At 43.1% G+C, this 72,089-nt stretch overlaps 1 protein-coding gene and 1 pseudogene across 4 annotated transcripts; both read right to left on the reverse strand.

The window, feature by feature from the left end:
* Positions 1-7,859: 7,859 nt before the first annotated feature.
* IL20RA (interleukin 20 receptor subunit alpha) lies at positions 7,860-52,579 on the reverse strand. 3 transcript variants are annotated; one of them, XM_084775827.1, is made up of 8 exons: positions 52,280-52,579; positions 51,112-51,466; positions 26,972-27,107; positions 21,500-21,681; positions 19,331-19,506; positions 18,532-18,676; positions 13,476-13,615; positions 7,860-11,203 (listed from the first exon to the last, which is right to left on the reverse strand). In XM_084775827.1, the coding sequence occupies exons 2-8, from the start codon at positions 51,203-51,205 to the stop codon at positions 10,436-10,438; spliced, it is 1,641 nt and encodes a 546-aa protein (XP_084631953.1). In that variant the 5' UTR covers positions 51,206-51,466; positions 52,280-52,579; the 3' UTR covers positions 7,860-10,435. The 3 variants fall into 3 exon arrangements, with proteins under 3 accessions (XP_084631953.1, XP_084631952.1, XP_084631954.1); XM_084775826.1 differs by lacking the exon at positions 52,280-52,579 and adding an exon at positions 52,011-52,081; XM_084775828.1 differs by lacking the exon at positions 52,280-52,579 and having other exon boundaries at positions 21,500-21,678; positions 51,112-51,971.
* A 9,548-nt stretch (positions 52,580-62,127) lies between these two features.
* LOC311594266 (ribosome production factor 2 homolog) lies at positions 62,128-63,024 on the reverse strand (annotated as a pseudogene). Its single transcript has one exon. The product of its transcript is annotated as a ribosome production factor 2 homolog (transcript).
* Between the last annotated feature and the right edge of the window lie 9,065 nt (positions 63,025-72,089).

Here is a 72,089-nt window from a genome sequence, read left to right on the forward strand (position 1 = left end):
AGTTAAGGGTATCTAAATTTATTTTATTGTGCGGGTGTGCGTATATTGTTCCCTTTCTTCTGTGGCCAGGCCCCATTGTCTCCTCTATATCCTCAAGGGAGTCTGTCCCTGAGGATCAAGTGTAGGGATGTCAGGGTTCCTGACCGATGCTACCTGTCTTATCACTAGTTATCACTCAAGTCCAGGGCTTTACTTACCGCTTCTACATTAGATTTCTCTTACTCATAAAAACACTCATCACTGAAGCTATACTCATAGCCCGTAACTCCTAAATAAGTGATAATCAAAATGCCACCACTGTGGCTGACACGATGTCTCAAAGGTTAAGAGCACTAGCTGTTCTTGCAGAGGACCCAGGTTCAATTCCCAGCACCCACATGGCAGCTCACACCCATTTGTAACTCCAGTTTTAGTGGGATCAGATGCCCTCTTCTGTCTACCCCAGGCACCAGGCAGGGACATGGTACACAGACAAGCAAAACCCCCATACACATTAAAAAAAATAAAATAAGTATGTTAAGCAAAAGAAAGAAAGCTCCACCACTGGGAAGGGAATGAAGCCGAGGGTCATATCTTGCCCATGGGGTAATAGCGGGTAAAGAGAATTTGTCTTCCAGACAGCGACAGGAGTAAAATCTGATGTCCTGGGTCGTGCTCAGCTCCAAGGAAATCAGGACAGCAAGGAAAAAACTCTTTGCACAGCCCAGAGCGCAAGCCTGCCCAGTGTGATAACCATAACAAGACCATTAAACAGAGTTGATCATCCTGGCTGGGTGCATTGGGTCATAAATCAGTCTCTCTGGCCCACACATTCTCACCCTCACATCTTCCAGATGAACTCAAGTGAAATTATCTTAGGATTGTTTTTCTCTTTTTCCCTCTTTGGTTCCTTACATTACATCAACCATAAATTTTCTATCTACCGTTGTTTTGTTAAAAAGCTTTTATTTTTTTTAAAAGTGGTTATAATTCATAATAATAGTATGGCTGCTTGGCATTTTAATAATTTTTATTTTTATTATATAAAATACATTGAGATATATGTGCATATATATTTATTGATCACAGAGCATTTAGGAATGGAAACAATTTTAATTATTTATAATTAGATCTCACATGGATTTTACCACTGTAAGTGTATTAGGGCAAAGAAACTCTATTGGGGACTGTTTTGTCCCCAGGGGACATTGACAATGTCTGGAGACTTTCTTTTTTGTTTTTTGAGATCAGAGTCTCACTGTGGGGCCCAGGTTTACCTGGAAATAGGTTTGGAACCTAAGCTGCTGTTGGTCACGTGGGCCCAAGCAGTCCTCTGGCCATAGGCTCCCTCAGTGGCTGGCCCTACAGCCATGCACCATCACACCTGGCCTGGAGATACTGGTTTTTTTTTGTCATGCCTGGGAGAGGGAGTGCATCTAAGGGAGATAGAATTGGGGTACCACTAAACAAAGAAGCCCAATAACAAAGAGTTGCCCAGCCCAAACGAGCCCTGCTGTAGAGACAGTTTCATGCATATACCCCCAAACGGAGAGCATGTTGAATTGTTGGTACATTTTGATGCATCAGTTTTATTTATAGTAGAATTTAACAGCATGGTGGGAATTCTTTTCTCTGAGCATAATGCTTTAGGTGTTTTGTTTGTTTGTTTGTTTGGTTTGGTTTTGGTTTTTCGAGACAGGGTCTCTCTGTGTAGCCTTGGCTGTCCTAGACTCATTTTGTAGACCAGGCTAGCCTCGAACTCACAGCTATCCTCCTGCCTCTGCCTCCCAAGTTCTGGGATTAAAGAGAAAGAATAAATATAAAAACAGAAGTATAGTTAAGATATTTGTATAAAGGCCTGGCATGGTGGCACATGCCTTTAATTCCAGCACTCGGGATGCAGAGGCAGGCCTGAACAGTGTGAGTTCGAGTCCAGCCTGGTCTACAAAGTGAGTCCAGGACAGCCAAGGCTACACAGAGAGACCCTGTCTCAAAACAAACAAACAAACAAACAAACAAACAAACAAACAAAAAAGGTATTTGTATAAATGGAAGTACAATTAAGATATTTGTATACATAGAAGTGCAACTGTCAGGGAGACATTTAGTGGCATTTGACTACAACCTAATCTAAAAACCTAGGAGCAGTGTGTTCTTTCTGAGCATTACACTTCAGCAAGGTTGTTAACCAGGCAGAACACTACCTTAAAGGGATCTGGAGTCTGAATGTACAGAGGAGTGAGAAAGAAAGTACCACAGGCAAAGACTCTGCAGTGAAGGGGACGTTGGACACAGTCTGATGTGCCACCGAGTGGAAGCCGGACACCTAGGAGTTGCTAGAAGACAAGAGTTCAGTTCCAAGTCTGGAAGAACTTTCAATGATTAAGTGGCAGCTCTTCATCCTTAGCTGCGTGAGGTCGAGTTTTCCATCATGGTGTGGGTGAAGCATAGACTGGTTTGTGCTAAAACCTTTGAAGAGAGAATTCCCCACCCCCCCACCCGCCGCAGAGTAAAGGGTTAAAATAGATGGTCTCTAAAATATCTCCCATCCCTAAATATCCAATACAAAACATAAAATAAATCACCTGGGACGGTTAGAACGATCTTCCTTTCTTCTTTTTCTTCTGAGCAATTCATGAGCTTGAAAGTGTGTTTCCCATTGACTCCCACGGACCTGGCCTTGGCCACCCGGACAAAGGGCCACATAGTGCCTCTCCTTGTGTGTGATTTAAGACAATTCAGGAGTTGGCGCTGGACAGGCAGCCCAGTTCAGCCTTCCAAGAACTTAGTGTGACTCCACAAACCTCATCTTTTCCTCCCTGTCCCATCACTTCTCTTGTTTAAGCATATTCCTTGTGTTTTTTTTTTTTAATTCCTTAAAGAAGATTTTGAGTTATTGAAAAAGGAAAGACTACAACTAGGCAAAGAAATCATATACCCACAAATCTTCAAACTCTATACCAAGTCTAGACGTTACCGGGACAATGCCATAATTCAAGAAATAAATCCTAGACTTAGAGTTGCCAGAGTCTGCCTATGTCTCTCCTCTATCTGAAGAACACTCTCCGTTCCTGTCTCGGTTGCCCAGAATCCCCCAAAGACAGTTATGGTTTGGGTATAAAATGTTCCCCCAGAGGCTCATGTGTTAAAGGCGTGGTCCCCAGGTGGTCGCAATACTGAAAGACAATTGGATCAATGAGTTAATGCGCTGAGTCCGCACCACGTGGGTTGCTGAGGAGGTGGAGCCTGGCTTGATGAAGGAGGCCACTGGGGGCGTGCCTGTCAAGAGTGTATCCATTCTTTTTTAAAATATGTTTTATTAATTTATTCATATTACATCTAAATTGTTATCCCATCCCTTGTATCCCCCCATTCCTCCCTCCCTCCCTCCCGCTTTCCCCCTACTCCCCTCTCCTATGACTGTGACTGAGGGGGACCTCCTCCCCCTGTACATGCTCATAGGGTATCAAGTCTCTTCTTGGTAGCTGCTATCCTTCCTCTGAGTGCCACCAAGCCTCCCCATCCAGGGGATGTGTGTGGTAAAATATGGGGCACCAGAGTTTGTGTGAAAGTCAGACCCCACTCTCTACTCAACTGTGGACAATGTCTCGTCCATTGGCTAGATCTGGGTAGGGGTTTGAAGTTTACTGCATAAAAAAAAAATAGAAGGGCAAGGATAAAGTTCAGTGATGGAGAGCTTGTCTGGCGTGCCTGCACCATGGACTAGGTCTTCACCATGGTAAATAAGTGAGCCATTGAGCTCAAGTGAACTGTTTGGTAGGGTGAACTTCTATTTTAATGTTAGATCTGGGACAGAAGTTCCCTTAGAAAAGCTGTGCTGGGCTTAATTAGAACCTGATACACAAATGTATAATTGCATAAGTAAATGTCTTAACCTGTTAACTGTCATTCGAGGACACACATTCGGTATGAAAGAAAACAAAATTACTAAGGATTCAAAGTTTGCACAGATTTCACAAAGACCTTGCGTGCCCAACAGGGGAGTGAGTGAATATGACCATTTCGTGTTTGTATTTGCATCTCCAGCATTAGTATGGAAGACTAGGCTTTGAATTAAACTTTGGAGACAGGGATAGTGGCTGTTTGCAGGTCAGTGAAGAGGCAAGTACAATATCCTAGCTTCAATCCCCAGTACCAAAAATTCATAAATACAGACAAACACACACACACACACACACACACAACAAATTTTCATTTATTGTGAGAAGCACAGACTTGGCCTCTCTCTTCAGCACAGAAGATTCCAGGGTTTTAATTTGTTCCTAGGAAGCTGTTGCTCCCGATTAACGGAACTTTCCCCTAACTGCTCTGGTACCCTCTGCTCTCACGTGCAGAATCCCTGCAAGTCTGGCGTCTGAGACGGTGCTGAGTGTGGGACAGAATCGTGGCTGCCTGCCAGGTCTCTGCAGAGCCTGCAGATGTGCTCCTGGAAGGTGGGTGGTTAAGTGCAGGGAGAGGAGTGCAAGGAGGCAGAACACAGCAATTAAGTCTTCCCTGAACTGCGCAGGGGAAGCCACAGGCGTTTATATCCAAAAATGACTCCATCTGATCTCACAGTCTTCTCAGAAAACTGTCGCGTCCTGATCATGCGGGATCCTTTCCTAATAGGGAGATGATAGTGTCCGTTCCCAAATGGAATAGAGTCTAGTCACTGCCCCACCCACCCACCTGGTACTCTCCCTCCCACTGCACTTGCCACTTATCTTCCCAACACTGGGTCAGTTCTGGTCTTAACCAAATCTTTATCTCATCACCATGGCCCCTCACTGGGGACAGTAGGATGATAAGAACCAGTGATGCCCAAGTGTCCTGGCTGCTGTATCACCCACTCTCTACCCCAGGCAGCCTTAGAGGCCTCCCTCTCCCCTGCTAAGATGCTTTCAGAATGAACTCCCTGCAAGATGTAGCTAAGGTGAAAAATCGCTCACCTCAGGTTTGTAGGAAATCACTACTATTTCCAAAAGATGACAAACAAAGTAGATAAAGCAAGAATGGTTCCTCTGGCCAGGAGACAGACGCACTATGCCCATTGCCATGTTTTTGTCCTTTAGCAGCTTATACACGATGCTGCCAACGAGAGACTGGGGAGTGCAAAACCTGCTATTCAACCTCACAGATTCGGTGAGCTGATTCTGATATAATAGAGTATATTTCTCATGAAAGAATAAACATACTTGGGAGGGGTTTTGGTTCTTGTTTCCTTGTGAGATTTTTGGAGTTGTTTGTGTTCCTGCTTTCCAGACAACTGAGATCTTAAAACTGCCTTTTTTTTTCTTTTTCTTTTTGCCAGACAGATCAACCCTGACTTAGAACTATTTGATAAAGGATAAAATGCTTCCATTTCTCAGACTTGAAAACTAAACATTCAAATGGGGGAAAATTTTTAAAGCAATTGGCACAGTAGATTCAGTAATTAAATTCATGAAAGCATTCTTTTCCAAGAAGCTCCATAATATGTCTAGACTGGTCTTTCCTGTGTCCAAATCTGACCTAATTCAGATCCTTTCCTTTGAGTACATCCTGATTTGTTTTCAGGTAAAGATGAGTTCCTCCTGCCTCCCTGGAACATACTAGGGCCTGGGAAAGTTTCAGGGGACAATTGGCTCCACAATTTGGAAAAGGGAAACTTCCTCTCTTGAGTGAGTGGCACCCCTTGCCTGGATCTGTAAGCATACAGTGTGCCAGTGACACATGGAGAGTGGAAGAGTTCCCTCAGTGCTCCTTGCTCCTGCTGAGCCAGGCAGACGGGAACAAAACAAAACAAAACAACCAAAAGGCAAGAACAGTTGAAGCCTGGAGAGATAAAAAGTTTGCTGTCACAAACTCTTGTCCCCTTAGACAATACAGACCTTTCAATTCCCTGAAGAGAAACAAGTTGAAAAATAAAAATATGGTCAGGTGTGGTGGTACACCAGGTCTCAGCATGTGGAAAGAACAAAACAAAACAAAACAAGGAGTTCAAGACCAGCCTTAGCTACATAGCAAGCTGGAAACCACTCTGAGCTCTTGAGAGCCTGGACAGTATGAAGGCACTGCTATTAGCTAAGGGCCAAAAGACCGCTATTGGTCTTTTCACTTGCTACTGGGAGATTATGAGAAAAGGTCAAGATGACTTTGATTGGTTTCTAGGAATCAAGTAAATGTGTGATGATGATGATGATGATGATGATGATGATGATGATGTACCTACCACATTTGGACACTGAGGATGTAGAACATAGGATGTGTGCCCTGCCCTCAAAGAACTTACAAGGCTCTCTGTGTACCAGCCATTTAAAATGAGATGCTTCTTTCCCCTGACCTTTTCTTCATGGTTTCCAAGTCCCCATTTCGAATGTCCGTGGGATAAAAATGATGATCGTGCAGACAGTCAGAAGCCCCAAACAGCCAACTCTGAGCTGTGTCTTAGGCTCCCCGTTCCTCACACCTAGTCTCTCAACCTCACCAGAAACTCTCTTCATGCCTTAGATCTTTCAAGTCTTGTCCACCATAGTGGCTCGATCAAGAGTGTCCCTCACAGGCTTATGTATTTGAGCACTTGGCCTCTAGGTGGCGGTAGTGTTGCAAGAGGTAGCAGGAGCAGCCTTGCTGGAGTCAGGGTTTGGGAGTTTAAAGACTCCTGCCATTGCTTTGTGTTTCGGGTTAAGATGTGAGTTCCTTGCTGTTATAGCCACCTTAGCTGCGGCCATGCTATTCCCACCTCCATGGGAATCCTCTAATCCTCTGGTACTGTAAACTACTGTTCTTCTTCTGTAAATTGCCTCAGGGTCACAGTGTTTAATCACCCAAACAGAAAGCCAAGCTTAAAGACCCACTCTCTGACTTTATGGCCACTGCTTTAATTCAGGGCTTTAATTTTCTCATCGGGAGCACTTAAGTGCATTTTAGCTTATTGCTCTGGCAAAAGCCCAGTCAATCTCCATTTCCATTATTATAGTGTTGTTTTATAGTACATTGTAACTCTCTGGAGTGGGCACCAAGTTCTTGACTGTTGTTGTGTCCTGGGAGCGGCCACTGTGACTAGCTAGGGCCAGGCCCTCAGCTCAGCCTTATTACACGCATTCAAGAGTGCTGTGGGGCTACAGCGGACATTGGCTGTCTCCAGACAACTGTGATTTTTTTTTCCCTTGAAAGAGATTGATAACCACCCTCAATATTTTTAGAAGCATTCTGCTACTTAAGACATTGGTTGGTTTCATCTGCCGCAAGCCAGCCAACGAAACCAGCACAGTTATTTGGACAACATCGAAATCAAGAGTGTGAACTCTCTGAGTCCCTGTTCTGCAGGAAAGCAGAAGAGTTTTGGGGCACTGGTTTCTGTGCAGACTGTCTCAGTGCCTGGGTTCTATGGCTTTGGTCCAGGCTGCAGTTGTCACTCGTTTCTAGGTTATGAAAGTAAGCTTCAGTGTTAAACCTTTAGTAATCAGTGATTCTAATTTTTATCTTTTATTTTAATAGAATTTTTTTTTTTGCCAAATTTTTGCCTATGAAAATATACGGCAAGAGCCTTGGACTTAATTTTTTTACCATTTGTTATTATCGTTGTGTGCCTGCCATTAGTGTGCATGTGGAGGATAGGGAACGACTTTGTGGAGTCGATTGTTGCCTTCCACCTTTATGTGGGTGGCAGGGCTCAAACTCGGGTTGTCAGGCTTGTGTGTGCAGAACCATTGCACCAGCCACTAGTCCTACTATATTTTTATGACAAGCATGCATCCAGCCCTGAGTTCAACATCCAGCAAAACACGTGCACTGCCTCCCACATCTGAGAAGTAGTGACCTTGCCCTACAAGAAATATGCCACTGGCTTGATTGTATGAATGTTATCAATCTAATTAATTCGTCATAGATTGAAAATATAACTTGAAAATGAATTTAATACACCGTGTCAGCTTCGCATAGTTATAGCAATATACTTGGCACAGGCTAGTCACAAAGTAAGGACATCATAATGTTTGGCTCACAGTTCTGGGGGTTTGAGCTAAAGAAAATGGACAGCCTCATGGATCTGGGCCTCTTTGAGGGTGGAATACTAGGTCAGGAGTGGCCAAGGGAACCAGTGTTTGCAGCACAAAACAGGAAACAAAGACTGGGAGACTGGGATCTCACAAGTCCCTTCAGGGGCATCTGACCTAAGTCCTCCTGAGCCCCACCCTCTTGAGGCTCATAGGGCTCTTTAATTGGGGGGCCTTGGGGACCAACCTGTTAACATATGGATTGGAGGAGACAACTCGCTCAAATGTTAGCATCACTATCCTAATTACCATGGCAACTCAGTCCACAGTAGAGCTGTTTCCCCTTCGCAACCACAGGTGTTACCAGAAGCTGTGGCTCTCTGCTACTCCCCAGCATTAAAAAGGACAATGACTTCCCATAACCACTAGCCAAGAGAGCAAGCAACTCTCAGAACTGGAGGTACGCAGTTTCTTATAGAATGCACACACCTTTCATCTCATGAGCAAGTTAAAAAAAAATCGAAGTTGAGTCCTCTTTAAGTTGGGGATTCTGTTTGTCTGTCTGTCTCCCTCTGTATGTTCACATGTTGGGTGACAACTGAAACACTGACAAGAGACAGGAAGACAGCCCAGAATTAGAATCCTTTTCACAAAGGCATAAAACGAGGTTTAACATGGAAAGATTTCAGCGAAGGAACAGAGTAGGAAGCAAATTGCTATTGTAGTTTCAGGTGAGAAAAAAAAAACAGAGTTAGGGGAGGCATACATTTGCATCTTTCTCATGTGTCACAGTGGCTTCAGCCTCTGTGGCAGGCACACAGATCCGTGTCACACAGCCGTCACTCCATGTGCTGCTTGCTCTAAGTGGCCCTATATCCCCTAACAACCATAACAAAGTTTATATTTGTATTTCAGAGATGAGGATGTTAACGGCTGTAGTGGGCACTTCACGAATAAATATTTTTTGTGTGTGAATGGAATTAATAAAGCCAAACTATCGGTTATCTTTCTTTTTCCTCTTAAAAACAGCCTATTCTCTCTGACTCCTGAACTTCGCTTCCAGTTTGTATCATAAATCTGTTTGCCACCAGAATCATTTCTGCAAAAGACCAAGAAGAACAGAACACTCTGATTAATGCAATTATGCTCTAAATTAAACCATTAAATCAGAAACTGTTTGGGTTTGTGGATAATTTCAAAAGGACCATGGCCCTAGAATCTATCTCTCCTACCAGAGCTGTCCGCTTCTGCCAAAAATATGACTGAGGAAATAGGATGCTATCTGTCTTCCTGAGAGAGTCTCTGCGGACTGAGTTCATAATTAAACAAACACATAAAACGCTGATGTTTCTGTAGGTCCGAAACACCGAAACCTCAATTGTTTCACATAGTTCAACTTTATAGATCCTGTCACGTTTAATGTAGTGTGACACAGAATTTAATTAAATGGTGAAGAAGGTGGGGGAGGGTAGTGGGGGGGGTAGTTACCGGAATTTCTAGGAAGGTGTTCTTTTATGATGTACTGCTGTTCCTACAGTAAATGGTGTCAACCGTTACTAAGCCCTCCCTCACATGGTCATGTGTCTTGCTTCTTTCCTGTGCCCTGTGTTTACTTACTACCGATGTTTGTGTTATGTGGATGGGCAGCATTCATTCATACGTTTCCTAAGAGACTGTGCAGTTCTGCCTGTCCCCGTGGGAGGGTTAGTGAGTCAGCACCTCGGCTGTGGAACATTCTCTAGTTTACAGTTACTTAATCAGTCTCCCCAAATATGCATGGGACGCTACTATAAAAGGTGGGGTGTCTTTTAGACAGCAAAGGCCCCTACTGAATTATTGAGAGGACGCTTTCCTGATTACAAAAGAATAGCCACTTAAGCTCACGCGCCAAAGCTGCTAAAAAAAAAAAAAATGATTAACACTGCCTCTTAGTCAGAAGCATAGACTTAGACTTGATACCATGAAGGCTGTGCCTGATTGACGCACTCTGTACACAACTGAACAGAGAGATGAGCTCTTTATATGCAAGCCACTCTCCAACCACATTCTAGAAAAGAGGTGTTCATAAAATAGACTTTTATGACATATTTGTATGGTGTTACATGCATACAGTAAAGGCCCAGAAAAGAGTGCATAGGCCATACTTGTTAGAAAAGAATAAATTGTGACCGCGGTCCACTCTTCTGTATAAAGTCCCCACTCACCCTTCAAATGCTTACTCTGTCTACCACAAGGCTCAGGGCTTTGTGTTCCAGAAAGTTCCTGTCCTTTAGGACTCGCTGTGGATTGGGAAGGGAGTCCTGTGTAAGTTGACCCCCCTGGAGGAGGCAGAGCCGACCAAGTGTGTAAACTGAGAGAAGAAAGAGCCGTCGCAAACACCAGGGAATCTGACACACAGGTCGACCTACATTGGAACGGGTTTGTTCGCTTGTTGACGGGCACGTGTCCTGTCACAGAAGTCTTCAACAGAAAGCCTGGGGTTAGCTTTCCATTTCTATATGTAATTCCCATTCCTCCATAAATTGCATGAGATACCTTTCCTTTTCTTCCTCTGACTTGTCAGGCGCGTGGTTCTTGTAGAGTCTAGACAAGAGGCCATCCTCTGAGAGCTGGTCTCTCTCACAATGTCCGTAGCCCTCAGGATCCTGGACAGGGCTGGGTAAGGAAGGGACGCACAGCCTGCCGCTCTGAGGGTCCCAATCCACTAGTGTTGTAGACGGCTCTTCCTCTGGCCGATCTTCTGAGCCAGGACGCCCCCGTCCCGGGTGATGTAGATCTTCTTGCTGCCGCTCTGAGTTTGCTAAAGCCATTTGGGGCTCAGATAATTTCCCTGCTCTGGCTGCAGCTCCTTGCCTATAAAACTGCTGGTCTTCTCCTGTCCTATAGCAGTCAGTTAGGATTTTGTACTCAGGCTGAGTGTCTGCCTCCCCTGTGAGCATGGTGCTGCCGAGCCATTTGTACTGGGTTTGGGAGGAGTCTCGGTCGGTTTGCTCGGCACCACAGGCAACGTCCATCAAGTGAGAGGAATATCTTAAGCGTTGCCCCTCCACCTCCTCTAGACGTGGCTTGCAGCTCCCACTGAGCTCAGGGTCGTTACTGCGGGAGTCATCGCTGCTTTTTCCCAGCAAACTCATATCCTTTCGAGAAATCTTAGAATCATCCAACGCATCGAGGGTGATAAAATTAAACTTGATTGTTTCAGCGGGCTCAAAGACTCTTCTGCCAATTTCGTTTCCGTACATCAAACTCTGCAGAGAGAAGAGAATGGGGTTTCTCGTTTTCACTGTACAGAGACCTTACAAATAGCCAGCAACTAGAACCTTCTAGTGTCACCAGAGTGTGAGACCTTCTCACGAGGGACAGTTACGCTTGGCACATAGAGAAAACTCTACGCGAAGAGGCAAGGGGCCCGAGACCCACAAATGCAACCGGAAGTGGACTGTGTCCCTGGTGAGTGCCTGTGTGAGGTTCAGGGCTATGACTGAGAGAGGGTCTGCCAGTGAGACGATTAAGTTCTGGAATCTTCTCCATTCTTTAAGATGGGGAACTCTACTCCTACTAGCCCTTTCCCGGATATACTGTGGACACGAAGTGTCCATAGGCATAAAAATAGGATATAGAGAGGGAGTATGGCAGTTAGTTCCTGGTGTCACCTTGATGACACATTATAGAGTCACCAGAGGCTGGTCTCTTATTTAAACTAAAGGAGGCAGGAGGACAAGCCCTAAGCTTAGGCAGCAGCAGCCCAGGCTGGGCCTTGCAGACACAAATTCATTGTCTCTGTGATTCTCTGCCTTAAGCTTCAACCACCCTAACCCCCACCCCTCACCCCGCTATGGTTGGCTGCAATCTGGAACCCTGAGTGGAAATAAGCCCCTTGCCTCACAAAAGGATTTACTTTAGTTACTCTATGAAGTACCAGAAAAGAAAATGGATACAAGGATATAATGTTCAAATTGTGCTAGAAAAAGGCAAAAAAAAAAAAAAAAAAAAAAAAAAGAAGAAGAAGAAGAAGGCAATTCATCTGATGGTTTATGGGAGATTTTAAGAAGTCTAAATCATGTCAGGGATGCTCAAGAATAAAGGAAATTGCTAAGACTCACATAGCCCCAGCTGCTCTGGGAACTAAGAGAGGAAAGGCCAGCTGAGGCAATTTAGCCAGACCTTGTCTCAGAAGAAAAGATTAAGAAAATGTCTGGGAATCTAGCTAAGGAGTGGAATGTAGGATCTTGAACACCACAGACCTAATTTTTGTTCTGCTTTGGGGTACCTGGGAGGTGCCTGTTACTGAGGGAAGTGTCAGGATGACATACAGTCTCCCTGTCACCCAGTGACACGATTTCATTTAACACTTTACAACAGGACCTTTCACCCCCGTTGTTTTACAGAGTTATAGCTTTAAAAAAAATCCAATGCAGCCAAATCTCTGCCAATTTTCCTCCCAGGAAAGGTCTCCCCGGCCACGAAGAAGCCAACTCCAGCCCTTAAATGGAGCAGGATAGCAAAGACCATGTGTGAACGGGACCAACGGGAACTGACATATGCATTGCATGCATTTACATGCGAATGTATCTTTTGATAATTCTCAAAGAGAGTTTTACTATTAAGCATACGCTGCTAAGCCCATTGGGCCCTTTCACCGGATGGTCCAGTAACATCTCCTTTGCTCCTTCAACTTGCTTCTTCTTGCCACCTATGTTTAGATTTCCTGTTCCGAATCCCTATGGCCACGCCCCTCGTTCCTCTTGGAGACTGTCATTTTTTCTCCCCCAAATGGCATCTTTGCAGCCTTAGTTTTTCTAGAACAAGTGTCCAGTTGGGTCTAAAACATAACGGTGATCGTGACAACCTCACTACTCAGAACCTTGCTGAAATGTCTCTGTGGACTCAGGCCCAAGCTCTGAGAACAGCGTCACATTCTCCCACTACACAGCCCAGTGTCTGCTCTCCAGTGTAGCCCCTCATGGAAGACACGGTAGGCTGGCTGGCTGTGCGGTCAGCTTTTCCACCCCCCACATCTGCCGTCCCCTCCTCTGCTGTTTTTTCTGCTTGTAGTAAGAATCATTGCTCTTACTTTCATACTCAAGCTTGCATATGGGGACTGAATCACCCCACGGGAGGTTTCAGGGCTTCCTTGTACCCTAGGAATCCTCAGTACTTGTTTTTATTTGTAGACTTTACACATTAGCTCTAACTAGGCTTGGATTTTGAGAAAGACAGAGTGGTCATGAACTTAACGTATCTGCTTAATCCCACAACCTTGCCTATTATAAAACTGTTTCAAATCTAGGGGACTTTTAGTGTTGGTATGTTTGTAAGTGAATTCAGTATGGGAGCTGCTTTTGTTTAGTTTTGGGGTACAGGGGGTCACACCTGGGAGCTACTCCCAGGTCAGAGCGTGCTTTTGTATTCATCAACAGCTTAAGCCCATTCTGATCCTATATGAATCTGCCTCCGATCTACCTCTCCTCTTCTCTCTTGCTGTTGTCATAACAAGCCTCCACCGTGCCAATCACTCACCAAATTTGATGGGCGTTTTTCTTTGCCCACACGGATGTAACGGTAGACCGAGTAGCCAATCACAGAAAAAAGGAACACGAGAACAGATGTGGGCAAGACATACCAGAAGATGACTTTAACCTTCAATGCTGACGCTTGTGCTGTTAAAGAAAAAAACTGGGGGTTAGGACTGGAAAGTTCCGATTTAATTTGGTATGAAGAAGTGTGGGCAATGCCAGGAGGGTGTGGGCAGAGAGCCATTCACTTGAGCCACTGTCATAAGGGCTCTCCGAACTTGTCATCTCTCTGACAATGAAGTTCTTAGGGCATTGTCTAAACTCACCCTCCCCCATCTTTACAGCAAAGGTACATCAATAAGTCATCAGATATTCCAAAAGTGTATGTCAGTCTTTGAAACTCATCCTGGCTCATGTATGTGAACACAAAAGGTCTGTCGCCCTAGCAATTCACAGCTCTTCAGGCCAAACAGCAGCACGCTGTTTAACAAAGTCCCTAGCTCCAGGCGTGGGAACCCTCCTGTTGAGGTATTAGTCAGAAGAGTCCAAGAAACTCCTCAAATATTATAGGCCGCCATGGCCTTTGTTGCTTCCCGTAGCTTGAAGGTAAGATCCAATTGCTGAAGATAGAAATTGAAAAACAGCCAAGCTGATGTTGGCTTATAAGCCTCCTTCCTGAGAACCAGCTCTCAGTATTTAAAGGTACAATGCAAGCTGCCAAGAGAGAAAACCAATCAACAGTCCTACCCTACTATAAAGCCCGCAGACCATAACAATGATGAGCAATAGTGGCACTCCCATCCTGGGGTAACCAATGACCGTCTAATTGGACCTAACATTGGCTCGATAGGGGGAATTTAACCCTGGTATTATAAATCTAGCCAACTGCCCACAACTGGCTAGGTCGTGGACCCTAGAGGAGAACTTACTACTGCCACTCTCTAATTGCATTCCAAATATGAGCCTGTATCCCTCCACCTAAAGATAAGCATAGCTCCTATCGCTCACTCATCACATAAGCTTGTGTTTGCAGCAGAGACCATTGCAGAAATCCACAACTGGACAAAATGCAGAGAACGTTGGACTGTGGTCTAGTGGACTACACAATCCCAACAACAAATCCGTATACCTAACCGGTCATTTTATCTAAGGCTCAGAGGACGTTTTAGAAGCAAGGTGGGAGAATTGTAAGAGCCAGAGGGCCAGGGTGTGTTCTTGAAAGAGTGTCTTCTATAGATGACAGAGAAGCTACACCCGTGAAATCTCAGCAATGCGGTCACCTAAACATGAGCAGTTGACACGGCAGTGTGGATGGGGAAATGTCACAAGGCTCCACCCATAAAGAGTTATGGGCAACCAATGGCTGCTGAGCGAGGGGCATTTAGTCTTCTCCAGGGACAAGGAGCTTGGTGGCTTCTCTATTTCCAAATGGTTGGTCCTAAACATGTACACACTGAAACAGCACTGAACTGACTCAGCAGGTTGAACCTCTGTGTGTGTGTGTGTGTAAGAGAAAGAGAGTGTGTGTGTGTGTTCATGAATTTGAGGAGTAGGATAGGACTCAGAAGGAGTGTTGGAGGAGAAGAAGGAGAGGTTAAATTATGTAAATAAAATGCACACACACACACACACACACACACACACACACATATATATATAGAGAGAGAGATGAAAGTTTCAAAAAAGTTTAAAATTTTTAAGTTAAAACAAAAGATCTCATACTCTTCTGTGCCACGTGTGGGTCTCAAGGTCCTCTGTATATATTCAGTAAATGACATGAACATGTGGCATCTTCATATGGTGGCTATCTTTCATTTTGTACTGGTGGGTCAGTCCTTCTGGGCAGGGCTAAAGCTTAGGACTAACTGTGGGAAGGTTATACCTCCCTCCTGGTCCTGCTGGGCTGTCAGCCTATGATGAAGGAAAAGTGTGTCCAATAGTGAAAAGATTTAGTGAAGAGTTTTAAGAGGAATGTCCTGGCCCACCACTGACCAGACCACAGAGCTGACACAGGCCCCACTGTGTCTGACACGCATGTGAAGCTTGTGTGAACTACGTGGACGTTGGGCTGGTTAATTTTATGTGTCAAGTTGTGTAGACGTTTCTTCAGATGTACAGTTTTTACACATGATTAACATCTTAATGACTAGATTATGAGCAAAGAAAATTACTCTCTATAATGTGGGTGAGTTTCATCTACTCGATTGATGCTCTTGAGAGAAAGAGACCAATGAACCTGTAAGAGTGAGCATTGGGGATGGTCTAATGTATTTGGATACTAATTACTATTTACTTTCTCTGTGACCCACCTTTTGATTAATAAAAAGCCATTCCACCTGGACAAGGCAAAGGAGATAGGTGGGGCTTAGAGAGAGAGAGGAATCCTGGGAAGAAGACGAAAGACCACCAGGAGGAGGAAAGAGAAAGATCTGAGGAGGAGAGGAGGCCACCATGGGTTTGGTGGAGGAGAAACACATGGCAGGCATGGATGGAGAATCTTGGCCAGATGAAGAACATTAGCAAGTATTTGGGATTATGGATGGGAGGTAACTTGATAAAAGTTATTAGGAGCAGATGGCATGGTACTGAGGCAGGGATCCTATGCCTGCCCCATTATGAGAGGTAGTTTAGAGGATTGACATCTGCCATACCCCAGGTTTAAAAATATATTAAAATATAAGAAATGTCTGTGTCTCAGTTGATTGCTAGACTGATAATACAGATACTTTAAAAACAGTAAGTGAGCTCTGCTACCACATGGCCTTTGGGAATGAACTACAAAGTCTGTTGTCCCTGAGGTGCCCAGCCTGATGCCTGCCCTGAAGATTCTGTGCAGAAGAGCTGACTCTTTAACAATCTCTCTTCTATCTATGTATGTATCCATCTATTATCCATCCATCTATCATCTATCTATTTATCTATCCTGCTGGTTCTGTTTTTCCAGAGAAGTCTAACAGCTGAAAAAAAAAAGGAACATGCAAACTTAACACACACCACAATTCCCCCATCCCCATTCCTTATACACCAATAAAATCAGCCAGTGTGACATAGGAACATTCCAATCCATGCGATGTTGGATGCTCTCGCAGTCTGACAGAGAGAAAACGGTAGCATTTATCCCAAAAACCACCAGCTGTAGATGGGGAACAGATGTCTTATTATGGTGATAGCAGGGGTGTTCAACCACACCAGTGGGAAAATCCAATGTAAGCATCCCCTGAAGACTCTTTTACCCCATCAACACTCCTCAGGAAGAGTGCTTGTCCGTCTACACGGTACTGCACGGAGACTGTGATGCGAATGCTGTGATTGCCGGGCACCTGTCCTGCTTTAGATGGCTGCCTAGCTCAGGCCTAGGGGTAGCTTCTGATCTTGCCAGTAGACAGGCTTATCCTGACTAAGGAGATGATGGCAACAGTGGCTGGTATTTAGTGTGCAATTGCAATAAACCTAATATGTTTCATTTTCGTTTTGGGGGTTGAGCTGAGAAACCAGAAGGAAGCAGAGATATTTTTTAAGGCATAGTCCCTAAAGAGATACGTTAAGAAAGAAAGAAAGAAAGAAAGAAAGAAAGAAAGAAAGAAAGAAGTGTCTTAGACAGTTTCCATGGTGAGCAACCAGGTGGGATATTATAGGAAACTCCATCACTAGGAACGGTGGCCCTTTAGCTGTCCTTCCTTGCTGCACTGGTGAGGAAGTGCACTCTAGCCTCTTCCCAGGAAGAAGCTGTGTGTGATCTGTACTTAACTCTGCCAGGTGAAAAGCTCCACTCAAAATTCACTCCTACCATCCGGCACTGATCAGACTGCTTGGGACACACAGCGCTCACTCTAGACACAAAGCCGATCCCCCGCAGTCGGCTTTGTGCCCCTTTCCTGCTTACTTGACATTTGAGTGTTATTTGCATTATGGCAGAGATGACATGATAAAGTGAGACTTGGAAGTAAGGCTTTTTACTGTTTGTATGTGTTTCCAACACTCCTTTCCTCTTCCTAGGAAAGAAAAGAGGAAAGTAGGAGGGGTACGGGTGCGGGGCAGGGCTGGGGCAGGGGCGGGGCAGGGCTGGGGCAGGGGCGGGGCAGGGCTGGGGCAGGGCTGGGGCAGGGCTGGGGCTTGGATTGTATCTGTGGATGAACAAAGAAGCAGAACCTGAGGCAAAAGTGTGAACATTTGTCAGAGGGAGGGTTAGAATATACTGGAGGCCGTTCACTGATGCAGGAGGACTCGAGGGTCTCTCTTTCTTCCATTTTCAGGGTCCGAATTGAAATTCTTACCGTAGAGCAGATATATTAAACAAACATAACACTCCCGGCTCCAGGTCTATTAAAAGCAGCATCCAAAACTGCAGTAGCCTGGGAGCGTTCAGAAAACACAAGCAGACAGACAGACACAAACTGTCAGAGAGGGATTCTGATGATCCCAGACCTGCCTGTGGCTGGCGAGTGATGTCGGAAGGCAACCCAGGGGCCCTGTAATTGGTATCTTAGCAGCAGTGCTTGAAAGTGTTCCCAGACAACGGTCACCCCCTGCCGTAGCTCTTGGGTGTTCTTGAAGCCTGCTGCTGCTTAGAGTGGCCATGGTTGGAAGGAAGAAAACTGTATGAAAGTTCTTTTTGTTTGTTTGGTTTTGGTTTTGGTTTTTCAAGACAGGATTCCTCTGTGTAGCCTTGGCTGTCCTGGAGTCACTTTGTAGACCAGGACGGCCTCGAACTCACATCAATCTGCCTGCCTCTGCCTCCCAAGTGCTAGAATTAAAGGCATACACCACCATACCAGGAAAGTTCTTAACTGTATTTCCCAAGGTAGAAAAGGAGGGAGGATTTTTCCCAGTGGACTCTTGGTCTTGCTAACAGTTTCCAGGTGGTGGGACATACCTTCTTAATACGGACGAAGCTCCAAGGCAGAGTCCCAGATAGTTCAATGCACTTAAATGTTTTTATTTGTGTTGCAACCTAATTTCCATAGACATGGATTTGTTAAGATTCTCTCTAAATTGTTAATTTTTCCCCCTGTTTTATCAGCTTTCTTCCATCAGGCTAGCTGGAGTCTCTTGCAGCTTACCTTCCAAAGTACTGATGCATTGCTTCCGAGAAGGCAGAGTGACACGAGGGAGCCCGGGGACAAGGGACTGCACACGGACACAATACAGGGTGCTTGGTTCCAGCCAGCTGAGCACCAGTGTGCTGTTGGTGATACACTGGGACCACTGAGGCAAGAAGTGCAGACAGAGGTTAGAGCCGAAGATCCCAGCACATCCGCAGAACATCTCCAGAAAAAAGTGAAAGGCTAAGACACTACTGGATCCTCCACGTCGCTCTAAGCTTTTATTCCTTTAAGGTCAGCGTAGTTTCAAAATACATTTTGATTTAGCTGAGCAGAACACAGTTAGAAATGGATCAGTTTTAGGAACACTTCTACATAGTAACCCAGGGCAGACTTGTTGCTTAGCTTTATCCTGTGCTCTTGCTCAAATATATATAAATATTTTAAAAATATTAAATATATATATACACACTAAAACCACACACACACACACACACACACACACACACACACACACACACACACTTATAAATCCCTGGAAAGTGACTGACAGTGGATATGTAAGTAAAGAAACTTCACTAAGCAAAATGCCTGATAGCTCTACACTCCAATAGTGACGTCATGCATAGTCAACAGAGCGCTCCTGCAGGGAAAAAGCCTGTCTCCGGCTTTCACCTTTATTCTATGTGATATCTCTTTTGAGTAGTGTCAGCTGCCACATTCTCACAAGGAGAACTGAAGTACCAGGACCGCCTGTGCCAGTGGCAGCACAGAGAGTGACACTCCAAGGACAGACCCCGTCCCAGGCCAGGCTCACCATTCTTCTCGACTTAGTGTTATACACAGACATGTTGTACTTCAGGTTGGGGTATATTTGTCGCATAGAAACAGTGTCATCCTTTGGACTTCTTTTCCACCTCTCCGGTGCTGTCAGGACCACAGAGATGGACTTCTCACCAGTTGTCAGGGCGACCTCTGGTGGGCCGACTTGTGCTTAGAGGAGAAGAGAGTGTTAGCATCTTCAGGTGTGACACCCCCTCACCCACCCCCAACCCAGAGATAAAGTTACAGTATAGTCCTACTTGGATCAAAGACCTAAAACACCCTCTTATGGGGGATCCTTTCATCATAAAAGCCTAGAGGCTTTGTAGGCCACAGCATCTCTGTTGCAAGGACTCTCCTCAGTTTGTGGTGCGAAAGCTGTCATTGGCAGCAGTGTAAAAGGAGCTTTTATTTTCCCACTTCAGTTGTTGCCTAGGAGGCTTACTGCCTCTGTCTGCTAACCTAGGCCTGGAACTGGAAGCCGCAAGCCTCCAAACAATCTAACCTAGGCCTAGAACGTTTTTTAGCCTCTGAGACTTAACTGCTTAATCAGCTCACCATTTCTTGTTCTTTCTGAGCTCTGGGCTAGCTGGTTCAACTCAGCTCTTCTGGCTCAAATACCTCTCCCAGCTGACTTATTTAATCTGGCTTCTCTCTCGGCCCCTGAATTGCTCGGCCTGGTTTCAAACTAACCCCAACAATCTGCTCTAATCTGGATCCTTTTCATTCTCTGGCTCGTTCTGTTTTCATCTGTGTCTAGGTTGGTCTCTCTTTCAACCTCTCTCTATAGCTGCCTCCTTTTATTGCCTCTTAAGTAGCTTCCCTTCCCTCTCTCTTCTCCTGAGAGTTCAACACATCCTATTCTGTCAAATCTACGATTCATGACCTTTTCTGCCTCTCAAACATCGCTTTCAAACATGGATGCTTCCTTCTACAAACTAACTTTATTTTTATTGTTTGGAATTAAAGGCCTGGACCTAAGCTTTTTCTTTACTTTCTTGAAACTTGCTCTACACAAGGCTGGCCTTGAACTTGGGCCTGCTTGCCTCTGTCTCCTGGATTAAAGGTGTGTTCGTATTCCAGCCGGATCACACAGACCTAGATGGTCTTTGCATGTGATCTCTTGCCAGAGCAGCCATGTTCTGATTAACATTCCTCTACACAGCAGTGTGTAAGTAAGTGAACAAAGTTGATGTTCTGGAAAACTTAATACATAGACACCGAAATTACAAAATAGTTTCTAGATAATATAAAGTACAATTTATTTTTAAAATTTATATTTTTGTTTTATGTGTATGGATACTTGGCCTGCTTCTATGTCTGAGCACCACATTGCATGTATTGCCAGTGGCGGCCCAAAGAGGGTGTCTGATCCCGTGGAACTGGATTTAGAGGTGGTTGTGAGCCACATGGGTGCTGGCGACCAAACCTAAGCCCTCTGCCATCCATCGCTCTAGCCCCTGACATTGAAGTTTAAAGGTCACATGCCAAAAATATTGTTTTGATTAAAAATACTATTTTAAAAATATAAATACCATTCTTAGCTCACGGCCTGTAGAAAAAACAGAGGAGCTGGATGTGACCTGAGGGCACAGGCTGCCAGGCATGGACCTGACAGAGCGCTGGAAAAGGGACCGCTCCTTGGGGCCTCTGCAGCCCTTGGCTATTTCATTACAGCGGCCTTGCCTGCATTCTTCACAGTTGGCTCACTCACACATCAAGAGAAGGAAAGTTATAAAAGCAAATAGCAGGAAGATCCTTGCCTTAATTCTGAGTTGTACCTAGAAACAGCAACACAATACCAAGTTTAATGAAGAAAGAGACTTAGTGTGCGATCAGGACATGCTATAATCTTCTGGGCAAATACCAATGGTTCACTAAGCAACCTAAAATATTTTTTTTTTAATGCACAGTCTCCACTGCACGATAAGATGAAATCAAAATTTGGTATTATTGGCACCTGTCTTTAATTCTGAATCTGAGAGAGGACTTTAAGGTCCCTTGGCTAAACCAATGCATCTACAGATTGGATTTGGGGTTCAGCCAGGAATCACCAGGGCTGATTACTCAGCCTGCTGAACTGACCGGAGACAAGCAGACCCTTTCCTTTGGGCAAACAGGAATCCAGATCAGCATGCGTTTGGTAGACGGCGGCTTTACTCACTTTCTAAGAAAGGATAGAACCGTTCCGTTTCAGCCCAACCGGAACACGTGGTTTCCCAGAGGGCCTTCACCTTGGCGTAGTACTGGTGCTCATAGTCTGCAGTCTCGGCAGACAGATCACAGCAGGTTCTGCTGATGTTTCTGCACTCAGAGGCACTCAGCCATCTCGTCTGCCCATATCTGCTAAGAAAGAAACTATGAATAAGTAATGAGGCCCCTTACGTGCTTTACAATGAGAAAAGTCATTATATAGAAATGAACGGAAAACCCCCTTCAGCACCACACAGATGCCTGTTCATTCTGACATAATCACCTCCACTCTTGCCGGTGGAGACATTTTCATTAACTGTTGGGAGCACAAGTCAGTGTTTCTACAAACACTTGGCTCTCATGTGAATTACAATGTGTGGGGTGCATTCTAAAAGCATGTTGCAGGTCTATATTTCAGCTACGGTAAAATGCACGCACACTGGGTGATCAATATCCAGTAATTAAGATTTTAGTCATCTGTATTCATGCTAGTTTGCTGGATGCACTAAAGGAAAGTTAGTCGCTTTTTCATTGGAAGAAAAGTTTGGACATTCTCATTTAATTCAAAACCTTACTAAGCAGAGTCTGGGGGGGGAATTTTTAATAGGATGCAGAGTGTAGAGTGTACCCTAATCATTGCTACTGAATTGACTACATTGTTTGTATTGTTTTGTTGTTGTTAAAATGCAACATCCAAAAGAAACAGGGAGGAGACATATTTTTTCAGCACTTCTCAGGTGAGAGAGACAGTGACATAAAATGTTCAGTCAAATGACAAGTCATTTGGGGGGAGGCATGGTTGTATTGGAGGCTACTGAAGAAATTAAAGCAGGGCTGTTGGGGGACAAGGTGAAGGGCGTGGCTTAGCATGCTGACCAGTAGTCTGCAGAGAAGGTAGTGAGTGTGTCAGCAGCAGCAACCTAGAGAGCAGTTTAGCGGACACTGCTGTGGTCCAGGTGGAAGAGCGCCGTGGACAAGGATGATGGGAATGGAATGAATAAGGACATAGCAAAACCAAGACCTGCAGTGTGGTCAGGACAGGTGACTGAGTGCAGGCAAGAGGTCACAGCGGGAAAGAGGATGAAATACCTCCTTTAGGGCGAGGGTGTGGAATATGATGACATTTATCAGATAAAGATCGCCAGAGAAGAGCGGATTTGGGAAATGTGGAGAGAGGAAGGATGAAAAGGAGGGAAACTAATTAACTCAGCAATGCCAGGCTGAGTTGGAGGTATCTAAGAGTTCTCCAAATGCAGGAGCTTGGGGTTAGAGAGAGAGAGAGAGAGAGAGAGAGAGAGAGAGAGAGAGAGAGAGAGAGAGAGAAAGAGAGATAGGGTAGGGGGAGAGAGGGAGAGAGAGAGAGAGAGAGAGAGAGAGAGAGATGGGAAGGGGGAGAGAGGTAGGAGTGGGATGCAGAGGTTTATTCATGGAAGGCTTAGCATGAATCTTCAGAGTCAAGTCTGGATGAAAACTTCAGGAGCGTCAAAGTGAGCCCAAAATGGACTTGGGAATAAGCAAAGGGGGGCGGCGGGGGGGGGGGGGGCTGGAGAAACATGCATCACTAAAGTCAGGGGAAGAGTACGCCTTGACAAGGAGGATGTGGCGCCCTTGTTAAATATTGCCAAGGTTGTTGAAGGATGTGGCGACGGTTCTGAAGCAGCTCTCTCGCATTTCATAAGTGCCACATCTGCCAAACATGCTAGAAACAGTCAGATCTTGTCAACTCCTCCATGCAGGTTATCAACACTGCCCGGGGACTTTCAGACCAATGATCAAAAGAAAAATGGATCTGTATTTGCATAGTTACATTTTGACTCATTTCACAAAACATACTTATCTAGCATGCAGAAACAGGCTTTACTGATAACACCCAAATTTCTCTGTGCACCGCGCACTTGTTTATTTACCAGTCCATCCCCTACCCATTTCTTTCCATAAAAGATACTATTTATGTTACTGAAAACTGATTTCCTTTTTAACTTTATTTTATTATTTTGTTTTTGGTCTTTTGAGATTGGGGGGTCTCATATGGTCCAGGCTAGCCTTGAACTCACTATGTAGCTGACAATGACCGTACACACCTCATTTTTCGGCTTTGGCTTCAAGGTTGATTTCTTGACCTATCAACAGGTCTTGACTTGAAGCTGGAAAAATACTTGTCTTTCTTTCCCTTGTCTGTCTTTCTTTCCCTTCTTAAACTGCCTCCCTTGACCTAGGGCAGGGCACCTTTTTACCATGCAGATGCTGACCAAGGGGAAAAGTTGTGTCACTGATATCTGAATGGGAGATCTGACAGCTCTTCCAGTAAAGTTAATCTCCCCAGGGACAAGCCTTGGGGCCTCGCTGGTCTCCAGCTGTTTCTAGTAAGCCTGACAGATGCTTACTAGAGTGTCTGTGATGAGCTGAGGCTGGCACTCCAGGCTTAGACTCTTCACCTCACTCAACTGTGTAGCAACCAGTTTTTGTCCCATTTTTATGGAACAGGAAATTGAAATTCAGTAAGATTAAGGGATCTAGTCAAGTTTGCAGAAGCAGTAGAAGGTTTATCTGGAGCTGGAACTGAGTTCCCCAGTGCCAAAGCTGGGGAATTATATACATGCTGTGACATTATATACATTAAATTATTTGGTGGGTATAGTTAAAACTTTAAAAATCTCGCTCTGGAAACAAACCTCTATAAAATGTATCAATGTGTGTAACCTACTCAGGTCACCCAACCAGGTTCACAACCTAGTCCACAAACCCAGGGCCGCTTGACTTTAGCACTGTACCCTTTGCCCCTGTCTACCTTGTGTAGACCCAGGCATGTCAGAACTCCCACAGGGCAGGCGTCTCTTTAAGTATTCACTTTAAAAAGTTGTACGATATAACTTATTTGTTCTCACACATGAATGATGATCCTGGTTATTTTTTAAAAGTTATTTCTGAAGTGCTGGGAGGTCTAGAGGACAGAGAAAGCTCTTTTTGCCCCCACCTAATGGAAGGAGGAGTGAGGACATGTTGGCAGCTGTTTCTCTCAACGAAGCTGAAGTCTTTCTCTAAGCACCAGCTCCTGAGACCATCCTTGGAAATGAGAATGGGGTTCTAGACAGGAGCATCCCTGGAGGGTTGACCTGCCTATAATGGTCAGAATTCATTTTCCAAGGACAAAAATGGTCATTCCATCTTGCAAATGTTGTACAACTTTTTAAAGTTCAAACCATCAAACAATATAACTTGGATCTATAACCAAGGGAGAAATAAATTACCCTACAACTCATTCACCAGAAGCTTTCAGTGTAATTGATGCTGAGTGTTTTATTCCACTGATGGACAGAAACCAGGTTAGACCTGATGTACGTGTTTTCAATAAAGCAGAGATTTTTTTACTTGGTTTGAATCCTAATAAAAGTAAATGATGTAAATTTAAATGAATTGATGAAGTTCAAGTGTTCACCCTGAGGCATATTAGTTCCTTGGAAGTTTTAGGTGAAGACCATAGTTTTGAAAACCACAGAGAAGTTAATTATTAAAATAATGATGCACAGTTGACCCTTTGTATCCACGGGTTCTGCTCTGTGGATTCAACTACCTGTGGATTAAAAACCTTGGGGGGGGGGCGGCGAAACTGCATCTTTACTGAACATCCATAGTATGACAGCACTTCCATAGTATTTACATTGGTAACATGTACTCTAATAACCTAGGGATGACTTACAGAGTATAGGAGGGCATATGCAGATTATAGGGGAATGCCAAGTCATCTTATATCAAGGTCTTTGTGCATCTGTGGAGGGTCCAGAACCAATTCCTCACAGATGCCAAGAAAACAAGGACGTTCTACAGTCACGCTTGCTGTCACTATTCAGATTTCTAAAATTCTATATACAACCCTGGCTTTTATTACATGTCTATAATCCTAGCTCTTGGAAAGTAGATACATGAATTAGGAGTTCAAAGTTACCCTCAGCTATATACAAAGTCAGAGGCTAGCTTAGGCTAGACGAGGCCCCATCTCAAAAACAAGAACTAACAGATAAGATTGTTATTTATCTACTTTAATAAAACGATGCAGACCATTCATTACTTTATGACTTCTCTCACTTCCACGGGAAAGTTCTTGGGGGAAACCTTTTATTCACATCCTCCTCTCTCTATCACTCTCAATAATTACAGGTAGTTGCTGTCCTTGTTTCTTACTAGTGCTGTGACTGTGGCCACCTGTTGGCTGACTATGAGGCAAGTCTCATCAGCAATAGACTAAAAGCTGCGTGGAAGATCCCAAGTGAGACCAGATTCCATTCATCTGAGCCCAAGAAACCCCAAGAACTGTGAGAAAGAATTACTCTTTTTATGAAATCTGTCATTCTTTCTGCTGGAGCACCTGCCTGCCTTTAGCTTGTGGACTCCCGGGGGCTGATGTGGTTCACAGCACTCCTGCAAGGTCCCGATCTTCCTAGGTTGCCATCCATCCTCTGATTCTTCTTTCTTCCTGCATTTCTCTCGCTCTAGAGTTCTCACTGCACAGTACATGATGAGTTTGTCACTTCAGCTCCCCTTCTTGTGACCTCCTGTGGCACCAAACTGTGGTTCCTTGGGGATCCTTCCATCAGTGTTTGGTGGTGAAAACACTACCTAACCCCTCCATTTTTATTTTATTATCTATTTATTTTTGGTTTGGTTTCCTCTGTGCAGCCTTTGCTGTCCTGGACTCACTTTGTAGCCCAAGCTGGCCTGGAACTCACAGAGATCCACTGGCTTCTGCCTCGCAGAGTGCTGGTACAGGCGTGTGCCACCACGCCCAGCTGTGTCCTTTTCTTCTGGTCTCTGGAGATGGACATTGTCTATCCATTTTGCATTCTTTCTTGCCTGTGAACGGTCTTGAAGAATATGTTGAAGTGTCTATTTGGTGCTGTGCTTAGTGGGAGCAGAGCATTGCACTGTTTGAGCTAAAAAAAAATCCCCATAAGCTAGAGCTCTCAGAGTTGATGGATCGCCACGATTGCTTACCCAGAGAATACTGCTTCAGTATTTCTCCATTAACCTCATTTCTTATTTACTTGTGCATGTGCATGTGCACTCGGATGTGCACACATTCACATACTGCAATGCACATGCGGATGTAAGAAGACAACTTGCTGGACTCAGTTCTTTCCTTCCAACATTGTGGGTCCCAGCAAAGGGACTTCCGGCTTGGTGGTAAACACCTTAACCTACTCAACCATTCTGCTGCCCCCCTTTCTCAGTTCTCATAAGTACACCCTCGTGGTCTTGCATGAATGTTCAATGCTTCTGGCTCCATAGAATAACCACTGCATAATTTATTACATCATCAAGGAAACAGGAAATGCCCAAATCTTTCCTTTTCAAAGGTTATTTAATGCCACAGAGAGCCTACCTTTGTAGAATTAACAGGAGCCTGAGTCTACTTGTAAACTAGCTGCAAGGGAAAGAAGCAACTTACATGAAATACTGCACAGTGTATGTGACTTGACCTCCACATAGACCTTCCGGTGGATTCCAGCGCAGGACGTTCTTCATGTTCACAGATACAAAGGTGAGATTTGTAGGTTTTGGCAAATCACCAAAACCACAAGGAACTAGAAAAGAAGTGGAGAACATTTGGTGTTTTAATGGAATGAAGAAAAAAAAGTCCTTTAAAGTAAGTTGGCTAGACTCTAAAGATGGCCCCAATGCCTCAGACTCTGTGCACCTATTCTCAGACTGGTCCTGAGCAGGCGCTGTGACTCAGTTCACACAAGAGCATACAGCACATGTGACTCTGGGGAATTAAGGCAGAAGGTGGCACCGAAGGTTCCATTTTGTGTGTGTGTGTGTGTGTGTGTGTGTGTGTGTGTGTGTGTGTGCTTTTAAACCTCAGAGTGGCATGTAAAACAACAGCCAGACCGATGGCGAAACCACACTGAAAAGACACGTGAAGGCGCAGTTGTGCCAAGCTCTCAGCTGAGTCTAGACGTTTTAGTGCAGTAACTGTGAACGCTCCGGCTCCCCTGCAACAAACTAAAGCTGCACGAGCAACCTCAAATGCAACCAGGCAAGCCGTGCAGCTGAGCAGTAGGGCAACCCTGAGAGTCGAGAGAGGTAACGGCATGGTGGTCATGAGCTGTTGGCTTAGGGGCGGTTTGTTACGCACCAGCAGAAGGCTGGACAACCCATCTGTTAGAGTTAGCTATGAAGCCTTCCTGCAATGGAGGTGGTACCCACTACACAGCCGGCCACTGCCCACTGCCCACCATGACTCAGTACGCGCTCTGTGCACTAAAGGCCCTGAGAGTGTGAAAGCGGTGTCTGGCCTGCCCTGCCAACCTGCCAGCCTTCTCTGAAGGGAGGGTGACAAAGGCCTGCCTTCCCAGTGTTTAGGCCACAAGCCTGTTTTTAAGATCCGAACAGAAACAGGTCTTAAAATTTTGTGAGTCTCCTGCTTGTACTATTCAGCCTTTAAAGTTAATTTTTGAGAGGACTGGAGAGGCTTTCTTTATGGTTGTATACCTGAAGTTTTCATCTAAGCATGGATTATTTTAATAGACAATTATGGTACGAAAGACAAGAAATAAAAATTCTGATAGGCATTATTGAAAGGCTGGAGTTTTGGAGCCTTAGATTGGATTTACTAAAGTATATAATAAAGCTACAGACCGAAAACCAGCCAGTGCAAGGTTAGGCAGCTTCTTCTTCTTCTCCTCCTCCTTCCTTTATTGTGTGTGTGTGTGTGTGTGCATGTTTGCAGACGTTCACAGCTGAGGAGGCACTGGGTCCCCTGGAGTTACAGTTATAGGCAGAGGGGAGTGGCCCCATGTGGTTCTGGGAAACCAAACTCTGGTCCTCTGCAAGAGCAGCAAGGGCCCTTAACTACCTAACCATCTCCCCAGCCCCAAGATTTTACTTTTAAACACTAGCGTGTTCACATAATTGTTTTCTAAGTAAAACTCTGTTTTAGGAAATCCTCTGAAAGAAACAATCAAGGATTGAGAAGGTACTGAAAACAATAGAAAAGAAATAGGACAGCCTGTGCCAGTCAGATGACTCATGGTAAAGGCTTTTTGTAGCCAAGTCTGAGGACCTGGGTTCAATTCCTGGGACCCACAGGGTGGAGGGAGAGAACCAGTTCCTGAAGGTTGTCTTCTGGACTTGTGTGCCTTGGCATGTGCCTTTGCCCCCAAAAATAAATAAAATACAAAAAAAAAAAAAAAAAAAAAAAAGAAATAGGCTGATCTTTTTTTTTTTTTTTTTTTTTTTTGAGCGTGTGGCAGGATTGAGGATGGAACCCTGGGCCTTGACCATGCTGAGTGTGTCCTGCATCACTGAGATCAGGGCTGAGCCGTGGATTAAAATAATTCAAGAAGTTTAGTGTTCGCATATAGGAATCAAAGCGTTAACCTAAAACTGGAGGGAACGCAACGTGTAGAGCAGTCGTCAGTCCACTAGAGGATGTGAGGAACTTATCCTTTTGTAAACACGCATATTCTGGTCTGCGAGCCTGAGAACATGCTTTTGATATTTGCAAATGAAGATTAGGGAATAAAATTTAGCTCAGTCACTGATATGCGGCCCATGCTCTGTCAAGTCCTATGATACTTTGTGTGAATTATCTGGGGCTGATGGCAGGAAAAGGAATCGGCTTATTGTGTGGGGGCGATCCTCGGCTTAGATTAGCATCATACGATGAATTACAATGCCACAAGGCAAATGAGAAAAAGAAGAAAATATTTGTTCTAGAATTAAACTTCGCAATACGACTTTGAGTCTAAGCAAATAAGCTCTGTAAGAGCTAGGCGGCTAAGTGTGTGGGTGTTTAGGTATGCGCATGCGCAGTGTTTGTAGAGGCTCCTGTTTTGCGCCTTGATCACTTTTTTTAAAAAATGCCTCAGTATTATTTTTAAGGAGAAAGTTAAACACGCCAAGAGAAGTGCCGTCAGCTGAACTGATCTCTGCGCACAGTGCTTGTGTGGTGATGGGTATGGTGGGAGAGTCTCAGAAGGGCCAGCTTGCCCTCACACCTTGGCTTTTCACGCTTCTCTTTGTGAGGACGGATGCTGCCAGCGTCTGTAGATAATGTACACCGAGCAGTTAATGTGATTTAATACCATTCCATGGATTAGGAGGTCCTAAAATTTAATCTGATATTTGAAGAGGGAACAAGAAATGTAGAGAGGCAGTACTGTTGACAGAAATAAGTCCCAATCCTTAAAAAAAAAAAAAAAAAAAAAAAAAAGAAATGTATGAGATATACTAACAAATATTGTGAAGAAAAATATGGTGCAGAAAATACAATTTATGGCCAATATCTATATTATGGGAGATTTCAGTAAATATTGTATCAATGATATACAAAACTAAATGTTACAAAAGACTGAAAAAAAAAAGAGGAACTGTTTTTAACAAAAAGAAACCTCTAATAATAATAAATATCCTCTTAGGTTTAAACTGCTGTGGTATCATTTTTAATTGATTGTGGCATGTGTAGAGTGGGGTGTATCTTATGAGAAGTAAAACTAAAACAGGCTGCACGATATATCAATGATGAAATAAATTGCCAAACCATAGCTTTATAGATGTAACTGATAAGGAAATGAAATGTTGTGATTTGTAGCAATGTGATTTGGAGATAGAGATCCCAAGTAATCTTAGATTTTACCTCATCGTTTATTTATGTAAGTATAGTCTTCTGTAATAACTAGTTTCTACTTGTCGTGCAAAATAAGCAAAGAGTCAGCAAACTCTAGAGATCCCTAAAATGTGGAGGCGGTGGTGAGAGATTTAGGAAACACTGGATTAAAAAGAATGAATTGCTCATTTAAATTGAAGTTGGTGGCTGTTACAGGAGAACAAAGTAGTTTTACTCTTCTAAAATGAATTACGCTGTCAATCATTGTGTTCATGAATTGGTTAATAGACGTGTGTGTGTGTGTGTGTGTGTGTGTTTTCCCATGTGCATGTGGTATATGCATGTATGTGTCCATGGGTACACTCAATCCTGTATTGATGTATGGCAGGCAGAAGTTCATATAGGTGTTTTCTTTGCCACTTTCTTCCTCTTCCTCCTTTTTCTTGTTATTGTTTCTCAGAAAGGGTCCTACTCTGAACCTGGAGCTCATTATTTGAGCTAGACTGTGGCCATTGAGGCCCTGGGATCCACCTGTCTCTGCCTGTGCCTCCTTTGTGCTGCTGCTACAGATGTGTGCTGCCGTGCTTGGATTTTTACATGGCTGTTGAAAATCTGTCTGAACTTGAGTATTCATGTTTTTCAGCAGGCACTTTATCTACCGAGACATCTATCTCCTCAGCCCCTCAACAGACATCATGATTAATATCTTGTCATTGTTTAAATGGACTTTTACAGATGCTGGGCTGATTATCAAAAGGTTATCAAACTCTGGTGAGGATAGCTTAAATAAAGAGAGTGAATACTATGGTGACAATAACATTAAAACAAATTATTCCCTTTTATTTGAGAGAGAGAGAGAGAGAGAGAGAGAGAGAGAGAGAGAGAGAGAGAGAGAGAGAGAGACACTAAGTACATGTGCCATAGCATACATGTAGAAGTCAATGAACAACTTTTCCAGAGTTAGTTGAAGACACTACATGTTTTGGTTGCACAATGTAAAGAAATCAATCTACAACTAACAGGGAAATGACTTCTCTGCTGACTAGCATTTACAGTGTCAGAAGATGCTACTGCATGGCACAAAAAGACATCCACGGTCTCACCCAGTGCTGGACCTTGCAGGCTACAATACCTACCTGACAGATAAGGTGCATGCGTGCAGGTGCCTGCGTGTGTTTGTGCATGCCTTCGTGCACCTATGTGTGTGTGTAGCATGTGTGTGGCATATGTGTAGTATGTGTGTAGTGTGTGTGTAGCAAGTATGTTGGTAGCATGGCTGTTAAGGGAGTTACAAAAACAATCCTACTTTCCGATTGAATTTGTGGTCTGCTCCATGGGAGAGGATTTGTGTCCTGTCTGCAAAAGTCTCAGGAGCACACGCTAAAGAGACCCTAGGAGGGGGCCCATGTTTGCTGTTTTGGTAAATGGCCAAGTTGTCAAAATTCCTTCTGAATATTTATATCTGTAGTGCTGATTTCAACCTGGCCAGAGAAGCTGCTTTTTGCTGTGGGCAGCGGTTAACGCCGAGACTCATCCCTGGCCCAAGAGCTAGAATAAGTGGCTGTGAGTACTTGGCCCTGAGTAGGATATCTATGTGAAACCCCCACCCCCACCTCCACCCCAAAGCTCAGGGAGCATTGCAAAACTCGGGGGGGCGGGGGAAGGGGATGAATACAAGAGCAGGAGGTTGGGGCTGAGAGCTGAGAGATGCTGTCTTCCAGACACTACGTAACTGCTGAGCTCACAAACTCACCGCAGCTGTGGTGGCTGTACAGGATGCACTAGATCAATTAGCCAAAAGGCCAGCGTGGATGGAGGGCCACACCCCTTACAGCTGATGGCTGCTGGGAGAGAGCTAGTGCTCTTTCTCTGGGAGTGTGGCCCACTGGTATGTTGTTCCAGTGGATGGCCCCATAATCATGTGCATCCAGGCATCACTAATTAAACTGAATATGTCAAATAAGGGGAAAGAAGACAGGAAGAGTTGGGAGAGGGGCTGGGGAGAGAGTTGGAGGGGTGGGCAGTAGATGTGATTAAAATACATTATATGAGGGAGGGAGGGGGAGCAGGAAGATACAAGCGAGGGGATAACAATCAAGACGTAATCTGAATAAATTAGTTAAATAAAAGTAAAATAAAATACATTGTATATATGTATGAAGTTCACATAATATAATTCATAGTATACAGTAAAACATATTAAGTTAAATTTATTATTATTGTGTGTGTCTTGTGTGCACGTGAATGTGGACATGCATGTACCATGGCACATGTGTGGAGATCAGAGGGTCAGTGCAGGAATTGGTTCTTCTCTTCCACCCGTGTAGGTATTAGGGTTCAAACCCACGTTGTCAGGCTCGTGTGGCAAGGGCTGTACCCACGAAACTACCTCCCTGGCTCTACATACTCCTATCATGTCAGTCACTTCACTTGTTGATGAGGAAATGCACATTATAAATGCTGTACATCTTGTATATACCTGCCCTGCACATGGAAATGACAGTAAATCTTATGTATCACCGAGATTATGGTAGCCAGTCCCCGAGGACTCTCAAACACTGATTTCCTTATCACAGACCTGGGATGGTCTGTGTAACCAACACCACACGACAGAAACTAAGTCTTCCAAGATTAGGGCATAGGATGCTCTGTGACTTTATCTTGATTTCTTTCTTGGGTTATTTGTTCTGGGCAAACTGGGCAAACTTAGTAGCAGTCCTGAGGAGAGGTCAAGGCAGTAACTGGTTCAACTAAACGTTTCTTGCCAAGAACACATTAGTGAGCACAGGAGCAGATCCCATGGCCCTGGGCTGGTTTTCTGATGAGGACAGCCAGGGCGATTTCTTGAGTAGACACTTATGTGATTCTCTCAGCTACAACTACTTGAAGATGCCTCGACTGCCTCCTGGTCCTCAGAGACTGAGATAATGTTACAAGTGACTACATTTGTAAAGCTTCACTAACCTTGAAATATTTTTATTATTAGTTCTATTTATCTTTATGAGGAAAATTAAGAACCAAATTGTAGCTGAGAGGTGGTGGCTCAGGCCTTTAATCCCAGCTCTCTGGAGGCAGAGGCAGGTGGATCACTGAGTTTGAGGCCAGCCTCGTCTACCACAAGAGTTTCAGGACAGTCAGGGCTACACAGAGAAATCTTGAAAAACCAAGCCAAAAAAACCCCCAAAAAACAAAAAACAAAAAACAAAAACAAAAAACAAAAACTACCCACAAATGAAGAAACCAGAAACTTGGCACCATTTTCATAACCAATGAGAGCCATAGACAGATTAAAAAATAAAATGGTTGCTTAATTAAAAGCTGTGATTATTCTGACGAGGTTTCAGAGTGTACAGAGCATTAGTAGAGACATTTTCAAGTAGACGTCATTGTCTCAGTATTCCTCAAGAGAACGCTGCAGCCTCCAGTCCTGCAGATCTGTCACTGCAACCGACACTATTTGCTCTATTGCTTAGGCAGAAAATATATAAGTTTTGGATCATCTCTTTCCAATGAACCTAAGTATTATCCGGGGAGGGAGGCCCATTATGAGCAAAGCAGGTCACATCTTATATCTTCATCTTCCCAGGATACAGAATCTATTCCTTGTTAGGACACGGCCTGCTGGTTTCCAAACCATTTTTACCAGGGCACATTAAGCCATGTTGATCCTCACTCAAGCACAGAACGATTTGTTTCTCTGCTCACAGACTGTTTGTTTCCAGCAATGCATGTTGATCAGTTGCTGTGGGCTGGTAACGATTTGTCTATAAGTATCGGTTATACCTTTTGCTAATTATAATTTTAAAGATTTGTCTTTGGTCAATGACAACACGTGGTTCTAACTACAGCGGAGTCTGGGCAATCTGCAAAGGGTTATGAGTATTTGCACAGCTGCTCTCTTGGTCCAGGCCTCATTTCAGTAGATAAGGGTTTTTTTTAGAGGCAGCTGAAAATGATAAGCTAAGAGACTCTGTTATGTACACAGAACTCAACTTGCACAAGACTCTAACATATAAATTGTACAAACCTTCGTATCTTACAGTATTTACCTCAAGGCAGGCAAGCATGTAATAGAAATAGTTGCTAAGGTTTAGAATCCTTACCGTGCCAACATAATTCTATATGTTTTATACAATCATCTCAGTCAATCTCCACAGAAGCCCCTCCCCCCCACGGTAGGATGTTACCACCCTAATTGTACAGGTAAGGCAGCTGATGCAGAAAAGTTAATTACACAAGTCTGTGCAGCTAATATGAAGAGAAATGAACTTGAGAATATGGCCTTATGGCCTGACTTGTCTACCACACTTCCAAAGCAGTTATGCAAAGAGAAGGCAGAGCATATGAGATAACATGTATATTCTCTGGAGTTCATATATAAGATAATGTAAGTGTTTCAATGATTTGATACTGACCTGGTCAACACATTAATAAAAAAGAACCCTAAAGCACCTTATACACACAGACACACAGACACACAGACACACACACACACACACACACACACACACACGTATGTATGTAGAGGATCTTTCCTTTTCCTGACACAATACTGTCTGTTATTTCCTTCCACATCTGACCCTAAAGAACGCAAGTAGGAGCTGTACTCATGAAGCACACTCCTCAGTGAGGTGAAAGCAAAGGCAAGAGTTCCTAGAATATTGTGTCTGAGTCTATTCTAATTTCTTTTAAGTTGATGAGTATAAAATTTCTATTAATTTGAAACTATAGTAAAACTTTATATATCTATAAATCTCACCTTAGCTTTGAACTTTAGCTTCTTGACTTTCATATAGCACACACTATGGCCACTTCCATTGTGTGAGTGAGAAATTCTTGTTCATAATTTTATTTAACTCAGTTTTTGGCACCACGTGTTGGATTGTGTCCTTCCTCTCTCCAGGTACATTGATTCCCTAACCCTCAATATCTCTGAATGTGATCCCAACTGGAGCACCTTGATTTTAACTTCTAGCTTCCATATTACCAAGGAATAAATTCTGCCATTTCAAGCTAGCCATGTTCTGGAGTTAATGCCAGGGGCTCTCTCTGTGGATATCTAATGGTGCCTAATCAGGTGGATGTCTGCCTCTTAGAGTCTCTGGCCAGTGAAAATAAGGAAAGCACCAAAAAGTTAATTAATTAATTATTAATTAATTAAACAGGTACACAATTACACAATGACAACCAGACTAGGGAAGGGTGTATGTTAGTACTGTGAATCACAGAACACACTTGGAAAGGGATTTAGGTAGAAGGCTTGGAAGAGCAGCATTCCCAGCAGAGACTCTGGGATAAAAAAAAAAAAAAGCCATCCAAGAAGGCAGGGCTCTTGCAGCTGTCATAGATGTTGCTGGAAATATGATGAAAGGGACCTGGCCAAGATGACATTGGAAGGCGTTAAATCCTCCCAGTCTCTAGACCCTGGGGAGGCACTTGGATGACATTGGAAGCTCACAGAAAGTGGTCCAGTCTTCAGCAGGAGATGCCATAAGTCTCTGTATATATCCAAGTGGATGACTTCACTCTGGAGTGAGGTTTGACTAGAGGCTTAAAGGGGCTGCACTGAATAGAAGTGGAGACCAGTGAGATTATCATAGCATCAGCCCAGGAAGCAGGCATGGCTTACACCATGATGCAGGCTTGGGGTGGCAAAGGACCAACACCTCAAGTAGAGCTGCGCCAGTTTCCCTAGCAGAGCACTGTGTGATGAACAAATGAAGATGTATCAAGGAACCACTGTCCCTTTGCTTGTTTCAATGGAATAATAATAATAATAATAATAATAATAATAATAATAATAATAATAATAATAATAATAATAATAATACCAGGAATAACACTTAAAAAAGAAAATTATTTGAAAAATAAAAACATGAGGTAGGAGATAGCTCACTCAGTAAAGGGCTTAGCCATACAAGCACAAGACACCAAGTTCAATCCCCAACAGCTATGTAAAAGACAAGTTCTTTCTATCAGGCTTGTTGGCTAGCCAGCCTGCCTTAACTGATGAAGCCAGGTGCCAATGAGAAATTCTATCTCCATCAATAAGGTAGACAGTCTCCATATGTGCGCATACACATGTGTACATGAACCCCACAAACTCACACCTGTGTACATCCCCCCCAAATGAAAGGTAATGTGATAATTAGTAATTCTCTTGTGATTAAAACAAGTATAAAATTTTAGGCAAAAGTTTCAAGTTTGGAAACTAGAAAGAGTTCCCCCCGCCCCGCCCCTCGAATAAACACCCCAGTTGGAATGAGTTACTTTTCTAACCTCCTACTTCTAAGATAACCTAATCAATATTAAAGTAAAAATAAGTCTCATCCATGTTGCTAACAGGAGCTACTCACCAACTTAAGGGTAAGAAAAACAGCACTTTCCCCATAGACTATGGCCTGGACAACACAGCTCTGATTCTCTAATAAATTACAGATACCACACCCTTAATTCTAACCCTGCTGAATCAGGACACAGGGTTACAGGTCCAGGGGTACTGGACCATCACTACTGACCCTGGTATATAGATCCTTCATGGCTAGCCCTGGTCTCTCTGTTTTCTCAAATGCGCCAACTTCACCAGCCATATCTAATCACCTTCTATGCCAGAAATCAGTCTGCTCTTTTGTGTCCTTAGCTATTAGTGCTCTCCGTCTGCTATTTCTTTTGGAATTGAAACATTCCCATTATGTTGTCTGTGCATCACTTACTGAGTATCAATTTGTGATATATATATATATATATATATATATATATATATATATATATATGTATTTAATATATATTAAAGCAATATTATTATGGTGTGGCGTTCTATAGCTCACATGTGGTCTTCATGCCATTGGACATTCACAGTTATAGGCATCTGTGTGGAAACTGGTCTTTAGAGAGAATGTGGAACTCTTAACACCCACGGAAAGTGCTGGAACTCTGGGCTCCCTTTTGATTTTCTTAACTAATGTAGGGCTAGATCTCTTTGAGTTTTAGAGATTAAAAAGATACCCATCTCAACAAAGCTGTAAGGGATCCGTAAGGAAGGTTCTGTCAACTTAATGAACTTCAAAATAAAAGCTGATTGCTTATACTTGTGAGCTAACTCATTGGTATGTGTGTCCCTCTCAGTGCTTATTTTCCTCATCTTATGCGTTGGTGCCAAATGTGTTCTCATTCATATGCCAAACTTGAATGCTCAAAGCTATATATGAAAATGGAGCTAGGGAGAAGCGGTTATGCAGGCTATGGCCGCGTGGATTTTATTGATGTCCTTTTCTTTTTAAAGACCCCGAAGAGATCCCTTTGATGCTAAGAAAATGGACTGTGCATTGGGAAGTGAGCTGTCACCAGATCTACTTGCATCTTGATCTTGGCATTTCTAGCCCCAGAGCTAGAAATTTCTCAAAAGCTATAAGAAATTAATTTCTGCTTTTTAGAAGCCCCCTGTCTGTGGTGTCTTTTATAGCATCCTGAGCAGGTGAGGACACTTGTCCTTTTGAAGGTGACACCGGGCTCAACTCAGTTTACAAAACAGATCCAAAAAAAGGAGTCCTATGCCTGCACTTGAGTCCTCTGAGAAGAAAATGGAAACAGACCTTCAACATCCAAGTCTAAGGCAATTTCATTAGTGGAAGCTGATTGACTGGCTGGCAGTGTGGTAGTTGGGGTTGAACACTAGGCTTTACGGTTAGGCAAGTGCCAGGAGATACAACTTCAATCCTTTTAAATATATTTTTAAAAATTGAAACAGTGTTTCTAAGTTGTCTTGGTTGGTGACAAACAAAGCAAAAGGATTGTTTTAGCAATCCTGGGGCTTCACCCTACAGAACAGGTGGGGCTATAGGCGTTCACAACTATGCCTGGGTTTGTTAAGTAGGTTTTTTTTTTTTTAAAAAAAATGTGGCTGTTACATTGTTTCTAAGAGTTATCTGGGATGCTGTTGTCTAGGTATAGGAGAATGACATTTGACATTTTCCTCTTGATCTCAAAGCTATTACTCAAACCATTACTTAATGGCTGGGGAGATGGCTCAGCAGATGAGAGCATTTGGGGTTTTTGAAGAGGACTAGAGTTCAGTTCGTACCACCTATGTGGGGGCAGCTCAGAAGGGGCACCTAACCTAGACCCGTGTGTGTGTGTGTGTGTGTGTGTGTGTGTAAGAGAGAGAGAGAGAGAGAGAGAGAGAGAGACAGAGACAGAGACAGAGACAGAGACAGCGACAGAGAGAGACAGAGAGACACAGAGACAGAGACAGAGAGAGACAGAGAGACAGAGAGAGACAGAGAGAGACAGAGACAGAGACAGAGAGACAGAGACAGAGAGACACAGAGACAGAGACAGAGAGAGACAGAGACAGAGACAGAGAGAGACAGAGACAGAGAGACAGAGACAGAGAGAGACAGAGACAGAGACAGAGAGAGACAGAGACAGAGAGACAGAGAGAGACAGAGAGACAGAGACAGAGAAATGTATAACACACACACACACACACACACACATACACACACACACACACACACAGGGTTTCTCTGTGTAGCCTTGGATGTCCTGGACTCACTTTGGAGAACAGGCTGGCCTAGAACTCAGAGATCTACCTGCCTCTGCCTCCCTGAGTGCTGGGATCATAGGCGTGTGCCACCACACCCGGAAAACAAATATTTTTTACTTGAGAATAAGTTATTTTCATTTTGCTATGCTGTAGAAGTGAGAAGGCTTGCTTCCCGTTTTTAAAAAAATGCATTTCTCCAAGAGAATACACAAAGAGCCAGGGTGGGTAGATTCTGGGATTCCTCCTATTTCCCTCTTTTGAAGTTGCAGTATTCTGACTTCCGTATTAAGGATATTATGTTCAACAAACAAGAGGAAACAGACCAAGACGAGGAGGGGCCAAATACAGCCACTTCTGGGGTCTTATGTGGGACCAAATTGCTCAAGCCTTTTTCTACCTAGAAAAATCTCAACGTGGAAGAAATCCTGCCCAGCCTTGCCTAGAAAAAAAAAATGTTCCCAGATGTCCAAACCCACTCTGTCCTTCTGAAGTGGGACAATAAAGAACCACAGGGCTCTGAGTTGTCTAACAGCAGGGGACACCATATCTTAAGGTCTTTAAATATACCATGTGACAAATATATGCCTTGTTGGGAGCCAAACTGAGCAAGGACCTGCCGTGCTGACAGAATCATGGCATTGGTGCAGACCCTAGACTCACATGAGGATCTCAGTTGTGGTGCAACAGCTCGAGATACCAAATCTTTATTGTTTGATTTATAGCTTGAAATCACCTGGGTGTGCTTACATGGGAGGAGCATGGCCTGCAGAGGCCCAGCAGCAGCTGTTGTTGTTGTTGTTATTATTATTATTATTATTAAGAAAGAACAGCAGCTGGTCCATATCATAAATCCATAAACTCATTCCTCACCTTAATAGGCTTGTAAAGGAAAATCCAACACAAAACAAACCTCTCAGCCCTGAATGAGTTTGCTTCTGTAGGAAACAAGGTTAAAGGAGCTGAGTACAAAAAGCACCAGAGGGTGATTAGCCCATTTCAGGAAGTAACAGACATAAATGCCCCATCTTAATCTCCAAAGAACAAAACAGGTACGACGGCTTTCCAGTGGGTTATCTGAAACGTTGGCCTGACTTCAGAGTGCTGCAAACAGAGGCTTTTTTCTGTCTCAAGTTGTAAATCATTTAGCTTGAAATAAATTATCTGCTTTCTCTTCCTCTCCCACATAGTTGCATACTAAGTACCCTTGAAAAGTAAGTCCTCTACACAGTACTTTATGACTCGGTACTTACCTGGGAAGACTCACACTACCTGCTGAGTGGTTTGGTGCTCTGAATAACAAGGGCACTGCCACTTCTTATATCCCATTGGCTGCCATTAACTGTTTACATGAGCAGGTCAGAGAGGTTCTGGATACACTTTGGAGCCTATGCCTGCCTATTTTACCACTTAACTGTACATCTAAGTAAGTTGTTTAACTTTTTGTCTTAATTTCTTCACTTGCAACCATGGAACAATCAGCCCTCCTGATAGGCTTGTTGCCATAATTGGACAGTATTCTTAATGCAAAGCTCTTGGCAGAGTATGGCGAAGAAAGAGCTGAATAAAATGCTTGTTAGCTTGGCATTATCCTCCATAGTAACGGTTCTCCTTGTATAGCTGCCTAGATGGAAGGCTAGGGAGGCTGGGTGACTTGCTCAGAGCAATTCAGTTATTTGGCCGATGCATAAGCCCAAGTGTCCTTGGCAGAGCTCTCTCTGCTAGGATACCCATCCACTGCCTTCAGGAAATGCTCCAAAGATTAGTGTGGAATTAAACTTTATGTGGTCATTCCTATTTTGTATGTTGTAGATGCTAGCTTCTAAGGACAGAAAGAAAGTCAACAGGTAAACTACTACTTCTTTGAAGTTTTTGTGGTGGAAAAACACAATCATATAATTCACTTAGTGAGGTATCTGTGGGTGGCTATGATGGACTAAAAATAAAAAATTACATCAGGCATCGATGTGTGATGGTAATAGAAACACACACAAGGCTCCCTTCTCACAGAGAAGAGATTCCAGGTCTAGGGCACTACCCATCACTCTATAGGATTGGAGAATGACTGTTTTGTCTGGGTCTAACGTGACCATCAGCCATCATGGAACAGAGATTGCTGTAGTGACCCAGAGAATGCGTGAGCCCTAAATTGTGACAAAAAGGAAAACGATGCAGTGGCAGCTCTGCCTATGATGGTAATAATGAGCTATGAGCATCCCTCAGTTGAAAGAGAGGGGAGGGCAATAGGACGTCCACCTGGAGTTCCACCCTCCTGCCTTCCTGGTGCACTTGGTCTCGGAGTGGTTAGAAAAGATGAGTGTATAAGAGGTGGGAGGTGATCTAAAGGACCACTGGACCACTGATGCAGGATGGGACTGTTTAGAGATGCTCTTGTTTTCTAGTCACCTACTCTCCAGTAAAAACAAAATAAAACAAACAACAACAACAACAACAACAACAAAAAACCAAGACACTGGCTCACCTAATTGGACAGTTCCTACAGTTAAGTCAGTGGTTCCGAATCTTGGATGACTGTTCCTGTTTTCCCTCCACAAAACGCAACATACAAGACTCCTGCCTGGAATGTCTACATTTGCATGAGTGATTTAAGGGTAAGTCATGCAGAAAAACAGAATGAAAGAACAACAACAACAACAAAAAAACCCAAACCAACCCTCAGTGTTATTTTTTTTAGTCATACCTCAATATGTAAATCTATGTGCTTAAACATGTTTTTATGCATTTTGCTGTCCGTGCTTGAATCAAGTAGAATTTCAAATAGAGACTTGTTTTTCTGTTTTTCAGTGAGTATTTTGGAATCTACCCATCAAAGACAGGTGTCTTCAAAACAGTTTAAGAGGTTTATGACTGTCTCCATGGTGCTGCTTAGCTTGCGGCACTTGGGACGCACTTCCTTTCAGCAACAGTGTTTTCACAGGTAGCTGCTGAACATGCAGCAGCAACAACAACAACGGAATCCACCCTTACTTCGCGCCCCGTCATGTTTTGTTTTTGCTCAGTGTAGCATTTCACAGCTGGATTGCCTAAAGTTCTTAAAAGTGGTGACGAATGCTTCTGAAACTTCTCTGAGATCCCCTCTTACACATGTCAGAATGGCTAAGAGAAAAAACCTTAAGCACATGCTGACAAGGATGTGAAGAAAGGGGAACACTCTTCCATTGCTGGCTGGGGTGCAAACTTGTACAACCACTTTCGAAACCAATCTGGCACTTTCTCAGAAAATTGGGAACAGTTCTAACTCAAGACCCAGCTATACCACTCCTGGGCATATACCCAAAAGATGCTCTACCATCCACAAGGACATTTGCTCATCTGTGTTCATAGCAGCTTTATTCATAATAGCCAGAATCTGGAAACAACCTAGATGTCCCTCAACTGTGGTACATTTATACATGGAATACTACTCAGCTATTAAAAACAAGGACATCATGAAATTTGCAGGCAAATGGATGGAACTAGAAAATATCATCCTGAGTGAGGTAACCCAGACCCAGAAAGACATGTATGTTATCTACTCACTTATAAGTGGATATTAGCCCAACATAAATGTCCTCTGAGAGTCTTCACTCAGCAGGGGATCGGGACAGATACTGGGACTCACAGCTAGACTCTGAAGTGCTGTGAGTTGTCTGGAAGAGTTGGGGGATGCATGGACCCAGAGGTATCAGGAGCTCTGCAAGGAGACCATCAAGCTTGATGGATCTGGACCAAAGGGGACCTACACAAACTGATGCACCAAGGACATTGCAAGAAGAGAACCCAGACCCCCTGATGTAGCCAATGGACAGTGCATTCTCCATGGGGGCGGGGGCAGGGTGGTGGTGGTGAGACAGGACTGCCTCTGACATGAACTCTGGTGCCTGCGATTTGGTGCCCATGATTTGATCACTGCCCCTTGGTGTCCTGTGGGAACACAGAAGAAGGGGAAGCAGGCTATCCAGATGAGACCTAATATGCTGAGGTCAGACAGTGGGGGATGAGGGCCCCCTCAGAGGTTTAGGGGAGGGGAATAGGGTGGAAGAGGGAAGGAGGAGGGGAAAGGGCAGAGAAGAGCAAGGGGATAACAGTAGGCATGTAATGTGAATACATTTAAAAAAGAAAAGAAACTGCACTTTGTTCTCCAAAGATGCAGGTTAGTTACCGAATGGGATTTCTAGATTCATGTATGCCAGCCTGTACTTGCAACTCTGAAGAAAAGAAATTTAGTAAACTCACTTTTGAGAGGTTCTGTGCAGGTCCTCCTCCTTTGGGAAAGGCTGTGGTTCATTTGAACAAGTCGGCTCTGCTGTCTGTTACAGGCCCAGACCCAAGGTCACAGCATCTCTCGGATCATCTTACCCTCCTTTTCCTGTTTCCCTCCTCTTCTTCTTTAGAAAGGAAGCCTTTTAGGAACAGACACCCTATTTCCCCACATTTTACTGTGTTAATAGGAATAGTGATTTTCATAGTATTTGTGGAGATTTAAATGTAGGCTGCTGTCTCTAATCTTTGATTATATGCCTCAGACAGAAAGCTCTGACAGAAAGAATACGGCCAAAGTCAAAGCACCAAGTTCAATTAATAGACACAGTTTAACATCAGCACAGGCCTTCTGTTTCACTTTTCACCTCCCTTTTACAACTTGTCCTTTCTAGTCCCATCCTTGAGGCAGTACAGTTAAATTTTCAGAAAACCAACAAGATAAAAATGTGAAAATATTAACAGAAAAAGCAGTAATATATTGAGAGTTGGAAATAAAACATGAAGTGATTGAAAAAATGGAAAAGATGGACAAAGGGGCAATAGAGAGAGAGGGGGGAAAAACAGATTCCATCTGACCCCCATTTGTATCAATGAATTATAATGAGGAATGCCCTGTGTGAACCTAAAACACACACGCACACGCAAACAAACATATATGCACAAACACACAAAGACATATACACATACATAGACACACTCACATACATAGACACACACAGACACATACACATACATAGACACACACAGACATACACACATACATAGACACACACAGACATACACACATACACAGACACACACACATACATAGACATACAGGCACACACACACATACATAGATACACACAGACATACACACACATACATAGACACACACAGACACACACATATACATAGACACACACAAACACACACACACACACACACACACATACACACACACACATACACACACACACTGAGTGTCCTTAATTTGAAAATCTGATGATTGAGGGATGGCTCAACATATACAAGTACATAAATATCATGAGCCACATAAATGTACCCAAAGACGAACAAATCACACAACCATCTCAGTAAATGCAGAAAAGGCCTTTGACAGCTGAGATGCAGCACAGTCCAAGCCTTGTTCCATTTTTGTCTTAAGTCTCGAGAAAGTTATCAATGAGGCTGACAGATACATTTCAGACTGCCCAACTGAACACCATGGAGGTGAGTGTGTCGTCACCTTTCCAAGCCCTGTTAGAGAGGGGGATGGCTTTTCTGTAGACCAGTGGTTCTCAGTCTTCCCAATACTGCGACTCTTTAATACAGTTCCTAATGCTGCAGTGACCCCAACCATAAAATTATTTTGTTGCCTCTTCATTCCTGTAATTTTTCTACTGTTATGAACCATAGTGTAAATATCTGTGTTCTCTGATGGTCTGAGGTGATCCCAAGGAGTTCATAGCCCACAGCTGAGAACTGCTGCTATAGACTAACTCTCCTTTGTAGTGGCAAACTGGTGCCTTGGTGTCTCTGACAGTGAGCAGGCAGAGGGGCAGACCTTTTTAGAGTTGAGAAAGCTACATGCAATAAAATGAACGAGGGTCCTATTTGCTGCACATGCCTTGAGCAAGGCTGGCTTATTGAGGTAATTACATTATTTTGCAATATTTAAAAAAAAAAAGAGAGATTGTCAGCATAGAAGCAGCCAGGGAGATGATGCTTCACAGAGAAGAAGCCAAGGCCAGTGGCAGCTTCCTAGGGTTGTCATGGTGATATACAACAAGGATGATGGCTCTGAGAGGCATCTTTCACAATTCTGGAGGCTAGACGGCTCAAATCAAGGTGTTTTCTGGCCATGCTGTCTTCAACGGTTGCTCTTTAGGAAATCCTGCCCTCTCATCTCTTCCAGTTTCTGGTGCTCATGGGGTTTCTGGGCTTATGGTGGCTGTAACCTGAGTTTTCAGAGATGTGAGCATCAACCAATCCATGGCTGCACTGACAGCCCTAGAACTTTTCCAGAAACAGGGTAGACACTGGATCGATGAGCTGCCCACTTTATACTTACTCGTTAGAATTAGCAGGGCCTTTGAAGACTCAGAAAGTGGGAAACGGCACCTTTATTAAAAACCACAGTTTAAGCGGCATGCCTTTACCTAACCTTTGTGGTTTGATTCAATGTTTCAATGCTACAGAGGGTGGCAGACCACAATGACTTGGGGAGTCTGCCAATGAATGGCCTTGAGATCAGACTATAACCACAGACTCCTACTCCTGACTCCTACCTGTTCAGTAACCACCACTTTCAGAAAGAGCATCCTTTCTGCTATGTTGTTATTTCTTTGTTCAGGCATGTTTCTTAAGTAAGAAATATATCTGAAAACGAACAGTAGGACCTGGTAATTCAGATATAGAATTCACTCAGTGTGGGTTTTGGTTTTGTGCAAATATTTAAATTAAAAAAAGATTAAATGTATATTTAATTATGAATATCTGATGCACTATATAATTAATATTTATAAATATTATAAACATTTATGCTTATAGGTATTTATGTTTACAAATATATAATATATTTATAATAATATGTTATATGTAAATATTTGATGTGATATATAAAAATAAAACAGGAAACTGCTTTATTTGTTGAATTTGTATGCATTTTCCTAAAAGCATTTAATGTTTCTTTTCCTATTAAGATGGGCTTGTCTGTTGTTGCATCTTTCCTTCTGAAGTAGAACCAATGTGATGCAGTGCATTGTATTCGTTGTCTTTGCACCATAGTGACAGGGATGCCTGGCATAAGAATTTAGGAGAGGAAGGCATTATTTTAGATGAAGATTTTGGAGAGCTTTCCATGTATGGTAATGAGGAAGGTTGAAGGTGGGAACCGCTCTGCCTGCAGTGGCAGAAAAAGGGGTAGCAGCCATCCACCTGCCATGAACCAGAAAGCAGAAACAGACAGTAAAGGCCTTCGAAGGCCACCCCTAGGGACCTACTTCTGCGAGTCGAGCCCGCCCCCTAAGCCTACAGCCTTTAGAGCAGGCCTGCAGCTGGGGAGGACCCTGAAGACAGGAACCTGCAAGGGACAGCCCAGATACAAGCTGCTCGTTCATACATTATGTGTGTGAATTAAGACCTTTCCCACAGGAGGCTCAGCCTCGCCCTCTGACTGGATCCTATATCTTGTTCTGCTTTTCTATGAAACTTTTTCCTCCAGTTCTGCTATTTGCATTCTAGTTTTTCTGCCTTTCTCTGGAGACTACAGGAAAAAAGGTTCTCTTGCGTGTTCAGTTAGGAGCCTAAAACAGTTCCTATGTGTGTAAATGAATGACACTGAATGAATGAAGGAAGGAAGGAAGGAATATGAATGAATGGAAAGCCCCAAAAGAAAGATTACTTTAAAGTCACATTGACTGAGGATATATTTAAATTTTTTGAGAACAGGAAATGGATGCATAGGACATTACACTAATCTTATTTTGCCTAATCTGACTACTTCAGACCCTTATTCCTCTCTACATGAAATTCTACTCTGTACTTAAAGTCTACGAACTAATTTAAAAAAACAAAACAAAACAATACATGGAGCATTTAGGAAGTAATTTAGTAGACATTTTGCATGAGTTCAAGGCCAGCCTGGTCTACAAAGTGAGTCCAGGACAGCTAAGGCTACAAAGAGAAACCTTGTCTCAAAAAAACCAAACCAAACCAAACCAAACCAACAACCAACCAAACAAACAAAAAACTCAGCAACGTATATATTTTGATACAAAATGGAGAGAGTGCTGGGTTGGAATAAAATGGATAGTTTTACTTCACACAGTTTTGGGGCATTGTGAGTGCAAAGATGGGAGGCAGAGTCTGAGGAGAGAGCATCTCTGCTGTGGGAAGGTGAACCCCATCAGTCTTCGGAGGGAGCCCACTGAGGCTCCTTGGTGTTTATGGTATGAGAAGCAAATCATAAGACTTCGTATCTACTCATAACCTTCTCAGTGCAGCGTTCCCAGTCTCACGCTTCTGCAAAAATAAATCTGAAACTCCCTGCCACCCGGCCCAGTTCTTTACAACCTGCTCTTAACTGGAAGCAGGGCCTTTCCAGGCAATAAGCTGTGTAGAAATCCTTACAAAAAGGGAAAACTCCGAACGCAAAGGCAGACACACAGAGTTTTCAAGAAGACCATGTGAAGAGACACAGAGAAGTGGCCACTTGGAGACGAGATCAGATAAGGCAGTGATTGGGACGGTATGGTCGCTCACAAGTCTATACTGCCAGTGACTGAGAGCAGGAAGAGAGCCAGTAATAGAGCCCCCCTCCCCCTCCCCCTCCCCCTTCCCCCTCCCCCCTTCCCCCTTCTCCCCTTGGTACTCAGGATGAGTGACCCTGCCAGCACTGGACCTCCAGTATCCACAACCATGAGCAATAAAGCTATGTGTTTTTAAGCCATGCGGCTTGTGGTGCTTTGTTATGACAGCCCTAAAAAATTAATGTAGTTATCTGTTTTCTCAGAAAGAATGCCTTGTTTATTTAAGAGAATTCTGTAAGACCTGTTAGGTTACCTGAAAACAGGAAGGATGAAGCTGATGTAGGGAGAACATTTGCAAAGTGTGGCTGGGACAAGGCTGGGCAAGATGGAATATTTATTTCCATACTCTTGTGCTACAAGTAGATTTGGCATCAGATTAGTGGACAGAGAGGTGAGAGTCACTATCTTGGTGGCTCAAGCTGGAAGGTGATCACTGTTCTCAGAAAGCAGGACGAATTCCGTACAGAAAATATTTAAAATCAGTAAAGTTTTCCTCTCAGAAGAGGGCCTTGATTGTACTGCCGTTCCGCCATCACAGACATCCAGAATTCTACCAGAATTCTAGAGAAAACACTACACCATAGATTTTTCTCTCTCTCTCTTCACCTCAAGAGGGAAGCAGGAAGTCACCTCTGTGAGACAAGAGAAATTGCACTAGTATGAAATTCTGAATCTGGCCAGAGTTGGTCTCATAGAAGACAGAGAGATGAGAGGAGGGCCCACGTAGACCTTAGAAGTGATGGCCAATGTAAGGACAAGTTGTCTAGGCTTCATGTTTAGTGAGGTTGCCATCCCCTCAAGCTCTGTAGCGAGTCAGCCCAAGAAGCCAAAGACTCATCGGACGATACGATGAAAGTAACACAGAGAGGTGATATGGTGCAGCATCATGTCAGAGAGGCTGAAATGTAATAGCTGCATCTTGAGTCTGAACATACTTCCCTTATCCCATGGGACCTTCTCAGCTCAAAATAAGTACAAAGAATGGATGACAATAACAAGGAGGAAGTGTTGTGCTGATCCATGGAAGGACTTTTTTAGTAGGTGTGGGGGTGGGGGGAGGCATCTTGCCTGTCTGGGTAATGACTTTCCTGGAGTGAGAGTTGCTCAAACAGGGCACAACTGGATAGGATGACCAGTAAGCCCTGTGAAATCTGGGTTTTCCACTTTGGAGATTAAGGGAAGACACATTGAGGTGGAATGCTGACTCTGAGCAGGAATTAGTCAGGGCAGATAAAGGACCGGGGCAGGGAGGGGGACGGAATTGCACATATGGATTTTAGACATTTGGCTTGTTCCTTGGAATTAGGAAAAGACCAGAAGGGGAGTAATTAAAGTAAGGCTGGAGAGAGAGAGAGAGAGACAGAGACAGACAGACAGACAGACACACACACACACAGAGACAGAGAAAGAGAGAAACAGAGACAGACAGACTGACACAGAGACAGACAGAGACAGACAGACAGAGAGAGAGAGACAGAGAAAGACAGAGAGAGACAGAGACAGAGAGACAGAGACAGATAGAGAGACAGAGAGAGACACACAGAGACAGACAGACAGACACAGAGAGAGAGACAGAGACAGAGAGACAGAGACAGATAGAGAGACAGAGAGAGACACACAGAGACAGACAGACAGACACAGAGAGAGAGACAGAGACAGAGAGAGAGACAGAGAGAGAGACACACAGAGACAGACAGAGACAGACAGACAGAGACAGACAGACAGACAGACACACAGAGAGAGACAGAGACAGAGAGAGAGACACACACACACACACACACACACAGAGAGAGAGAGAGAGAGAGAGAGAGAGAGAGAGAGAGAGAGAGAGAGAGAGAGAGAGAGAAAGGTGGGAGCAGGTTGCACAGAACACTACAGGATTTAGAAAATTCCAAAAGCAATGGGAGTTTTTGAGGGATATTGAACAGAGGCATATTTTCCTAGGAATTCATTGTTTTTCACTTTCTTATGGGCCTAAATTATCTGTTTATGTAATGTTGATTGTAGTTCCTCGTCTGTATGGATATAGATAGAAAAATGTTACAGAGCAATGAAGATGCAGGAATGATCTATAGGGCCCAGGTTTACAGGCCACTGGGATAAACTACCTGCTAAAACCTCTGCCCAGAGAATGGTAGGAGTCAATGACAGTGTTGATGCTACGTGTGTTGTGTGTTTCCCTTGGGTGCTCTGGCATATAGCCACATCCTGTCAACACTGTCTGTGTAACTCTAAATTTTTGTACAAAAAAAAAAGTTCCAAAAAGTTAAAAGTACTATTTACCCCTGTGTGGCAATGTCCGTATAACTCTTAAATGTCCACATTTCTGCAGCCATGAAGATTATCTGTCGGTTAAATCAGTAAGTGTAGGAATAGTATCTAAGCAACTAACGCACCTTCTTCTTTTTTTAAAGATTTATGTATTTATTTATTATGTATACAGTGCTCTGCCTCCATGTATACCTGCACACCAGAAGAGGGCATTAGATCACATTATAGATGGTTGTGACCCACCATGTGGTTTCTGGGAATTGAACTCAGGACTTTTGGGAGAGCAGGTGGCACTCTTAACCACTGAGCCATCTCTCCAGCCCCTTCTAACTGGTTTTCCTGCTAGCCCTGACAGTATCTGTGGAGGACGGTCCCATGCGAAGTGCTGGGTCTCATGGATCAAAAGTGTGTGTGTGTGTGTGTGTGTGTGTGTGTGTGTGTGTGTGTGTGTGTGTGTGTTTGCTTGAAAATTTTGCTTTTGTTAGGAATATTCCTGCCTTCTAATATCGTTCCCTTAGTCCAGTTAGTGAGCAAGTTTTATTGCTCTGAATAAAACAAAAACAAAAACAAAATCAGTATGCTGGCTCTATTACACTCACTGTATGTGGAATCTTCTCTTAATTTTTCGTGTGTGCGTGTTTGTGTGTGTGTGTGATTTCATTAATGCCTGACTTAAATATCTGCCAAAACCTTTTGTAATAAACAGTGCTTTAAAAACGAAGAACAAATTCATATTGGTGCTGTTCACATTTGGCTTATCTGGGATTATCAAGATGCAATCATACATTTTCATAAATTTAGAAATTAGAAAAGACAATTTTGTATCAGCAATCGCCTGAGGCCAGCACACATTACTTCTTGCCTCGGAAAACGTACTGAGCTCTGTGTTTTCTCTGATTGCAGTCTCCTGGGCAACTTTCTTTCCCCACTTGCTGTTCAGTTCCAGGCTAAAGAGCACAGGTGCCTGAATCAATTTTATGTAATTATAATCGATATTTTGAGAAGCCTTGTGGCTGTTGTTTTTTTAAAAAAAACTTAAGGGGTAGCGTATGAGATAGCTTGTTTTTGTTTTTGTTTTTTTAAAGAGTACGTTTTTATACAGGGGGAGAGGAAGAGAGAGAGAGAGAGAGAGAGAGAGAGAGAGAGAGAGAGAGAGAGAGAGAGAGAGAGAGAGAGAGAGAGAAAGTTGTTGTTGTTGTTTTTTAGTGAACCAGTCTGTCTTGAATTCCAGTGGTTACAGTTTAAACTTTAAAAAAACAACAGAGAAAACTCCTCTAAGTGCTTTATGTCTTAACACGGTTTTGTTATTTCTTTAACAATCAGAGCACATGTACATAGGTGTCACGATTGCCAGGAAACGGGATGTGGTTACCCCTTTGGAGCCGGGTCTTCTGCTTTTCCAAGCTCCGACCTGACCTCCCAGGAACAATTCTAGGAGTCTTGGACCTGCCATGGTGTCAGTGCGAGCCGCCACTGTCACTGTCCTCTAGGTACAAGCTTTGGACCACTGAGGAGGGCTACTACGACCCCTGTACCCCCAGCCCTAGCTTGGACGCTGGCGCATGTCCCCGCCACCCCCCCACCCCCGCCCGGTGGCCTGACCCTCCTACCTGCTCGTCCCGAAGCGACCAGCAGCAGTAGCAGCAGGGGCAGCAGCGGGGACAGGGCCGGGCGGCCAGGTGCTGGGGTCCCGGGAGCGCGCATGGGCAGTCAGCTCGGGTCACATCGGGACTCAGCGTGGCCTCCCCAGGTCTCCTCTCCAACTGCGAGGCCGGGGGCGATGGAGCCCAGAGTCCGCCGCGCACACCCAGATACCCTCGCAGGGTGTCCCCCGAAGGCGGCTCTCCGGGTTTCAGTCCAGAGACTTCAAGGTCCGACGGAGGTCAGCGCGGGTAAAGGCTCACCCCGGCACAAAGCACTCTTATCCATCTCTTGAAATGTCAGATTTCATCCCGGAAGAAGACGCTGGAAGAGTGAAATGGATACATATTTCTCGGCGTACTCTTGGGCATGCTGCCTTACCTTATTCGGGATTTCCTTTCACCGTCTGCTCCCCCAACCCCCACATGAAGTCAGATGTCTTTGCATTTTACAGAAAAGCGGGGAGGGGGGCGAGCGGGGGGAGGCGAGGGGCAACCTCAAAACCTAAGAAATGTCCCGAAGTCTCCCAAGTGCAAGAGGCTGCCCCCCAACTGAGAGAGGAAGGAAAACATGGGAACCGTGTGAGAAAAATCTGCAAACAGATTTCTCTCTCTCTCTCTCTCTTCCCCCCCCCCTCCGCCCCACGGACGGCCCTTTCTAGGTAGTTGTAAATATTAAGCACAGCGCGAAAACAAGTTAGCCATTTCCTTCAGGCATGTTCTCTCTATCCTCCATAGACTCCTGTTGCAAATGCACAAATAAAGAAAAATGACCCTAAAAAGGACCCTTTAAGAAGAAAGGAGTCTCAATAACTGAAACAAAGCAAAACAAAACCAACTCATAAACCCCCTTTTTGTGGTAGAGGTACTTAGAGAAGCAGCAAGTTCCGGGGTGTCTTAAAGCTGGGTAGTCACTTGATGGCTTCTGGAGGGTTAAAGCTGGTCCAGTTTGTCAGTTGCGCCTCTAGTTTCCACCGGTAGGGGGCACTGCTGTTCTCTTAGTAATTCTCTCCAGGTCTTTGTAGGGCAGAAGCCATTGGTCCTAGCTTCCAGCTTCTTCGTGTACTGGACGAATCTGCCTCTTTGGCCAGACCCAATTCTCACAGACACGAGTCTCCACTTTGTGAATTTAACTTACCTACTACGTAGCCCTTATGCTCTTTTGTTTTTACAGCCCGAGGAGTGGAAGTTGCAGTCAGTAGCTCAGTTTCCATCTCCAGTCTTGTTTTTTCAGCTTTCGCTTCTTTGACGTCTACCTGTTAAGATAACCGTTGTGTTTCGCACCTTTCTCCCACAAACTGGTATCTTACTAATTCATACGTCATGCATTCCTGACCATTGTAAGAAGGACTCTATGCTAGTAGTATTTTATAGCAATGTTAGGACTTGTATGAATTCCTGTTTAAATATGACTCATCCATAGCCTTAAAGGGGATGGCTCAAGCAGACATATACCTATTCCTCTCTTAACTTAAACGCTGTTATTTCTTGGGAGATAGTTTGCACCCTACCTTTTAAGTCTAGAGGTTGGGAGACACCAGATCCTGCCCTCTCCGGTGGTCCTCTGTTAGGAGTACTTGTGGGTGGCTAATTCAAGGTTCACTTGTAAGGAGTTATCTTTCACAGCAGCAGACTGCTCAAGTCCCCCAGGAAGGCTGATGCTTCGTTTGCACCGAAATAGAGAGTTTCATATCTTGTTTTAACTTGTCACTCAAAGTTCACATTAGAGCTCTTTCTTAGCATCTTTACGTATGTCTGTGGGCTGGCCCTGTAGAGCCTCTCGGCATATCTGCTAATTCCAGGTAGTACATCCCTTGTCCTTCTCAGGCTAAATAAACTCCAGTGTGTCCTCCAAAGATCTGTGGATGAACACAATCACAAAGGTGTTTTCTTCGACTTACCCACAATACAACACCTTTGTCAGCATTTATCACATTAAAATCTTAGATTATGGAGCTTAATGGACTAAGAGTTTCTGCTTTAAAAAACAAACAAACAAACCAAACAAACCATGAACTAGTTAGTAGAACCCCCACAACTCCCACCTCCAAGCACTAACAACACACACACACACCCACACACACACACACACACACACACACACACACCCACACACCACATTTTACTATTTTACTTTAAGTCCTAAACATTTTCCAGGCATGATGCCTATCTCTGTCGACTTGACACAAACTGGGAAGAGAGTCTCAATCAGGATTTGTCTAGATTGGGTTGGTTGTGGGCACATCTGGGTGGGATAATATTGAAATCAGTGTGCTTTATGTATATTATCTATCTTATATTTTAGTTTAAAATAAAAAACTAATTTCAGCTTTCTAGGAACTGGTAAATGATCCTCAAATTTATATGAAAATGTGAAGAATAACATACTTAAATGAGAACAAGGTGAAAGGAATTGTTCTGCTGACAAAAAGACAAAGTATTATATATTAACACAATAATAGATAAATAGATTAATGGAACAGAATATTGGCCATAGACAAACCTATTCATTAATTAGAATGCCTTTTTATTCATTCACAATTTTACCTTCTTTTTTTATTGTTAGCGTTTCATAAGTTTTTTTTCCTATTTATAAGAGTCTTGCTAGTCTCCAATTTATGTTCCTCCTGTGTCAGCTTCCCAATCATTTGGGTCGCTGAGATGTGTTGCTCTTTTCAGCTTCCATAACTTTCTTTTCTTTTCTGAGACCAGGTCTCACTGTATGCTCAGGCTAGCCTTGAACTCACAGTGTCCTAAGCTGCTCTTAAATGCTGGGTGCTCTGCTTCAAGTGCTGGGATCACAAGTGTGTGCTCCCATGGCGAGCATTCTATAAAATGCAATACCTGTGTTTATTCTTCCGTTTACCCTAAAGGTAACTGTGAGTTACTGCAAACAGCAATAACACCATCCATTTCCGCACCCATCCTAGTCTTCTTTCTCTTCTGAGATAATGAAACAAACTGGTCCATCACATCACGCAGGGTGGGAGAAGCTCCGAATGATGGGCGAGCTTGGGGTGGTGGTGGTGGGGGGGGGGCCAGCGAGTCTAGAAGCTGCACACTGCTTAGCTGCTACTCTTTCCTTCTCAGAGAAAGAAATAAACCTCCTTCTTCAAGGTGAATGAATTCTTTAGAAATTGAACTAATTCTCCTAAGAAGGTGAAGGGTAAAGTGTCTCTCTGGAATGCAAACATTTGGCTATGGAGGAGATAATTTTTATTAACCCTCAGAATGGAAACAGTTGGTGCCAAATCTAACACCTTAGGGCATGAGATAGAAATGAGTGTGTCGAAAAGCAGATAACCTATGGTGGGCTTATTTCCTTGGTTTAGAAAGACAAACTGTCTAGGATCATGAAAATATGGAGCATTGATTGCCTGATGCTATTTTAGTATGCTCTAATGTAATGCATCCATTTCCTGCTTACCATTGATCTGTGTCTACTCCACATTCAGATACTTTGCCAGGTACATGTCATGGTGGTTTCCCCAGTGTATGATTTGTCTTTATTTTTACATCAATATCTGCAAGAGCAAAAGTTTTTTAATTTTTTATTTTTATTAATTTATTCATATTACATCTCAATTGTTATCTCATCCCTTGTATCCTCCCATTCCTCCCTCCCTCCCACTTCCCCCCTACTCCCCTCTCCTATGTCTATGACTGAGGGGGACCTCCTCCCCCTGTATACGCTCATAGGGTATCAAGTCTCTTCTTAGCGACCTGTTATCCTTCCTCTGAGTGCCACCAGGCCTCCCTATCAAGGGGACGTGGTCAGAAATGGGGCCCCAGAGTTTGTATGAAAGTCAGACCTCACTCACCACTCAATGGTGGAGAATGTCCTGTCCATCGGGTAGGTCTGGGTAGGGGTTCAAAGTTTACTGCCTATATTTTCCTTGGCTGGTGCCATAGTTTGAGCAGGAAGGACCCCAGGACCCAGATCCACCTGTCATAACGTTTTTCTTGCAGGTTTCCCGGACCCTCTGGATCCTTCTATTTCCCCATTCTCTCATGCTTCTCTCACCTAAAGGATGTCCTCCCCTCTGACCCACTTTCCTGGTAAGTAAAGTCTTTCATGGGACATACCCCTTGGGCTAGTGTCTCAATATAAGTTAGTATATACCATTTGTCTCTTTTTGCTTCTGGGTGAACTCACTCATTATGATCATTTCTAGTTCAATTCATTTGTCCACAAATTTCAGGAATTCCTTGTTTTTAATAGCTGAATAGTATTCCATAGTGTAAATGTACCACAGTTTCTTTATCCAATCTTCTACTGAGGGACACTTAGGCTGTTTCCATGTTCTGGCTATTATGAATAAGGCAGCTATGAACATGGTTGAGCATATGTCCCTGTTGTGTGGTAGAACATTTTCTGGGTATATTCCAAGGAGTGGAATAGCTGGGTCTTGAGGAAGTCCTATTCCCATTTTTCTGAGAAAACTCCAGATAGATTTCCAAAGTGGTTGTATTAGTTTGCATTCCCACCAGCAATGAAGGAGTGTTCCTCTCTCTCCACATCCTCGCCAGCATGTGGTGTCACTTGAGTTTTTGATCTTAGCCATTCTGATGGGTGTAAGATGGAATCTCAGTGTTGTTTTGATTTGCATTTCTCTGATGACTAACGAGGCCGAGCATTTCTTTAAATGTTTCTCAGCCATTTGATATTCCTCTGTTGAGAATTGTCTGTTTAGTTCCAAGCCCCATTTCTCAATTGGGTTATTTGGTTTGGTGGTGTTTAATTTCTTGAGTTCTTTATATATTTTGGGTATTAGACCTTTGTCAGATGTAGGGTTGGTGAAGATCTTTTCCCAGTCTGTAGGCTGTCTCTTTGTTCTGTTGACAGTGTCTTCTGCCTTACAGAAGCTTCTCAGCCTCATGAGGTCCCATTTATTAATTGTTGACCTTAAGGCCTGGGCTGTTGGTGTTCTGTTCAGGAAGTTGTCTCCTGTACCAATGTTTTCCAGGCTGTTCCCCACTTTTTCTTCTAACTGATTTAATGTTTCTGATTTTATGTTGAGGTCTTTAATCTACTTGGACTTGAGTTTTGTGCATGGTGACAAATAGGGGTCTAGATGCATTTTTCTACATGTAGACATCCAGTTAGACCAGCACCATTTGTTAAAGATGCTATCGTTTTTCCATCGAATAGATTTGGCTTCTTTGTCAAAAATCAAGTGACCAAATGTGTATGGATTCATCTCTGGGTCTTTATTTGATTCCATTGATCCACCAGCTGTGCCAGTACCATGCTGTTTTAATTACTGTTAAAAGCAAAAGTTTTTAATTTTCAAAACATTCAATTTGTGTTACTTTATCATTGTGTTATATCGGGAGCCATATTTCTGTTTTTGTTTTTGTTTTTGTTTTTCAAGACAGGGTTTCCTCTAAGTTATTTTGGCTGTCTTGGACTTGCTTTGTAGACTAGGCTGGCCTCAAACTCACAGTAAGCCACCTGTCTCTGTCTTCTGAGTACTGGGATTAAAGGTGTGTACAACCACACTGCTGGGCTATTCCAGCACTGTGACTCACTGAGTCACCTTCCCCTGCCCACTGAGTAGCAGAACCTGCTGGGAGAATCCTTGGTGTTGCTAGGGGAGCTTTGCTGCACCTGGATGTGTGGATTATCTCCCACTGAGAGACAAAGGAGAGCTTTTCCAGGGACTGATTTCTTTTCAGCCTGCCTGAGAGACTAGGGGAGCGGACCTATAACAAGAGACCTGCTGTAACTTGCATATAAGCCTGTACTCCCTCAGATTAAAGAGGGGCCTTGATTGGACATTGCCTTGGCCTCACCTCCGCGTGTGTCTCTGTCCTGTTTCTCTCCATTCACACCCTCTCTTTCAGGTGGAGCCCTGGTTTAATATGTTCTGCAGGGCGGGACAGTATATTCCAGCTGAAAAATCTTACATACCTCAAGATTAAAGATAATTTTTCCTGGATTATTTTTAGCTTTTTACAAATTTGGTCTATAATATTTGGTGAGTTCTTGTAAGTATAGGTAAAGAAAGATTTAAAAAATTGAACATATTTCTGTCCCATTGTTAAAAAGACTTCTCATATTAAATTGTTTTAATGTTTTAGTACATCTTTTCAGTACATTGAGGTGCTCTCCCTTTTCCTACCTGGAGGGATTAATTGAATTTGTCAAAAATTTGTTCATATCAAAGAAGGTTTCTTTCCTTCTCATAGAAGGAGAGTGACAGCTAAGCAGCGTGTAGCTTCTAGAATTCCCCTCAAGTTTGCTCATCATTTGGGGCTTCCACAGATGATACATCATGTATTGAAGATCCATGAAAACTGATACATTTATACATGTTTACTAATGATCCATGAAAACGGATACACTTATACATGTTTACTAATAATCCATGAAAACTGATACATTTACCCATGTCTACCAATGATATATGAAAACTGACACATATGATCCATGGCTACTAGTGATCCATGAAAACTGATACATTTATACATGTTTACTAATGATATATGAAAACTGACACGTATGATACATGACTACTAATGATACATGGCTACTAATGATATATGAAAACTGATACACATGTTACATGACTACTACTGGTAAATGAAAACTGACACCTATGATACATGGCTACTAGTGATCCATGAAAACTAAAAAACTTATACATGTTTACTAATGATGATCTATGGAAACTGATACACTTATACATGTTTACTAATGATGATCCATGAAAACTGATACACGTATACATGTCTACTGATACATGAGATACATGGCTACTAATCATATATGAAAACTGATACACATGATACATGCCTATAATGATTCATGAAAATGGATACATGTGATATGTATCTACTAAAGACACATGAAAACCAAAAGTTCTGGATTTGTATCATTCTTATTGGTCTATCTGTGTGTTTTTACACCACTTTTGTTGTGATAAAAACCCTTTCCTTGTCTGTGGTGCTGGGATTCAAACTTAGGGACTCTGCTACCGAGCTGTACTCTGGCCTTCTTTTGTCGTTGTTTTGTTCTTTGTACCCTGTAGATAGAAAAGATGGGAAGGCAGCACAATGTTTCTTGCCTGCTTTACAATTTTAATTTTATTTTTTAGTTAAATTTGGTGTGGGAGGGAGCTGTGGCAGAGAGCAGGAAAGTGAATGACGGCAGTCGTTGTACTAGGAATTCAGACCCAAAGTAATGTGGTGCAGACTAAAAACTAAGGAACACTGTTCACAGCAATTTACTACAGTGAGCCAATGGAAGTCAGAAGTGCAGAGTGCAACTCAGTGCCTCTTCTTGAGCACATTTAATAGAGCAAGGCAGACATCCGATCTTTCTCCCTTTGACAGGTAAGGGCATTTTAAATCTCTCTCTCTCTCTCTCTCTCTCTCTCTCTCTCTCTCTCTCTCACACACACACACACACACACACACACACACACACACTTCACATTCATTGTGTATTGGCATATACCTTACTTTAGCACTTTATTTTTTAATTTTATGTGTATGAGTATTTTACCTGCGTGTATGTCTGTGCATCATGTACAAGCAGTGTTCTTGGAAGTCAGAAAAGGCCGCCAGACTCCCTGGAACTGGGGTTACACACAGTTGTGAGCAACCATGTAGGTGCTGCATACTGAATCTAGGGTGTGTAAAAGAGCAGAGTGAGCCCTTAACTTCTGAGCCGTCCCCCCTGTCCAGACTATTGCCACTTAGTGATGAAGAAGGGTGAAAGGTGCCTGATTTCTTTTTTCTTTTCTCTTTATTAATGCATAGCATACATACAGTAAAGTCCTCGTATCTTAAAGGTACAGTGCATTTAATTTTTGCAATTACAGGATTAACTATTGCCCCACTGCAAGACAGAGAAAAGTCAAGCCTCTCAGGAGTCTCTTTCTGGGTCCTTTTCCCTTTCACCCTAAGGAAACCACTATTCAAACTGCAGGCTTGTTATAATCACTAATACAATATTACTTGTATATTTGTAGAAGTTGACAAGTTACTCTTGTCATTTCATGTAAAAATTTAAGTAACTCAGAAAAGCCAAAATATCTTAAAAATGAAAATCAAAGAGAATTTATATTTCCTGATTTCAAAACTTACTAAAAAGTGACAGTATCCAAGATAGTGTTGGATTGATTGACACATACATGAGAGTCTACTAAAAACAATTAATGGTCCACTGCTTTCAACACTGATGGCAATTCAATGTTGGAAAATAAGAGTATTTTCAACAAATGGTGTGGGACCACTGTAAACCTAGCAGTCATGAGATGAAACTGTACTCTACCTTAGTACACAAATAAACATTCAATCAGAATGAGTCAGAGGCTCAATCTGAGCTCTGAGATAAAACTTTGATAAGAAGACATGCTAATACAATTTTTGATTTGATAATAGTTTCTTAATAACATCAAACATAAACAACAGAAAAGGATGAATAAGATAAACATTATCAAATTAAGAGTCTTTTTTTTTCTTCTTCAGAGCACATTAACACATCAAGGAGACTCTAAGAGAATGGGAGAAAATACTTAGAAACTGTGTGTCTAATAAGGAACTTGTATCTAAAATATAGCAAACTCTTATAACTCAATAAAAATTAAACAAATCAATAAAGATGGCAAAGGTCTAAGGATAGTTTACAAACAAGGAACGTATATAATTGGGGAATAAGGACATGAAAAGATTCTTAATATCTCTAGTCTTCAGGAGAATGTTCAAATATGTGAGATACTGCTCAAAATGTAGTGGAAAAGACACACATTAATAAGCAGTGATAAAGACTTAGAGAAATCAAATCTCTTACACATTTCTGTGGAATATATACAATGATATGACCTCTTTGGAAAACAGTTTGTTAGTTCTCCAAATGTTTAACCATGATATGATGCAAAAAGTCCCAACACTAGGAATATAATAAAGAGAAATAAAAGCAAATGTCTATATAAGTACTGTACCAAAATATTTGTAGTAGAATAATAGCCAAAGTTTGGAGATAACCTGCGTTACCATCAACTGATGAACAGATAAATAAAATATGGCATACCCTTGCAACATAACATTCCTTGGGAAAAAAAGAACTCCACACGGACATGTGAATGAATGAACCTTAGGAACCCGCTAAGTGAAAGAGGCAGCCACAAATGGGCACCCTTTGTATGTATGTCATAAATTTCCCACAACTGGACGATTTATAGGGTCAGAAAATAGACTACTTGTAGGATCTGGAGTCAGTGGAGGGAAGTTGAGGATTTGGGCATGACTAATGGGTCTAGAATTTCTTTCTGGAGTGAGGACAATGTTTCTAGATTCATTGTGGTGGTTGCTCAACCTAGAAAGTATGCTGAAACTCAGTCATGCGTGGATGAGTCTCATAGCATGTGAGTTATATAAAGTCACCACCAAAAACATCATAGCGAGGGAAACGATTTATCACCTATTACAAACAACCAAGTTTTATTTTCCTAAAATCAAATTTGTTTTAATGTTAGGAAAAACCAATCATTGTAATTCAGTACAAACATGAAGGTGAACCTTTAGATGATTGTCTTTTTTAAAAAATATATTTTATTAAGTTATTTATATTACATCTCAGTTTGTATCCCATCCCTTGTATCTTCCCATTCCTCCCTCCCTCCCATTTTCCCCTTACTCCCTTCCCCTATGACTGTGACTGAGGGGGACTTCTTGCTCAAACTATGGCACCAGCCAAGGACAATACATGCAGTAAACTTTGAACCCCTACCCAGATCTACCCAATGGACAGGACATTCTCCACAGATGACTGTTTTGATACGTCAGAAGAGCAGAAATGGCCATGACTCAAGGACAGAAGGAATTCTCTGGCCTTATACTGAGGTTCTTACCAACAAGCGTATCATAATCAGTGTACAGTCAATGGTAAGATACCGAAAGACTTCGGTAAATCCGGGACCCGAGCAGATATGTTACCTCTCATTCCTTCTGAATCCAGTAAGATGCTAGATGCTCTGGCCATTGTAATAAAGCAAGAAAAAGAAATTAAGGTAAAAGAATTAGAAATGATAGGGTAGAGATGACCAGAGGGGAGATAACCAGGGAAAAGAAGGAACAAAACACACACTGTATATATATATATATATATATATATATATATATATATATATATATATGCATATATATAGTGATATATGCATAGATACATGAAACTATCACAATGAAGTGCATTGTTCTTACATCCACCACCAAGAATTAGAGACATGTCCTCACTCATAGGAGCCATGACTGTCATGTAAAGATGGTGAGAATACACCGATATGTCTGCATGCTCCAAATACAAGTGTGAGCACCTGCAGCTTCTAGGTTTGAGTTCAATGTTCAGGGAGCAGTTGCACACTCGTCCTCAGTAATAAGCATTAGAAAACTGTAAAGCACCTTTCCAAAGAGTATAAAAGCTGCCTGTATCAGGCAATTCCACCATGAATGGCCCATGGCTATGGATTGAGGGTTCCACGTCTCTCACAATTAAGCCATACATGCAATTTCTAAAAATGTGACAGGTGTTTTGGCAAAAATCTGGCGTTGATTCTAAAACTGGAATGTCAGTGCAAAGGCCCAATAATAAGACATTTTTGTAAAAGTTTGAAGATTTCCCCTCTTCTTGACACATAGAAAGGCCTATAAATTTCAGCAAATGACAAACAAGACCAGTAAAACAGGACATACAGTCTCACATTAACAGCATTTGAAAAGTAACAAGAGGATGTTTCAGTGAGTGGGGAAAGAGTCTGCGATGAATGGCTCTGGGAATATTGAGTCATTACTTTATTTCCCTCCTTAAACAAAAATTATTTTGTAAAGATTAATGAATCATTATGGATTGAATTTTATTCCCACAATTTTAAATTTTATATTATTATCATCATCATCATCAATTATTATTTTTTGTTTTCATTTTTAGAACTATTCTCTTTAGTAAATAACCACAAGAGAGCGCTTGTCAGTTAGGTTCCACTAATTTTTCTTAATGCTCTTTGATTTTTTCCCCACCTGATCTTCTGTTCTGTTCTGTTCTCTACTGGTCTCTTCTTCAGCCCTTTCATCTTCCTGGTTTGTAGTTTGCTTAGGTCTTGCTTCTGTGTATGAATCTTTCCAAACATTGTACCAAAAATGTCTCAAGGGATATTCTTTCTCTTCCTTGGCTTGAGAACTTCAGGCATTCTCATAGACAATTTGTAAAGGTCGTTTGATACTAAGTGTACAGCAATGGGCCCATCTCTTCCAGTTCAATTCATGGTGTTTCTTCAACAGCATCTTATAGCTTCAAAAGTAAACTTTCTTATTTGGTGCAGTGAAGTGAAGAATATATTCTAATCCAACCAGTCAGACATTTGATACTGTGGGGCCTTTGAAGAAATCAATAAGATTAAAAAAAATCTTTTGTAGTCTTCTGTAACATCAAAATCATCACCAGCAAATAGCAGCATTGCGTTTGTTTCCTCAGGGAACTTACTAGCCTTAATATCTTTTAAAGACACAAATTTCTCAATCCCTAGTGCAATCATATCCAGCACATGGTAAGTCATACATATGACTTATTACTAGATTATTTGACTTCTTCTTACTATTGGAGCCACACGTAAGTTAAGAACAGTCTGATTTCTTTGAAAAGAACTCCAATGGTGTCCAATCTTCAAATGGCCTTGTACTAATTTTCTTTTTATATAGACTTCATATGGTTTTTTCAGTGCACACACATCCCTGAGTACTTGTGTCATGGTTACATTTGCATTTTCCACCTTTAATCAGCAAGGGATTCCTACTGTTTTCATTGACTTTTGTTTCTCTCTTCTCAAGGAATCACTTGGCCCTTTCTCTTTTAGACCTTATAACTTTATCCAAAGCATCCATCGCTCTAGGACTGCTAGCAAATGCACATGTACCATTCACTTCCGCGAAGCCCTATTTTTTGGTTTTTCAAAACAGAGTTTCTCTGTGTAGCCTTGGCTGGCCTGGATTCACTTTGTAGACCAGACTGGCCTCAAACTTAGAGCTTTCCACTTGCCTCTGCCTCCCTGAGTGCTGGGATTACAGGCGTGTATGACTGCACCACCCTTCCTCTAATTCTTGTGTTGAAGCCTTAACCTGCAGTGGCCCAAAATGGGATGTGGTTTGGAAATGGGGTGTTATAGACAGGGTCAGTTATCTTAGAATGAGGCCATGCTGGGCTGTGTGGGGCCCTAACCCAGTGTGACTGTGGCCTTACGGAGGAGACACTGGGACAGAGACAGACACAGAGAAAAATGCCACATGGAATTGGGGTATGACTGGGTCTGTCTTCAAGCTAAGGACTGCTGACGATTGCAGCTAAACCATAAGAAAGTAAGAGAGGGACATGGGACAGACTCTGCAGCCCATTATGGCAGCCCCAACAAAGCACTCCAAGGGCCAAGTGTGAAGATGAGGGGCCAGGACAATTTGAGGAGACCGTATGGTAGAATGCCTCAGACCTTGGGATCAGACACTGTGTCTTAAACATAAAGACTCCATAGAAACAAAAAGATGGGCAAGTTGGACAGTGTTAAAAGTAAGAATTTCTGCTCATGAAAAGACTCTGAAAGAGTTTAAAAGATAATTATATAAGCACATCATATTTGACTTGTATTATGTAAATGTATGCTGCATGCTATATATATTCTGGATACACACGTGCATAGTCTACATATCCCAGGCACTGAGAAATGTTACTCACTTAACTACAAAGATATTTTCAACAAAGGTTTTTGGTTTGTTTTTGTTTTTGTTTTTTAATGCTGTTTTGGTCATTTCTTTTACTTGCTGAGGCTGAGAACTGTTCTGCATAAGGGAAACAGCTTTTCTGTCCACAAAGACAGCTCTGGAAGGGTTTATAAATGGCAGCGGGAGTCACTTGAGTCACCACCAATCACAGTGCAAAAAGGAAGGAAGGATGGAGGCAAGGAAGAAAAATAGGAAGAAATTATGGAAGAAAGGAAGGAAGGAGGAAGAGAAGAAAAAAGGAAGGAAGGAAAAAAGAAAGGAAGGAAAGAAGAGAGAGAGAGCAAGAGAGAGACAGAGAGACAAAGAGAGAGAGAGACACACAGAGAGAGAGAGAGACAGAGAGAGAGAGAGAGACAGAGAGAGAGAGAGACAGAGAGAGAGAGAGAGAGAGAGAGAGAGAGAGAGAGAGAGAGAGAGAGAGAGAATGTTTCAGAATAACAACTGTTGGTAAATTAATTCAGCTGGCGCTTGTATTTGCCAGGCGTGCTAATTAGCTAGTGAGCCAGTGTGTGGAGGAAAACCCTAAAGATTCTTTTATTCTGGTTTGGCAAAACAGAACACAACATTAGTTATCTACTTTGGTTCAAATCCAGGCATAGCCAGGCTTTCTCTCAGATGTGCCACTATTCCATTATCTAAGACATGTAAGGGGTTACTATCTAAAGAGTCTTGAAATGGTTGGTTAGCACACCATTTGGGATTAGCAAATCATTTGGGAGCTTTTGATTTCAAAAGGAACCAACAGTCACCAAAATAACATTGAAGGAGAACAAAACTGGGTAACCAGCATCAGGGTATCATGGCTTACTATAAAGCTGCGGGCTGACAAAAACAGATGTCATTAGAATTAAAACCTGACACGGTTGTAGAAAAAGACTCAGAAGGAAGTCAAGGAACAAGCAGAGGCCAGGAGAAGGTATTTGCAACGTGCACGCCCAACATGTAAGGAATGTTAGTCTCCTATAGATAACCCAGAAAAAGAGAACCACTCTGTTTAGTAACTTTTCTATTGCTGTGACAAAACAGCATGACAAAGACAAGTTATGAAAGAAAGTGTTTGATTTGGGGCTTACAGTTTCCGGGGGTTGGAGTCCATGACCATTATAATGAGAGGCACGGCAGCAGGCAGGCAGGCATGGCGCTGGAGCAGTAGCTGAGAGCTCACATCTTGATCCACAAGCATGAGGCAGAGAGAGAGAGAGAGAGAGACAGAGACAGAGAGAGAAAGAGAGAGAGAGAGAGACAGACAGAGAGAGAGACAGAGAGAGAGAGAGAGAGAGACAGACAGACAGACAGACAGACAGACAGAGAGACAGAGACATAGAGACAGAGACAGAGAGACAAAGAGACAGAGAGGAGAGAGAGAGGAGAGCAAGAGAGAGTGCATGGGGTTTTGAAAGTCTCCCCTTCCCCCAGCCCTGTGCTACAACTCCTCCAACAAAAGCACACCTCCTAGTCCTTCCCAAATGGTTTCACCAACTGGGCACCAGCTATTCAAACATAGGAGCCTATGGGGGCTGTTCTCATTCAGACCATCACAAGCATAACCGTGAGCAGAAGTTTGGACAGGTGTCTTGCAAAAGAAGATATCGAAGTAGAAAACAGGTCTCTGGGAATGCAAATCAAAGCACAAAGAGATATGAGTGCTAAGTGTTGTGGGGTGTAGGAGCACTTGGAACTCCCAGACATCAGAGATTGATGGTAGAAGCAGTCCACTGGTAGCATTTTGGATTTTTTTTTTTTTTTTAATTAGCAGATGACCTGAACCATTGCCCTGAACCCAGGGTCCTGAGCATGGACTATTTTGCTGTCAACATCCTGAACTTTAAAAAAAATTTATTAATTTTCATATTACATCTCAATTATTATCCCATCCCTTATATCCTCCCATTCCTCCCTCCCTCCCATTTTCCCCTTACTCCCCTCCCCTATGACTGACTGAGGGAAACCTCTTCCCCCTATACATGCTCATAGGGTATTAAGTCTCTTCTTGGTAGCCTGTTCCCCTGAGTGCCACCAGGCCTGCCCATCAAGGGGATGTGGTCAAATATGGGGCACCAGAGTTCATGTGAAAGTCAATCCCCACTCTTCACTCATCTGTGGAGAATGTCCTGTCCATTGGTTAGATCTGGTTAGGGGTTCGCAGCATCCTGAACTTCTTAAGTTTATCTTCAGACTTGACTTTTGGAAGTGAAACCTTAGATGATGGTAAGGCATGGATCAAAGAGCTGAACGTAGGAGTGAGCAGCTGGGGCACCTGCCACGGCTGGTACAATTGGTTCCCTCCTTGTTCTCAAGTCATGTGAGTGCAGAGTCACATGCACACAGAGTCCCGGTGGAACTAAGTACTTGTGCTCTCAGTGAGATTCAAAGGGGTACAAAGTAAGCAGAGCTGGGGTGGGGGAGGCTCTGAATACCACCAAATGCCTTGCTTTCCTTTATCCTAGAACTTGCTGTGAATGCAGAAAGAAGGCTGCCATCTATGGGGACACCCCCCCCACACACACCTTTTCTCTTGGTCCTTTTAATACCAATAAGCTGAAAGTAGAATGTGCTAACCCAGTGTAAACATTTCAAGAACTGAAAATTAAAAAAAAATCTTAGCTATTTTATATAGTATATTCAGGAACAAAATCTATTTACATGTGTAAGGTATAGAATACGAATTACATAATTTAAGGATTCTACAAACCAACTAAATATTCTTATATCTACTTCTAAAATTGCCCCAGCACAAAATATAGATGGTAATTTTTAAGCTAATATTTAACCATTGTAAGTTTTCTTTACTTAGAATGACAGTAAATAGCAGGGATAGTCTATGGAATGGCAGTAGAGAGAGAATTAAAAAAAAATTCTCTCCGTCTTCAGTATTACCTTTCCCTGACTCTTGAACAAGTACCCTTGGATTTTCAGTTTGCATTGGGGCTTACAGTTATGTTTCTGATTCAGTTTATGAATAAGTGATTAACCATAGATACATACTCAAATGTTTATTTTTTATCATGAAACATAATAAAATGTCAATAACATACTTTTCCTAGTTCCAAATTGTGGAACCGTGATGTTAAAGGGAAAGTTTGACATTTCTGCATAGCCTCTGAGCTGGGTCAGGGACTACCTTTCTCAGCGGAGTTTCCTTTTTGCCTGATCTGGGAAACCCCAGATCCCTTAAGGAGCATCATGTAGCCCTAAAGGAGATTAGGAACCCAAACTTTTCTTTTTTAAAAATTAATTTATTCATATTACATCTCAGTTGTTATCCTATCCCTTCTATCTTCCCATTCCTCCCTTGCTCCTTCCCGCTTTTCCCCTACTCCCCTCCCCTATGACTGTGGCTGAGGGGGTCCTCCTCTTCCCCCTGTATATGCTCATAGGGTACCAAGTCTCTTCTTGGTAGCCTGCTATCTTTCCTCTGAGTGTCACCAGGCCTCCCCATCCAGGGGATGTGGTCAAATATGGGGCACCATAGTTTATGTGAAAGTCAGTCCCCACTCTCTAATCAACTGTGGAGAATGTCCTGTCCATTGGCTAGATCTGGGTAGGGGTTGATGTTTACTGCACGTATTGTCCTTGGCTGGTGCCATAGTTTGAGCAGGATGCCTAGGCCCAGATCCGCCCTTCATGTTCTTCTTGTAGGTTTCTAGGACCTTCTGGCTCCTTTTATTTCCCCATTCTCCCATGCTTCTCTCATCTAGAGTTCCAATAGGATGTCCTCTCCTCCATCCCACTTTCCTGATAAGTAAAGATTTTCATGGGACATGTCCCTTGGGCTAGTGTCCAGATATAAGTGAGTACATACCATTTGAGTCTTTCTGCTTCTGGGTTAACTCACTCATTATGATCATTTCTAGTTCAATCCATTTGTCCACAAATTTCAGAAATTCCTTGTGTTTAATAGCTGAGTAGTATTCCATAGTGTAAATGTACCACAGTTTCTTTATCCAATCTTCTACTGGGGGACACTTAGGCTGTTTCCATGTTCTGGCTATTATGAATAAGGCTGCTATGAACATGGTTGAGCATATGTCCCTATTGTGTGCTAGAGCTTTTTCTGGGTATATTCCAAGGAGTGGAATAGCTGGGTCTTGAGGAAGCCCTACTCCCAGTTTTCTGAGAAAGCGCCAGATAGATTTCCAAAGTGGTTGTACTAGTTTGCATTCCCACCAGCAATGAAAGAGTGTTCCTCTCTCTCCACATCCTTGCCAACATGTGGTGTCACTTGAGTTTTTGATCTTAGCCATTCTGATGGGTGTAAGACGGAATCTCAATGTTGTTTTGATTTGCATTTCTCTCATGACTTTCTTGATAAGAAATGGTTCAGCAAGCACCTGGGTATCCAGGAGATACCCACCCTCTGCTAATGAGATGTCTTGGTGTCTTGGCTCTCAACCAATGACCTTTGACCGTACCTAGAGCCCTTCCCCCACCCATAGGATAATTAAGTACTGCTTTTCCCTTCCTATGATAGGGCTGTTTTGTTGCATGTAAATCAACACGCATCTCTAGCCCCAGAGAACCAAACACATTCACCCTCAAAACCCCTTCCACTGCCCAAGGTTTATAATTGCCCCGATTCACAAAATAAAGGCTTACCTTCTCACTCCATTCCTCCATCATGACCATGTGAAATTCGCCATTTATTCTGGGGGAAGAAAGGGCTCCCTGAAAAATTCACCACCAACCCCCCCCCCCCACACACACACACATGCCTTCAGCTCTCCAGCTTCTGGACTACCCGGGCTTGGCTGCCCATCAGTCTGCCATGTGCTGCTGGCCTGCTCAAGCTTCTGCTGCTCCGTTCACTGGCATGGGGAAGTGCCTGGGCAGCCCTTGACCTGCATCCTGTTGAAACTGCCTTCAGTGGGCTCGGGCTTTCGCCCACACCCCTGCCATTAATACGGTGGTTTAAGCAAAGGGCTGTAACACTGTGGTATCGTCACAGGCTTATGGAACTTCTAAGTTTCCACTGCTGTCTGGTACCCGAAATCTCATTTTAAAAGAGCTAACTGTAACACCCAGTGAAAAACTCATTTTCATCTCACTGGGTGAGCCTGGGAGCCTAGCCTAGTGCATGGGCCTTGCCCTGGTCACTCTAAGCTGCTCCTGAGAGAGAAATGGAACCTTTGGTCCCAGGGGTCCTCTGTTCTCCTCTGGAAGCAAACAGTGCTTGGGCCAGTCCCATGGTGGGAAACACAGTAAGACAACTATGCCCCCAAGAGAGCCCAGGCTACTGCCTGACACAGAAAACCACCAAATGAGAAACAATCCAAAGCCCATGAACAAAGTAAACTGTGGCATATTCATATTGTGGAGTACTAAATAGTAAAGAAAAGTGAATTATTGACACACATAGCAACATTTCACAGATGGAATAGTAAGAAAAAAAAAAAAACCCCAAGTCACACACTATATATATGTGTGTGTGTGTGTGTGTGTGTGTGTGTGTGTGTGTATGTATGTATAATATATATGATATGAGATAATATATAAGAAGTTCAGAGTACAGGCTATAGAGGTATACAGTGACAGAAGTTAGAATAGTGGTCACCTTAGGGGGAGAAGGAGAGGGAGCCTGAAAGAGACTCCTGACAAGATGGGGTGTTGTATATCTTTGGGGTGATAGTTGGTCATATCATTGCAAAATCTGGACACAGTGTACCCATAAGGTATGTGAAATTTCCTGTCTGTAAGTTGTGAGGAGAAAAAAAAAAGGAAAACAGGAACATTTCACCCCTTTTCTATAACTAAATATTAATGTACGGTGACTGTGAATCATACGTGTGCACACATGTGAGCGTGTGTGTGTGTGTGTGTGTGTGTGTGTGTGTGTGTGTGTGTGTGTGTGTAGAATGCCCTTGCCTGACAAAGGAAGAAGAATCAGGTGCCTGCCTTGCCTCTGTAAAATGTGCTTGGGGTGGGGCACTCAGCAGAGTCGCAGTCTGCACTTCGGATTAAGTCTCTTTGGTCACTGTAGCAATCTGCTCGGTTATTGGGCCACACGGTTGTTTTACTCTTGAGTTGAATTCCTAATCCAGACACTGGCCATCATTAGTGACCTCACTTCCTGTAGCACCTTTTCTCCTTAACCGAAGGCAGAATTAAAATTGTTGTCAGGAATCATTATTATTTTCCGTTTTCTCTGGGATCTCCATTCTGCGCCACAGTCATCTTTACTCTGGTCTCTGGATGCTCTTCCGTCATCTGAGCCTCACCTGACTCTGGTTTCTGTTTAAGAATTCCTAAAGGGTCTTTTGACTGGTCATATTCTCAAAACAGCTCCAGACGCTGGTCAGAATCTGTGACCTTGACATATTCCATTTTTCTTTTTAGCGTTTTACCACAACTTGTCAATATCTTTGCGCTTGCATACATGTGTGCCTGTTTGTATACATTACATCCTGTCTTTTCTAATAAGAATGTAATACTGTAAATATTCCTACATTTTTTTGTAGATGTGCAGTAAACATTGGTTGAATGATAGACCTTATTTTGAAAATTATAAAGAAATGTAATTTCTAAACTGTTGAATATCAACCTTCATTACATTTTTGGAAGTCTTTTAAAAATTTATTTCAGAGTGTTCATTTGCTTTCATTTGATGTGTATGGGTATTTCTCCTGCATTTATGTCCGTTCATCATGTGTCTACAGTGTCCAAAAAGGCCAGGAGAGGGAGCCAGACACCCTGGAACTGGAGTTATAAACTGTGCTTCATCCCACGTGGGTTCTCCAGAAGATCAGCTTCACCACGTGTGGAGCAACTTTTTTAGCCTCATAAAAATTACTTTATGTATACAATTGTTGCATGTACATATGTGCACCGAGTGTGTGCCTGGTGCCCAAAGGGATCAGAAAAGGACTTTGAATGCCCTGGATTGGCAGTTACAAGTCGTGTGCCTCTATGAGGTGCTCAGATGCTCTGCGAAACAGCAAGTGCTCTCAATCATTGAGCCATCTCTTTAGCTTCCACTCTGCGATGCATTTAAAAGCATGATAACTCTAAAGAGAAGAGAGAGCTTATACTAAAAGTGTGAGCTGCTGGGGAATACGGGCGGGGAGGCATCATCAGCTGAATCTGATCTGAAATCATAATCTTCCTGGAACATTCTTTTCCCTGCTCACAAAGTCCAAAGGCAGAAGTCAGTTTCTTGGGCAAAGCCCAGCACCACAGAAATGTGACCCACTGGCCACCGGACGTCAGTCATCTTTCATGCTTTCAAGTCTGGTTGTCCATCCAGGATTTTGATCATGAATGTGCAGTGTCCTCAAATGAAGCCAGGACAGAGGGCAGCTCACCTGTGCGGGCCCTCTCACTATGGGATCGCTTGCAGTTCCTATATAAAACTGACTTTTGATCCTCGGCAGCTTAGAGTGGTTGAGAAGAGATGGTGGGGCTTTCAGATTCAAGCTCAGCACAGGCGTGGCACTTAGACGGGTCACAGCTGCTAGGACACCGGTCAGTCAAGAGGTGGCAGGCTCACCTACAGATTTATGCCTAGAATCGAGGACTGCAAGTCATTTTAGTTTCTCAGCTGGCCTGGCTTGCATGCAAATAAAACACGCAGATCCTTTCCTTGCAAAAACAGAACAGGAAGTGCAAAATGGGGGGGCCGGGGGGGGGGAAGGGGCGGGAGTCAGTGACTGGTGTGAAATGGGCACAAAGTTTTCGACAGCAAAGCTTGAACCAGAAACAGCCCTGGCACCAGTTCCTGGAAGGTTTCCACCTACATGCACATCCTAAGAGGGCCCCTTCCTATCTACCATAGTGATACAAGTTGCTTTGGCCTCTTCCTCTACCTCCTATTCCACTGTCTTTGAGCCTATGGTCTACAGCCATACAGGCCTGAACGCTCTGGACCTCTTCTTTGAGCCTATGTGCTTAATCATCATTTGCATCAAGGAGTGAACAAGCCAGTAGCAGTTTGCCACAGCCCCTGTGGAGCACCTCCTTGGGAACGCATTTACTCTGTTATTCACCATGACAACAAGCATTTGCCAGATGCTGTTTTCTAAGTCCCAGGCACTGGTAGGGGCTGGGGTTGTGCAGGGACGTAATACAAAAAGTACCCGTTACTGAAGGACTGAAGTATTTCTGTGTTGAGATCTTAAGCCAAAGGGCACAGGTTGCTTTGTAGGCATCAGTATATGGAGGTGGACCTGACTTTCCCACTAAGC

The sequence above is a fragment of the Acomys minous genome (assembly GCF_964271855.1).
Source record: "Acomys minous genome assembly, chromosome: 3".
Lineage (NCBI taxonomy): Eukaryota > Metazoa > Chordata > Mammalia > Rodentia > Muridae > Acomys > Acomys minous.

Excerpts from the sequence above, each read along its gene's own strand:
- IL20RA (XM_084775827.1), bottom strand. The coding sequence starts at position 51,205 with ATGCGCGCTCCCGGGACCCCAGCACCTGGCCGCCCGGCCCTGTCCCCG. Across the intron at positions 21,682-26,971 it reads TACACTGTGCAGTATTTCAT|CAGATATGGGCAGACGAGAT; the intron begins GTAAGTTGCTTC and ends TTTCTTTCTTAG. Across the intron at positions 13,616-18,531 it reads ATGCATCAGTACTTTGGAAG|CACAAGCGTCAGCATTGAAG; the intron begins GTAAGCTGCAAG and ends TTTCTTTAACAG.